This window comes from Equus caballus, chromosome 10, assembly GCF_041296265.1.
Source record: "Equus caballus isolate H_3958 breed thoroughbred chromosome 10, TB-T2T, whole genome shotgun sequence".
Lineage (NCBI taxonomy): Eukaryota > Metazoa > Chordata > Mammalia > Perissodactyla > Equidae > Equus > Equus caballus.
Genome location: NC_091693.1, coordinates 22078160 through 22141479, shown reverse-complemented (window position 1 = coordinate 22141479; position 63320 = coordinate 22078160). Strand labels below are relative to the sequence as shown.

The 63320-nt window shown below is 40.3% G+C and overlaps 2 protein-coding genes and 1 long non-coding RNA gene across 3 annotated transcripts in view; all 3 read left to right on the top strand.

Annotated features, from left to right (window-relative positions):
• The first annotated feature begins 2944 nt into the window (after positions 1-2944).
• On the top strand, positions 2945-42929 carry LOC100065404 (zinc finger protein 615). The gene is made up of 9 exons (XM_070225622.1): positions 2945-3080; positions 6082-6590; positions 9254-9380; positions 9662-9757; positions 16747-18351; positions 32264-32283; positions 34186-34312; positions 34591-34686; positions 41014-42929. Exons 2-9 carry the CDS (start codon positions 6507-6509, stop codon positions 42369-42371), a joined length of 3513 nt encoding a protein of 1170 aa, XP_070081723.1. The 5' UTR covers positions 2945-3080; positions 6082-6506; the 3' UTR covers positions 42372-42929.
• A 10550-nt stretch (positions 42930-53479) lies between these two features.
• LOC102150593 (zinc finger protein 84) lies at positions 53480-57701 on the top strand. Its single transcript, XM_070224904.1, is given in 2 exon segments — positions 53480-53639; positions 55925-57701. Coding segments are annotated over 2 exon segments (1650 nt in total). The 5' UTR covers positions 53480-53617; the 3' UTR covers positions 57553-57701.
• A 4679-nt stretch (positions 57702-62380) lies between these two features.
• The window catches only part of LOC111775454 (uncharacterized), a 3365-nt gene continuing 2425 nt past the window's right edge, over positions 62381-63320 (top strand). The window contains exon 1 of the long non-coding RNA XR_002811153.2: positions 62381-62823. This is a non-coding gene — a long non-coding RNA (uncharacterized lncRNA). The remainder of the gene's footprint in view (positions 62824-63320) is intronic.

Sequence of the window (63320 nt, the reverse complement as noted above, 5' to 3'; positions counted from 1 at the left end):
CCAGCTGCAAGTTCAGGGGTTACCACGGCCACCCTCACTTCTGACCAACTGGCTACAAATTTAGGAGTTCCCATGTCCACTGTCAGGTCTGATAGACCTCTTCCTCAGGTGAGAAAAACTCACAGAACTCGCTGGAAGTCCTATTCATATAATTACAGTTTTATTATAGCATAAGGATACAAATTAGAATGAACCAAAAGAAGAGACACATAGAAAACTCTGGGAAGGTTCTGTACCTGAATCTTCTGTCATCCTCAGGGATGCATGACCCTCCCAGCACTGAGGTATGACAATACTCAAAAGAGTATTGCCAACCAGGGAATTTCACCTGAGCGTCTTATACTGAGTTTTTATTTGGTTTTTATTACATACACATGATTGATTTGGGGTTGAACTCAATCTCCAGCCTCCTCCACTCCCTGGAGGTTAGACTGATATGTGTATGGATATCATATGCAACCTTCTAATCACATGGTTGGTCTTTCTGGCTGGCCAGCTCCTATCCTGAGTCGTCTTCTTAGCAGAAACTATCTTTCAGTTTGAGGGCCTTTCCATGAATAACAAAGACACACTTATTACTCAGGAAATTCTAAGGGTTTAGAGGTTACCTTTTTCTTAGGAACCAAGGCTAGCCAAACTCTTCAGTGGAGTTATTTTTAAAAGGGTCCAAAGATAATTAGTTATCCTATGGAAAAAGTAAATAAAATTAGGTGTCTACCTGACACCCTACACAAATCAGCACTCTCTGTATTAGATTAAAAATCAGCACTTATTTGCAGAGCCAGATAGTAAGTATTTTAGGCTTTGCAGGCCACATATGATCTCTATTTATTTAACCTTTTAAAAATTTAAAAACCAATCTTAAGGGCAAAGCCAAACAGGCTGTGGGTTGCATTTCACCCATGGGGTGCAGTTGCTGACCCCTGGGACCCTAAATATGAAGAGGAAAACTCTAAAAGTTTTAGAAGAAAATACAAGAGAATGTCTTTATGATCTTAATGTGGGGAAGGATTTCTTTAAAGAGATTTACGAAGCACAGACTATAATCGTGTCAACTGAAATAAAGAGTCCAGGTAAATATTAGTGAAGGAGTTTATTCAATAATCAAAGTGAGGAATTTTAGTCCCAGGAAACAGTTCAACAGAGTACTCTGATGGAACTGCTCTGAGGTCTACAGATCGAAGCACAGTTTATATACCCTTTTTTCTTAGCAGTGTACGTGCAGAAAGGCTTATGGCTTATGCATCTAAGAATCATATACATCAAAAGGGATAGGGTATATCTGGTTTTTCTTTAGATTACACATTAAAGATAACATGAACAAGAATTTCTTGGTTATACATCAAACAAGTTCAGGGATGCTAATGTTATCTATGTGTGGAGGGAGGCAAGGACCAGGGTCATTAATTATTCCCTCAATCTCTAAGAAATGCAGCTGCGCATGTAGGAGGGAGGCACCCTTTATCTTTTCCTGTTGTTGATTTCTCCAGCTGGTGTCTTCAGTCATGAGGTGTGGGGTTGCAAAGTCATTTTGACACAGGCTGAAGATTGCCTGCACGGCTGCTTCACAGCACAGCCTGGATTTTTATTATATTACCTTAAAGCCGATGCAGTTTGCTTGCTAGATTTGCCTGTTAGACCAGGGAGAGGGGTCCCAAAAATCTGTTCACAAAAGGAGAGAGCTTTAAATTTCAGCTCCATTAAAATTAGATAATTTCATATACTAGACGTCAAAAACAGACTGGGAGAATACATTTGCAACACAACTCAAAAAGGATGAAAACTTAGACTACATGAAAAATTCTTACGAATCAATAAGAAAATGACAACAGAGTAAAAATCTATGGGAAAAGATTCACAGAAGAGGCGACTCTGAATAGCCAATTAACATGAAAAGATATTAAACATCGTTCTTAATGGGAAGCAGGCCGATTTGTGGATGGGCCAATTCTCAGATTTTATTTCTTTTATCTTTAAAAAAAAATTATAGCAACTCCTATTGGATGGGATAGTTTTAATAGCTTTTGGACACTTCTGTCCTTATAGTTGACCGATTTATATTATCTTACAAGTTTGTATGCAATATTTGATTTCTCTCTGCCATAGCTTACTGCTGCTACAGCTGGAGAGAACTTGGACTAAGGGACAGAGAGAGGGTAAGATGGGAGCAGAGTTGGGGAGGACATAAGAAAGTGACAAAACAGCACATAGATGCTCCAGAATCTTCGTCCAGTAATCTTAGTTGCAAGCACAAGGCCGTGATGATACTGTCCCAGAAAGAATGGCTGTGTGTGAGTTCTTCAAAACTCATTGACGCCACATTGCTGATGCTACGACAGCGTCCTAGTAGCTTTTGTATCCAATTATTTCATAGACCCCAATTTCAAATTTCAACATTTGGTGTTTTCCAAACAGGCCTGACCCAAAGGCGACCTGGGCTATGAATTTATGTTTTCACCCTCACTCACACCTTCTAAGTCTGACCTCACCGGCTGAGATGCAAGGACTTGTCATCGGCCCTTTCATTTCCAAGCTTAATGATCTATTCTCCTTCTCCCCTTCTCGGGGGCGTATTTCCTGCTGTACCGACACCTGAAATTCCTCTAAGATGGCCGGGCTCGTTGAGCCATTTCTCATAATTTCTTGTCCGCTGAGCTGGACGTAGCCATATTGTGTAAGTAAGCTCGAGCCTCTGAAAATCTACGCAGTTTGCGCAGCGTTGTTTGCAACCCTTCCAGCCTCGCCGCCCACGGGCTGAAGGGTGGAGCGAGGTAACGGTTCATTGCCTTTTCACTGTATCTAGCCATCCTGGTGAGCGGCGCAAAGACAGCCATTTCCGTTCCGTACCGCAAATATTCAAAGATGGCTGCCCCCAGGGAGGCGTGGCGCAGAGGGCGCGGACATATTACCCTCGAAGGAGGAGCCGGAAGTCCAATTGCCGCGCTGCGTAAAAACCTCTCGCTCCCTCTTCGGCCGCCGTAGGTCGGGGCGGGTGCTGGGTTGACGGTGCTGGAATGAAAGAATCCGCAAAAGTTAAGTGTAGCCGCTAGGAGGTTGCAGTGGGATCCAGGGAAAAGCAGGTCAGTGTGTGAGTCTCTTGTGGATTAGGTTCAGGAGGGAGGCGGATCTGTGGCCGTCCTTGTCGGAGGCCCGCAGGGTCCGTGGGAAGAGCTGCCGCTCCGGGACCGTGCTCTGAAGTTGGGATGTCTTTGCTGTCCGGCATGGGGAGCTCGGGTGGTCAGGCATTACAGGTCTATCGAGCAAGGACTGGGATCCCTGAGATCAGAGTTTGGGGTCTTTGCAGCTCCCCCTGTCGGTGGGGCTCAGCGATTGAGAACTGGAGGGGAGTTGGTGTTTGTCAACGAAAGCGGTGTCTGGATGTAGTTAAGAGGCTCAGGGATGGAGGAGCCAGGGGTTAGACACACCTGATGAACGTTACATTCCCCCTCGGACCTTAAAGTACGGTTCCCTCTCCATGGACTGTTTGCAAATCTCCTTAGGCCCCTCGATCACTGTCTCCTTTCGTCCCCCAGATGTGAAGTTTAGGGAGGTCATGATTAAGCAAATCTCAACTGGTAAACTTTCTATTAAAGATGAGCTTTCTTTCCTTCCTCCTTCAAGTTCAGTTGGATACTTCCCTTCAGATTCTTTCTACCGCCAGTTAAAATGACATTTCTAGACCCCTAAATTTTATTTCCCAAAGATAGCTCTTATTCAAGTGTTCGTATATTTCAATTTTGGGCTTGTATTTTCTCTGCTGAATTTTCGTAATTCAGATAAACTGTGGACACATTGGTGTCATTTTTTTTTAAGCTAATTTCATATTCTAAACATTTCCATCATACAAATTCTCTTATTAAGAATTTTTTAAATGACGACATTAATAGATAAACGGGAGAGACAACCAGTGACATTGTGACTAGAATCTGATTAAATACATGCTATTTGGATTGCACTGGAATATTTAAAATATTTAGTTATTGCTTTTGGGGTTGTATTAGGATTTGACGATTTATCCAAGGGTGTGTTTCACTGACACTTATCTCCTTCCTGGTTTTTTGCCTGTTGCAATTGTAAACAGGGTCTTTTTTTCTAACTTTTTAATCTCACGTTCTCCTAATTTTCTTTAACACAGTGAAGCAATTTAAAAATATTATTAAATATTTATTTTGTTTTGGTCACTTTACTGAACTTTTTTTTATTACTAATAGCCTTTTCCAAGTCAACGTTTAGTTATGAAAAATTCCAAACACACAGCAAAGTTGAATGAATTTTACAGTGAACATATACCTACCACCTAGATTGTACCACTAACGTTTTACTGTACTTGTTCTATCAGTTATCTATCCATCCCTCCATTCATTAATTCATCTTATTTTCCTTCTTTTTGAAAGAACTTTTAGTGCATTCCCAAGTAAATTGCAGACATCATGATTTCCCCGAAATACTTCAGCGTTCCTGTTGTCCCCCAGAATAGAAATCAAGAGAGATAACAAATGGGAGTAGAAAAGTAAAAGTCTATTAGCTTGTGCACAAGGGAGGCACAAGGTAGCCGGTGCAGAAGGGAAACGGGCAGATGACTGACTCTTTAGGGAGCAGGATTGTGGGGCTTTTTATTAGGCAAAGGCTGGAGAGGAGTGCCTTGTCGTGGCATGTAGAGGTGCGGTCTTTCTTGCACTTGCCCTCTTATTTGACATGCCACCGCATGTGTTGCATCTATCATTAGCATGCTAGCTCTCCACCCCTGGTGTGATTTTTACTATGGTCATGGGGCTAGGGTCACCTTCAGTCAACTCCTGGGTGCTAGGGCATGTGCATAAGCCTGGGAAAGTCTGGAGGCTATGGAATGTGGATCTTGGTGGTCTCTATCAATTCTCTTAGCTTGCTGATTGGTTAGGGGCCTTATCTTGCAGACAACACTATCTCATTAGGCTGATTCCTGTCTCATTCCTTTCAACTAGAGTTCTACAGTAGCTTTTTAATTGATTCCTTTATATTTTCTAAGTGAATGATCTGAGCATCTCCAAATAATATTGGCCCAGTGACAAGTGTGTGGATTCTGGGATGAAATGAATCTGGGGTTTTTTTGTTTTTTTTTTTTTGCTGAGGAAGATTCTCCCTAAGCTTACATCTGTTTGCCAATCTTCCTCTTTTTTTGCTTGAGGAAGATTAGCCTGAGCTAACATCTGTGCCAGTCTTCCTCTATTTTGTATGTGGGTTGCTGCCACAGCATGGCTGACAAGTGATGCAGGTCTGTGCCTGGGATCCAAACCTGCGAACCCAGGCCGCCAAAGCAGAGCATGCCAAACTTAACCGCTACACCACAGGGCCGGCCCCTGAATCTGGTTTTTTAATCTGGATTCTTGCTCTTACTAGATGACTTGGGTGAGTTCTGGTCATATTGTGATTTGTAATGAGAAATAAATATTTGGTCTTTGTCCCTGTTTCTGACACAGAGCTCCTAAAACCCTTGGAATTTCCTAAGTGATGAGAGCGATAAAAGTGTCCTTTATTACGTTAATGAGGTGACTTTTGGAAAGCACCTAAGGATGGGGCCTGGTTGCCAGTACAGCCAACCATGTGATTAGAGGGTCGGAACTTTCAGTCCCACCCCCCAACTTCCGGGGAGGGGAGGTGGGGGCTGGAGGTTGAATCAATCGCCAGTGGCCAATGACTTAGTCAATCATGGCTATGTAATGAAGCCTCCATAAAAATGCAAAGGGACAGCTAGTCGGCCCCTTTTTTTGGAGAGGTTCCATGTTGAGGAACCAAAACACTTTCACCTGCCACTGTCCTGGGCCCCAAAATCCACATATCCATTCGTAACACTTAGGAAATTCCAAGGTTTTGGGAGCTGTGAGCCAGGAACTGTGGATTAAAACCAAATATATTGGAGAAATATATTTTGGGCATCTGAATAAGTGAATATACATATTTCTTATAAATCACAATATCAGAGGCACTAAATAAAGACAGTTAGAAATATTGGCCTTGATGTAAGGTGAGTGCACAGCAACAGGGACAGCATCTGGGCCCAGAGGAAATGTATCACCCGAAATGAACTTGCTCTTCACCCCGTAGGTCCTGGCTTCCCAAGAGAAAGAGAGATGAAGGAGAGGATGAAGAGGAGCTTCCTGGAGTTGCATGTGGTCGTTTCATGAGACGTCTTTGACTTGAGACTGAGATTTCTGAATAGAAATTTAGGGCAGGTCCAGAAGAGACTGAACACAGAACGCCCCAGTTACTGGGCATTTCCCAAAACAGAAGAAAATGATGAAGGCCCAGGTGACTATTGGTTTGTTTTATTCTTAACTTGATTCCCTCGTGGATTTATGGAGGCCTGAAAGAATCATTTCAACTAAATGAAAAGGATAAATTTGGGGGAAAATGGGCTCTGGGGAGAAATACACATAGACTGGACCTTTAAAATCCGGACAAAATGGAATCAGGAATATATTGTTCCTAGGGTTCGTACTACAATGTTGACCAATGTTGGAATATAATATATGATTCTGCAGGACCTGGGTGGTTATGTCAACTGTCAACTTGTAGCTCATATTTCTGACAGCCATCACAACCAGGGGATCATGGTAAGTTACAGGATATGTGCTGACTCTGAGGAGAAATAAGATCAGTTCCTCAGGAGATGTCACTCTTTATGGCACTTAAGTCTTGGGAGATTTCTTTGATGGTGACATGGTGGACTGTGTGTTCTTGGCAGCATTCCTGAAAAAGATGTACAAGCAGGTTGTGTACGCTGTTTCTTACACGATTATTCTGAGTCCCTGTAGGACTAGACCAAGTAGAATTCAGTGAACACAGTTCAGGAGACCACAGCCTGGTGACTTATGTACTTATGTACTTAGCCGTGTTGCCGTCAGGGTTTATCCTTGAATAAAACCTAAAGTGCCCAGGAAAATGGAAGGTTTGCAGGGCTTTCAGCGGTCCTCTGTGAACAGGCTTGAGTGCGGATTTGGCCATAGGGAGTTATAAGTTCTGCTGTCTGGTGATGGCTTGGGTTGTTGAGATGCACAGGGTTTGCTTTAGAACTTCACCTTCTCTCAGAAAATGCAGAGCCCTTCCCTGTGTTCAGAATCTAGTTATCACCTCCCACCTCTTTATTGCCTTTATTTTAATTACACAAATGACTCATTGTGGCGTAATGCAAAATATGTATATTTCGTCTTTGTCTCCAGTTCCTGACACAGAGCTCCTAAAACCCTGGCAATTTCCTGAGTGGTAGGAGTGTCTTTTGTTGTTCATGACAAGCCCCTTTGAGTCTTATCTGAGTTTATGCTAATGAGGTGACTCAGGGTGGGCCCCTGGATAACTTCAGGATGGGACCTGGTCCCCTGGAAGACCAAGTGTTGATTAGAGGGTTGGAATTTTAGCTCCACCCTCCGAGGTCTGGGTTGGGAGTGGGGATGGAGACTGAGTTCTCTCCTTAGTAGTCAATGATGTAACCAATCATGTCTGTGTAATGGAACCTCCATAAAAACCCCGACTTGGTTCAGAGAGCTTCCAAGGGGGCAAACACATCCACCTGCTGGGGAGTGGTGCTGCCCACCTCCACCGGGACAGAGGCTCCTGCACTCAGGACCCCCTTTCGAACTCACCCTATGTATTTCTTCATGTGGCCGTTCATTTATATCCTTCATAATAACCTGCAATAGTAAGTATAACATTTTCCTGAGTTCTCTGAGTTGTCCTAGCAAATTCTCAAGCCTGAGGGAGGAGGTTGTGGGAACCCCGGAATTTGTAGCCAAGTTGGACAGAAGTTGTGGGTTCCCTGGGGACCTGGTGTTTCCTCCTGGTGTCTGAAGTGAAGGCAGTCTTGTGGGACTGAGCCCTTTTAAACCTGTGGAGCCTTACGCTAACTCTGAGTCGTTAGCATCAGAATAGGATTGGGTTGTAGGACACCCAGTTGCTGTCTGAGAATCAGATTATTGGAAAATTAGCATTGGAAAAGATACCACATATTTAGTGAAAAGACGCAAATTGCAAAGTATCTAGTACCCGTAGTTATCACACGAATTTCCCCCTCCATATATTTTTTTCCTGATTCTCGAGCTCATCATTAGCAAATGCTTTATATATGTATTTAGATGTGTCCGTGTGTATGCATGCACATGAGGGCGTACATATGTGTAAATCTATGTACATAAATGCTTACATCTCTTATGCCATTTTTTACGAGTGGAATCATAGTATGTCGTTCTGATGTCACTAGCATATCATTCATTGATTGACAAGTAGGTGCTGAAACACATAAATTGCAAATGATCTTAGGGGAGCAGGAGGATTTAATGGCTGCATGTTACAGAAATTTGTGATTTGTTGAATGAATGGATGACTGAATATTTTAATATGACTTTGCTTCTTTCACAATGTATTAAAAAAAATAGGAATACAAATGTCGCCTACATGGTGAGAATGAGCAGAACAACTTCTTCCACATTCCTTTTGAATAGGGTAAGACCCCGTCCTTCCTCTGTGTGTCTCCTTTATTCTCACCCTGCTACCACACTCACAGCACTTCTGACGCCAGACGTGGCGGGGTTTTCCCCACAACAGGCAATTCTCTGCCACCAGCTGGGTGTCTTACAATTTAACTTGGTTCTAACACTATCTTCCTGGAGTGAGCGTCAGATCCCAGAGATTAAGGGCTCAGTCCCGTGAGGCTGCCCCTATTTCAGATGCCAATAGAAAAGAGTGGGACCCCAGGTAACCCACAACTTCTGTCTGACTTGGCTACAAATCAGAAGTTCCCATGACTCCCTCCTCAGGTTCAATTAATTGGCTAGAGTGGCCGACAGAATTCAGGGAAACACTTAAATTTACCAGATTATTATAAAAGGGTATGATAAAGGATGCAGTGACCATCCAGATGGAAGAGATGCAGAGGGCAAGCTATGTGGGGAGGGGCTTGGAGCTTCCACGCCCTCTCTGGGCAAGCCACTCTCCTAGCACCTCCGCATGTTCAGCAGCCCAAAAGCCCTCTGAACCCCATACTTATTACTTAGGAATTTACAAGGGTTTCAGGAGCCCTGTGTTAGGAACCAGGATCAAAGACCAACTATTAGAACAAAAGATGCTCCTAATGCTCTTATCATTTAGGAAATTACACAGGTTTTAGGAGTTCTAGGTCAGGAACCAGAGGCAGAGACCAATACATATGTTTTTCTCTTATCTCACAGCTTCCATTTCAGTAACTAGAGAAACACTCACATTAAACAGGACCGTGTTATTACAGGAATCTCTGACCCTGGAGGACGTGGCTGTGGAGTTCACCTGGGAGGAGTGGCAGCTCCTGGCCCCTGCTCAGAGGAACCTGTACCGGGATGTGATGTTGGAGAACTATAGCAACCTGGTGTCCGTGGGTGAGGACCGCTCCCCTGTGTCACTCAGAGGGTCCCCAGTCATTGGCCTTTCCATTCTCAGCTTCTGAAAACCTTGTGTCTGGTGCTCTGAATGGTAGCTTCTCAGTCCCCTCCCTGGCCCCAGATGAGAAGATATAGTCTCTCCTCACCTTAGAGACAAGCCTTTAATTTGCAAACATGCATATTGTGCAGTCCCTAAAATGTACCATTCTCCTATTGTCACAGATTCCTTGTGCCATTTGATGAGCCTAACTATGTCTTCTGTCATTTCCCATGAACAGGGTATCAAGTCAGCAAAGCAGATGCACTCTCCAAATTGGAACAAATAGAACCACCATGGACTTTAGAAGATGAAATTCACAGTCAACCTCATCCAGGTAAGTGAGGGAGCACCAGCAGGAGGGGGAAGGCTGTGGAAATCACTTCCTCATTGTTGAGAGATGGCATCACAGTGGTGACAGTGTCTGAGGATTCAGAAACAGCCTCCATGGATCCCTCTCCCCATACGAGAGCTCTTTTTTCTGTGTGGGAATTTAGAGGTAAATATGCCCCTTTAGCTCTTCTTTTTTTTCTTAAGGAAGATTAGCCCTGAGTAAATATCCACTGCCAATCTTCCTCCTTTTTTTTTTCTGAGGAAGATTAACCCTGAGCTAACATCTGTGCCCATCTTCCTCTATTTGTTTTATGTGTGGGAATGCCTGCTACAGCCTGGCTTGATGAGTGGTGCATAGGTCTGCAACCTGAATCTGAACCTCAGGCTGCTGAAGCGGAGCATGCAGACTTAACTGCTATGCCACTGGGCCGGCCCCACCCCTTTATCTCTTCTTAGAACTAATCTGTATTTGTTTCTTCTTTGTTTTTTTTTTTTTTTTCATTTTGGTGAGGAAGATTCGCCCTGAGCTAACATCTGTGCCAATCTTGCTCTATTTCGTGTGCGAGTTGCTGCCACAGCATGGCTGATGAGTGGTATAAGTCCATGCCTGGGATCCGAACCCATGAACCCTGGGCTGCTGAAGTGGAGTGCACCAAACCTTAACCACTACACCACGAGATCAGCCCTATTTATTACTTCTTAGATGTCATCTTTTTGTCCCCTGGAATTCTTGCTTGGACTTTCAAATCTTCCCATTCTCCATCACTTGTCGAGAGTATGATTTTGTGTTCCTTTCACCTCTCTTGCTATGAAATTCCTCCTTCCATGTCTCTGTTCTGAGAGAAAACTTTAAATTCATCCGGTCTTTTGACTGATACACCTTCCTGCCCCATTGGGAAATATTTATTTCCCTTCATAACATCCATTTTACCTTGGATGCTTTATCCCCATGGTAACTTGGTCTCTTAGTGTGCATTTATCTGCTTCCTTAACTTTTCTTTTTCCCCACTCTGAGCTTCTTCAAAGGTTCTGTTTGTCAACCTCTGCTCTTTTTCATAGGCCTTAAAGCTGTACATTATTCAAATATGTAAGCTCTTCCTCTCTGTGGAGACTCCCAAGATGACATCTCTCTTAACATGGCTAATCTGTACAATACAGCCGTATATTTTACCTGTCTCCATGCCAACTGACTATGAACTAGAACCTTCTTCCTTCCAAGAAAATCTCTTTCCATCACCCTTTTTAAAATTGAGATTCTCTCCTACTTCTCTACGTCTTAAATCCTGCCCATCCCGGCCTTCCCTGGAATCTTCTCTACCCTCTGGGCTTCCCATATTTCAGGTCCCTGCTCTTCCTGTTCTTTGCTTGATTAGGAAAGACCTTTATAAAATTTCTCATTCTTAGTTCCTAGCCTGAAGCCTCTTGCCTACTTTACTGTAATTCCTTTGTATATTTGTTAACTATAATCTTTCCGTTAGTTCAAATTAGATTTTGTTGCTGGGTTCTTCTCCCTAAAGCTTTCCTTTTCCTCCTCATAGTCTGATGATATTGTATCCCCATTGATTATATTACTATGACACAGAAATTTCTCTTCTATCAAAGACCTAGGGCCCCACTCTTGAAAAGGAGGAGACACACATATAACAAAAATAAATATATAGGTATAGAGTTTCAGTTTTACAAGATGAAAAGAGTGATGAAGGTTGGTGGATAGTGGTGATGGTTAGACAACATTGTGAATGTACTTAACATTACTGAACTGTACACTCAAAAATGATTAAGATGGTAAATTTTGTGCTATGTGTATTTTATCGCAATAAGAAAAAAATGGGAAAAAGTGCATAGACACTGTGTCTGATGGTGAAACGGGCTGTGAATGTCAATCCATGGGCATAGTGGAACAGTGGGTCATGGGGTCTCTTTTAGGAATAGGATCACCTCCATAAGAAGGTTCTTTTGAGCAGAGAGATGAATGACATGAGTAGGTTCCCTAGGTGAAGAGTGGAGAGAATGGAAAATTCACAGGAGAGGCAGGAGTGTGTTTGAGGATCATCAGGGAAGCCCATGTGGATAGAATGGAGTGAGCAAGAAGAAAAATGACTAGAGATGAGTTCAGTGGGGTTTGGGGGTTGGTGATATGTCAGTTGGTCGTGTTGGACGTTGTAATCTATTTCAAGGACTTGACTTTACTCCTAATGAATTGAGAAAACTTGAGAAGGTTTAGAATATAGCGGTGACATGATATAATTTATGCTTTAGAAGTATCACTTTGGCTATGGGTAGAAAACAGACTGGAATAGGCAGGTGTTGAAACAGAAAGCCAGGTGGGAGACTTGGTTGTTGGCAACTTCAGCTAGGCTTCAGGGACGAGTATGGGAAGATTCTGGATGTATCTAAGAAGGCCGATTGAATTTGCCATTGAAGTAGGTATTGGGTATGTTAGTTTCCTAGAGCTGCTGTGATAAATTACCCACACTGGGTCACTTAAAACAACAGAAATTTATTCTGTCACAGTTTTAGATACTAGAATTTGGAAATCAAGGTGTTGGTAGGGTCATGCTCCCTCTCAATGGTCTAGGAAAGAATCCTTTCTTGCCCCTTCTTCACTTACAGTGGTTCCCAGAAATCTTTGACTTTCCTTAGATTGTAGACACATCATTCCAGTCTTAGCCTCTGTCATTACATGGCCTTCTCCCTGCATGTCTCTGTGTGACTGCAGCCAAATCTCCCTCTCCTTATAAGTCATTGGGTTAGAGCCCAACCCTAATCTATTATGACCTCATCTTAGCATGATTACATCTGCAGAGACTCTGTTTCCACATAAGGTCACATTCACAGGCACTAAGGGTTAGGATTCAAACATATCTCTCTGGGGAGACACAATTCAACTCAACACATGGAGCGTGAGAGAAAAAGAAACAAATGGAGGATGATGTTAAGGATTTTTGGCATGAGTAATGAGAAGAGTAGAATTGCCATTTACTGTGATGGAGAAGATGTGTGGAGGAGGAGGCTTAGGTTGGGAAGTCAGGAGTTCAAAACGGAGACGGTAAGTTAGAGGTCCTTGTTAAAATCCAGGTGGAGGTCTGTGCTGTGGTTGGATGCATCCAGAGACTTCAGGGAGAGGTAGGTTTGGAGATAGAAACTTGGACCAGAGAAGATCTAGAGAGTGAGTCCAGGTGAAGAAAACAAGCGCCTTGGACAATTAGAGATTTGACAGATGAGTGTAGTAAACATGGTTGGGGGAGAGCAGGTGGTGGGCAAGTGTTTCATGAAAGGTAGAGCCATCAACATTGTCTAGAATTGCTGATTCAGGGGCCGGCCTGGTGGCGCAGTGGTTAAGTTCACACGTTCCGCTTCTTGGCGGCCCAGGGTTCGCTGGTTCGGATCCCGGGTGCGGACATGGCACCACTTGGCACGCCATGCTGTCGTAGGCATCCCACATATAAAGTAGAGGAAGATGGGCACGATGTTAGCTCAGGGCCAGGCTTCCTCAGCAAAAAGAGGAGGACTGGCAGTAGTTAGCTCAGAGCTAATCTTCCTCAAAAAAAAAAAAAAAAAATAGAGTTGCTGATTCATCAAGTAAGATAAAAACTAAGACATGAATATGTGATTTTTATTTGTACTTCCCTTTCAGACAATATAGGTTTCTCACTTTGAATTCTCTTTTCATGAAATGGTTTGTACAACACCAAAATATAACAATATCTTCTCTGAATTCTCATTGTACTTTGTGCCCCATCACACAAGCCACTCCTAAAGATACTGTCTCAGTGTGGTTTGGTGCTGCCTGAGGCTTCTTCACCACTCTCGAATCAAGGGCCTCTTTTTCATTCTTCTTGTGCAAGAATGAAATACATCTTGTTTGCTCACTTATTTCTTCATCGAGTAACTGATTAGCCAGGCTGGAGAAAGACTATTCTTTTCCATCTATCTATCAAGCATTTCTTAAATGCCAGCTCTTTATTGAAGGGGTTTTTATAATACCTGGACCAAGACCTCTTTCTCAGAGAATCTGGTTTTGTTAAAATTGGGTTGATGGCCCGTGTATGTCTTTATGCAAAGCTCTCTAAGGGTACTGTTGTGACCCTAGCTGACAAACTGCAGCCCTAATACATAGTAGGAGAGAGTGAATTTAGTGGGAAACAAAGAAGTATATTTCTGGAGTAAAGATTATACAAGCAAAGGTCAGACAAATCTTCATGTAGTATTTACAAATGAAGCTTTTGAATATGTGAAACGTTGTTGCTACAGTTCAAGGCTGTACAAAATAGAAGTGAATAATAAATATAGGGACTACTTTAGATATTTAAGAGACGAGTAGCCTAAAGTGGTATAGAGAGAATGGAGAATGGCAGTATCAGAAAGTATCTTATCTCAGAGATATAGCTAGGTTTTGAATTAAGATGATGAGGAGGAAACACAGTAAGAAGGCATGAAATTGGAAATGTGCAAGGCCATGTGGGCACTGTCGAAAGATTGGCATGAAACTAGCCGCACAGAGATCCATGTTAGAAGATATCTATCTGGGAAGTAGTGGAGTGGAAACTCAGATAAACTGGGCACCTTATGGTAATGTAAACTTCTGTCACCAGGCTTACTCTTGTGAATTGTGTGTGTTAGTAATACAGCGGGCATGATGAAGATTAGGTTTTGTATTTTTCTAGCTCTAGGTAGGCTGACCTTTCACCTTGGTGACAGCATTGTAGCAATAGTAAAGTATAGCCAGATGTTCTAAGAAAAACAAAAGGGAAAGCTGCCATGAGTCCTGGATTCAGGAGGAAGGCGGTCCTTTAGGACCCCTTGATGGCTGCCAGCGGAGACATAACTGAAGACTTGAGGAAGAAGATGCTGTTAGTGGCAAGAGGAAGACGAGAGATTAGTGAGATGGGAATGATTCCAATCTGACGTCTATGAAAGCTCAGCATGATGAAGAAGGTGAGGGCCCCCATAGCTGGCGCAGCAGGAGGTCTGCTGGAGAAGACCGTGTGCCCCACCAGCATGTTGTCAGAGTTCATAAGGATCATCATGTCCCTCTCCCTGTGGGAGCACAGGAGTGTGTTACAGCTAGATACAAGCTGTTGACTGCAAAACTGTGTCACTGGTGCTTTGGGGAAGTTAGTTTGATGATAGTCTCCATAATGAAGAAGAATGGCGTATTTTAGCAACAGGAGGAGCACCCAAGAGTCTGTTAGAATTATCTTGAAATCAGGTGCTGTGCATCCAGCGTTCTGGCTGGCTTCTTTGCGATATTTATTCTAACACCTGCATCTGCTTATTTCTCTACCTTGTGGTTAATGTTGAGGTCTCTTCATTGGGCTCTACGAATTCCAAAGCTGTGTATGTTGAAATGACTAAAGCCTTGGTCTTCTCCCTTCGTCCTCATTCAGTCTTCACGTTCTCAGAGTGTGACCTCATTCAATATTCTGCTGACCTTAAATAATACTTACATACTGATGATTTCCACATTTCTATGTCCAGTCAAGACCTTTCTCAAATTTTGTGTATCTGACTTGGATTTCCATGGCTGTACTTGGATAGCTAATATTCTCTCAAAGTTGATATGCTTCAAAATACACTTGTTTTCCTTCACATTCTGAACTTCAGCAATATTCCTCACCTTGTTAAAAGGCACTACCCACCTACCCATTGGCTCAAGCCAAATACTGAGGAGTACCCTTCGATTCCACTTGTTACGTCTCCCCACATCAAATCCATTAGTGAATCTTGTTTATGTTTCTTTCCAAATAAATCCTGATTTCTTCCACTTCTCTTTGTTTCCTTTGCTTCTTCAAACCACGGTCACATTTGCAACTGCCTCCTTTATTCTTTTTCTCACTTGTTTATTCTGTTTCCCTTTCCACCCCTAGAATATGACTTCAGTGAAAATAAAGAATATTTTTGTGTTTCTCTAGCACCACTGCCATGCCTGGTATATGGTAGCCATTTAAGAAGATGTGTTTACACATTCCACTTCAGCAGCCCGGGGTTTGCTGTTTGCTGGTTCGGATCCTGGGTGCAGACCTATGCACTGTTTGTCAAGCCATGCTGTGGCAGACGTCCCATATATAAAGAGGAAGATGGGCACAGATGTTAGCTTAGGGCCAGTCTTCCTCAGCAAAAAGAGGAAGATTGGTGGCAGCTGTTAGCTCAGGGCTAATCTTCCTCAAAAACAAAAAGAAGGATGTGTTTAATGAATGGATGTGTCCCACACCATTTTGAATCTCTGTGATCTGATGTTAACACAGACTTCCTTGTATTTTATTGTCTCCAGGACCCTGTTTATAAAACAGACAAATATATATTTATTCATTGTGAATTTACCCTATTTTACACTGATGGCTGTCATCTTTTGGTTTATTTGGTGTTTTATATTATTGTGGTTTTTCTTTTGTTGTTGCTGTTGTTTTAAAGATTTTATTTTTTCCTTTTTCTCCCCAAAGCCCCTGGTACATAGTTGTATATTCTTCATTGTGGGTCCTTCTAGTTGTGCTATGTGGGACGCTGCCTCAGCATGGTTTGATGAGCAGTGCCATGTCCACGCCCAGGATTCGAACCAACGAAACACTGGGCCGCCTGCAGCGGAGCAGGTGAACTTAACCACTCAGCCACAGGGCCAGCCCCATATTATTGTGTTTTTAACCATTTCCAAGAGATATGGAATTAGTGTTTAATAGGTACAGAGTTTTTCAGTTGGGGAAGATGAAAATGTTCTAGAGATGGATGGTGGGGATAGTTGCACAACAGTGTGAATGTACTTGAGGCCACAGAACTGCATGCTTAAAAATGGCTAATACAGTAAATTTTATCTTATGCATATTTAACTACAATAAAAAGTTTAACATAAAGAGATAAGACATTTATACTTGGAATTTCTTTTGTGTTGATACCATAGGTTTTCCACTAAAGAGCCAGCCCACCCCAAGGTATTTTTGAAGCAGTTTTATTCTGTGTGATGCTCATGGAAGAATTCATTGTTCTGTTCTTTCCTAGAATTTGAGAAAGTTGATGATCATCTGCAGCAACACTGGCAAAACCAAAAAATGCCAAAGAGGATGGAACAGTGTTATGAACAGAATGCATTTGGAAATATTGTTCATCAGAGCAAAAGTAGTTTTCCTTTAAAGCCAAATAATGATATGTTTGATTTACATGGAAAAACTTTGAAATCATACTTAGATTTAATCAACCAGAGTAGAAGCTGTGACATAAAGGAGCCTGCTGAGTTTAATGGAGATGGGAAATCCCTTCTCCATTCTAATCATGAGCAAACTCATACTGAAATTAAATTCCATGAAAGTAGAAAACCCATCAGTACTAAGTCACAATTCCTTACACATCAGCCAACACACAAAATAGAGAAAGCCCATGAATGTACTGAATGTGGGAAAGCCTTTCTCAAGAAATCTCGGCTCACTGAACATAAGAGAATTCATACAGGAAAGAAACCCCATGGATGTAATGTATGTGGAAAAACTTTCTTCAAGAAGTTTAAGCTCACTGAACATCAGCGCACTCATGAAGGAGAGAAACCCCATGAGTGCGGTGAGTGTGGGAAAGCCTTCCTGAGGAGGTTTCAGCTCACTGAACATCAGAAGACTCATACAGGAAATAAACCCCATGTATGCAGTATATGTGGGAAGGCATTCTCCAGAAAGTTCAAGTTAACTGAACACCAGAGAACTCATACAGGAGAGAAACCTTATGAATGTACTGAATGTGGCAAAGCCTTTTGCAGGAAGGCAGAGCTCATTATACATCAGAGAAACGAAAGAGGGGAAAAACCGCATGGATGCACTGAATGTGGGAAAGGTTTCTCCAGAAAATCACAGCTCATTCTACATCAGAAAACTCATACAGGAGAGAAACCTTATATATGCAGTGAATGTGGAAAAGGTTTCATCCAGAAGGGCAATCTCCTTATACATCAACGAACTCATACTGGAGAGAAGCCCTATGGATGCTCTGAATGTGGTAAGGCCTTCAGTCAGAAGGCGTGCCTCATAGCACATCAGCGATTTCATACAGGAAAGACTCCCTTTGTATGTACTGAATGTGGAAAATCTTGTTCACAGAAATCAGGACTCATTAAACATCAGAGAATTCACACAGGAGAGAAACCCTATGAATGCAGTGACTGTGGGAAAGCCTTCACTACAAAGACAATGCTCATTGTACATCAAAGAACCCATACAGGAGAGAGACCCTATGGATGCAATGAGTGTGGGAAAGCTTTCTCCCATATGTCGTGCCTTGTTAAACATAAGAGGGTACACACAAGAGAGAAACATGTAGATTTAGTGAAGGTGGAATATCCTTCCACAAAGGGTCACAGCTTATTAAATACTAGTGAACTCGTGCAGGGGAAAAACCCTGTTAATACAGTGACTGTGCAGATGCCTTCTGTGACCCCTCAGACATCATTGAACATCAGTAGGCTCCTAGCAAATAGACATGTAGTCATAGTGGGACAGCCTTTGGCCAGATGTGTACCCTCAGGAAATGACAGAGGATTTGCACAGGAGAGAAACCTTATGAATGCAGTGAATGTGGTTGTACCTTCAGTGGTCAATTATGTCTTATTTTATGTCACAAAAAACACATAGGAAAAAACTGATACATTCAATTTGGAAAAGCCTTGTGCAATAATGTCTCGCTGAGTGTATGGTTTTGTATAAACAGAAAGCCTATGAATGCAGAGGCTAGGAAAGCCATTTTTTTTGAAGATAGACCCTATCCATTATTAGTGATCACTATAAATAATCAATGAGCTCCTAGTGTGTAGAAATATAATGACAGTGTGAAAGTCTTTGGCCTCAATATGTGCCAGTACATAATGGAGAGAGAAGGTTGGAAGGCAGTGAATGTGGCAGGGTTTCCAGTGGTACGTACATTCTGCCTCATCCATTAGCAGATGAAATCCTATAGAAATAAAACACTGTGAACACACTAATCGTGCAATACCTTTAACAAAATATTAAACTTCTTGTGAAGCAAAGAAGGCCTGTGGAAATGAGGAATGTTTGAGAGCTTTATGTACCATTTCCACGTGCATGATACATCACATAAGACATTTGTGTCCTGATGTACATTTTGGGATAGGATACCTTGGGTCATATTCCTAGTTATTACGTTAATGATTCCATAATTTAAGGGAGATAGTCTCTGACCCACATCACTGGTTAAGGTTTTCACATTTTCACTTCTCCCATTTGTAGATTCTTTTTCTTTCTTTTCTTTTTTAATTATCTTCAGTGCCCACCCAATATCAGAAGATGGCTAGCTGTTGCATTTCTTTGGCTCTAAATTTATTTAATTATTTCAGACAACTGAAGTCCTTCAAAAAAGAAATGAATATATTAAATTCATAAATGTAACTTAACATCCTTGGATGAGTTTAACTTCAATTTATAAATAAGACCAGGCATAATACAATGTTACCATAGCGTGATTTAAAAAGTTTCCTAGATTTGAAAAGGTAGACAAATCAGATTTGTAAAATGAACTTAAAGCCCAAGGACAATTAGTTATTTAAACCTATAAATTAAATAAAATACATTCCACTGGGTAATTTTTTTGAAACCATGAAAAGAAAAAGTTAAGATAGGCAATTTGAACACAAATTAAGATGACTCTAGGGGCTGGCCCGGTGGCGCAGCGGTGAAGTGCACACGTTCTGCTTCTCGGCAGCCTGGGGTTCGCCAGTTCAGATCCCGCGTGCAGATATGGCACTATTTGGCACACCATGCTGTGCTAGGCATCCCACATATAAAGTAGAGGAAGATGGGCATGGATGTTAACTCAGCCAGGCTTCCTCAGCAAAAAGAGGACTGGCAGTAGTTAGCTTAGGGCTAATCATCTTCTTCTTAAAAAAAAAAAAAAAATTACTTGCTTCCCATCCTAGCTCTCCCCCTTCCCTGATTATTCAAATTATTCTTCTCAGAATCCTGGGAAAATGAAGTCCTAAACTCCTGGATAACTAATCACTGCACTGTGCCCTGTGGAGGTAGTTCCCTGTGTAAACCCTACCCTTTGCCTCATTGATGGAACCACTCCAACATTCTTCCTGACATGTATTCCCATTTCCTCTCAAGTCAAAGGAACTCAGTCTTACATATTCTGTTGTCATATGAGGTAGAGAAAAGTAGATCCTCATAGGAGAATTAACCTTGCCTTGCTATCTTATACTCCACAGAGCTGAAGGCACTGAACAGGATCAGGAGTAGGCAAAGGAGCTCTGGAAGATTGGGCTGAACCTAGTTTTGGGCTGGAATACTACAGGCCTTTGACCAACCTGGCAAGTATTTTCAGAAACTGATCTGTGTAATTAGAGAACTGTAGTCAGGGGTAATGTCAGTAGAGGCTGGCATAAAACTGATGGAGGATGAGGTTCAGACCGAGTCTACTGCTGGAAAACGGATTCGAGGAAGGGCATGAGGTCAGGTTTCTTAGGGAGAAACTAAGGGTGGAGGCCTGTCAGTAGATGTGGTATCTTAATGGCATTGTAAACAAGGTGATTTTTAAAAATCAATGCAAAATGTAAAAACCATTAGAATCATTTGGAGAGACCATCTCAATTGTTTTCTTAAAGATTTTAACATGGAGTATATAAAGACCTTGGGTCATGTATAAACCTTACTGAATCAGATTCAATACAAAGCATCTTACAACAAATAGCAAATTTCTGAGTTCATGCTCAAGTATAAGGTCTTGAGTGTAAATAGGCTAAGTTAGATTGTAAGCTTCATGAGGGTAGGGAACTTCTGTTAACCCCTGTATACCAGATATCTAGAAGATTGCCAGGCATGCATAAAAGAAGGAAAGTGAGACCAATGTTGAGGAGAAAAGCCAATCAAAACTGACGTAAGTGCTAGATTGAGCAAATGACATCACTATAACTGGATAAACAGTTATAGCTGTATTCCATTAGATCAAAAAGGTAGAAGAATGATTAACATGTTAATAATAACAATGTACTGTGGAGTTTATAAGATATGCAATACGTTTTACTTCTTTCTATCATATAAACTCTCCCATAATATTGTTTTTCATTCACTGTATTGATCAGAGAGTGGAGGGCAAATTGAGAGGTTTCCACTTGGCATTCCTCACAATGATACCTCTTACCCATTGGCCAAGTACTCAAAGATTTTCTTTTTGTAATAAAAGCCTTTTTTAAGCTTTTATTTCCTTTGTTCTGGAGTTCGTATAGTTTCTTTTGCCTTGTCATCAAGTTCACTGATCTTTTCTTTTGCATACACAAGTAGGTTATAATACTGTTCATACTTTTAAGGTCTTTTTCCCCCCTGTGTTTAATTTTGGATAGTTTTTAATGTTATATCTTCAAGTTCACTGATCTTTTCTTCTGCAATATCTAATCTGCCATCACTCCGGAAATTGTAGTTTTTCTCTCTATAAATTTGACAGGACTTTCTTTTTATCTTTCATATTTCTATTAACATGGTTTACATTTAACCTATTTGTGACTTAATATTTAAAGTGGGTTCCTAGTAGGCAGCATATAGCTGGGACTCTTGCTTTTTTTTAATCTAGTTGATAATCTTTCTTTTTATTGGGGTGTTTAGATCATTTATATTTAATGTGAGAATTAATGTATCTAGGTTTAAATTAATAATGTGCACTGTGCCATTTATCCCATCTATTTACTCCCCTTTTCTTCTTTTTCTACCTTCTTTTGGAGTAACTGAGTATGTTTTAGATTATTTCTCCTTTGTTGGCTTTTAGCTGTAACTTTCTTATTTAAGTGCTTCCATGAGTTTACAGCATGCATCATAAACTTATCCCTATAAGTTCAAGTGTTATTGTACCTTTTCATGTATAGTAACAGATTTCTATGATAGTATTTCTGTAGCCAGATAAGCTTCATTGAAGAGACTGACTTCTGGATGCTCCTGGGATACATAATTGGGATGGGTAAGCTGGTTTTACATGATAAAGCCACATCAGCATTGCCAACTCCATATGCCTTTGGATACTCTACAGAATATGAAGGAATTTCTGGCATTTAAACTTTATTTAGTATAGGCCATCTATAAGTCAGGTTTCAGTCAACCAACCATGTAAACTGTTAGAAGCATTCTAATTGAGCTCACATTAAAGCCAAAATCCATTAAGGTAATGGTAACAATATGGTAACCCCATATTATTAAATTTGCCTGATCCAAAGTTATATTCTTTCCACCATGATCCTGCAAGTGTTTCCCAGGTTTCTATTGAACACATAGGCAATATAGAAAAAAGGTAAACACTTCGTGACTACATTGGTTTTATCCAAAGAATGCAAAGTAGGTTAAAATTTGTCTAATTTTCTAAACAATGTAATTCACCACTGTATTAAGACTGCTCTGGCTGCCAAAACAAAATATCACAGAGTGGATGGCTTAAACAACAGAAATTTATTTTCTCACAATTCTAGAAGCTAGAAGTCCAAGATCAACGTTCCAGCAGATTTGGTTTCTAGTGAGGATCCTCTTCCTGGCTTGCAGACAGCTGCTTTCTTACGTTCTCACATGGCCTTTCCTCAGTTTGCACTGAGAGTTCTCTGGTGTCTCTTCTTATAAGATAACTAAACTTATTGGATCAGAGCCCCCACTCTTATGACCTCATTTAACCTTAATTACTTTCTTAGGGGCCTCATCCCCAAATATAACCACACTGGGTGTTAGGGCTTCAACATATGAATATGACATGACTCAAACATTCAGTCTATAACATTCCACCCCTAGCACCCTCCCAAATTCATGTCCTTGCATACAAAATACACGCATTCCACTCCAACAGTCTCCAAAATCTTAACTCATTCCAACATCAACTCTAAAGTCTAGAGTCCAAAGTCTCATCTAAATCAGACATGGGTGAGACTTGAGGTACAATTTACCCTGAGGCAAAATTCCTCTCCAGCTGTGAACCTTTAAAACCAGAAAATTCACATGCTTCCAAAATACAGTGGTGGGACAGGAATAGGGCAGACATTCGCATTCTAAAGGAGAGAAACTGGAAGGAAGAAAGGGGTGATAGGTCCCAAACAAATCCAAAACGCAGCAAAGCAAATTCCATTAGATCTTAAGACTTGAGAATAATCATCTTTGGTTCAATGCTCTGCCTTCCAGGTCGTATTGTAGGTCAACACAACCAGGTTGCATTGTAGGTCACATTGTAGATGGCAATCATAACACTTGCTGTAATGAGGAAGTCAAACCATAACTTCATGTGATATCTCCAGTAGAATGTAAAACTCCATAAAGAAGGGTATTTTTGTCTGTGTTTATAGCGTTTGTATCCCCAGCATGCAGAACAGTGTCTGACACACAGTTGGCATTTTATAAACATCTGCTGGATAAATGAATGAATGCTCAATCCCTTTGGTTTGAAGGCGCTCTGAGCCTGGCTGTATAATTATGAGTAGTGGGTCTTGCGTCGGGAACTTGTCACTTCAATCTGTTGGGCTGCAATATTGAAGAGAATCACCTCCCTTTCTCAGAGCTTTTCATTTCAAGGAAGTTCCCATTTTTGTGGAAGGAAAACCTTGCCCCGCCTTTGGCTCCTCCCCCGTGGAAGGGAGAGCCACGCCTCTGCGTTGTCACTGCCCCTTTCCCATTTTCCTCCACACCAATCATAACAAGGGCTTTATAATCCTGCCGTTTTACCCACTCTCTGAGCAATGCCTTCTTCAGCCGTTCTCTTAACCCTAGACTGGCCTCAAATGCGGCTTCCTCCATAAAGCTCCCTTCCAGCCAGCATCCCCGGGATATGAGCCGGTTCCCCTCCAACTGTTGCTCGCGTTCGGCTCAGATTCCCCCCACGCTGAACTTACTCTAACATGGCAGCGCCCACTTAGCCTCTCTTTAGCCTTAGGATCAAAGTGCCTTAATGTACGCGACCCTTTCTTCCCCATCCCGCAGAGAGATCTGGGCAGGCATGAGCTTCTAGGAAGGTGAGCGGTTTGTGTACCGCCCCTGGCGGATGTTGCAAAGTCGGGGCCCAGCGGTTGAAGCGGCCTGGAAATGGGATGAAAAGGGTCGTTTTCAATACCTTCTCATCTTGTGCCTTCCCACGAAAGGCGGAATAAAGAGCCTTCGCTCGCTGTACGGCAGTAAGTGGGAAAATGGCTGCTCCCAGTAAATATCCTCGAGTCAGGCGAGGATATTTTACGTCACAGAGAGGCGTCCGAGAGCCAGACTCTAGGTGTCTGGAACGACGCTGGATGGCCCTCGTCGACCGCCGTCCTTTCAGCTCCGGGGCGGGGTGGGGGGCCTGTCAGCCGGGGAGGTGGGGCCGCGGGGCCGCAGACACTGAGGCAAAGCGTTCAGAGAAGTGGCTCCGCGGCTTGTCTCCAGCGGTCAACACGGACGTCACCGGTCGGATCGGTGTCGGGTTCTGAGCGTGTTTCGGGGCCAGGGGAGAGCGCGTTAGGTTTTCTTTTTGTTCCGGAGCGCGTAGGGGTCGGTGTTGGGGGAAGCGGGTGGCAATCGTCGCTGGGGGTTCGGTGTTGGGGTTCCCCGCGGAGGGGGAGCCCGTGGGGTTCCGAGTTGGGACGAGGACGGGGAGGTCTTTGTTGGAGAGTAGCGTTTGGGGTGTCCGCGGTTGGGTGGAGGGGGAGTCGGGTCCGTTTCTGGACAGCGTTTGGGGAATCCGTGTTTATTGCTTATCGAACGCTTAATTTTAGAGATGGGGTGCCTGGTTCTCTTGCGTCCACGTTTGCTGTATATTTCTGCTGAAAATCTGTTTTCAGGTTCATCCCGACCCAAGTAATGACATCCCCATCCTCCTAAATACTCTTCTGAAAGAGGACTCTTGTTAAAATTTAGTATATTTCGCTTTTTAATGTGGGGATCAGGTGTGTAGGTATTGGTATAATTTTATACATTCTTAGTCTAACATCCCAGCCTAACCATTTCCATTCTGCACACTCTTAGGAAGTTTTCTTCTTTCTTTTCTTTTCTTTTTTTTTTTTTTTAAACTCCTGCAGTTGTGTTCCATCGAGTGGGAGCTTTAATTTGGGTGGGACTGATGAAGACCTAGGTACAATACTCGCAGGAACGTCTGATAGATTTCCTTTAACCCGTTTTTTGTTTCTTTGACCAGATATGGTGTTTTTCCATATGTGTCTTGGACGTATTTGGTTTATGCTTATTCCTAAATAATTATTATAATTGTCAATGGTGGGCTTTTTTTTTTCCGTAAGACCCTGCTCTCTCTTTTATTTCTTCCAATTTTAGGTAACGCACAAGAGCAGAAATTAAAAAGATATACTTATTATATCATTTCCTTCTACTCAGATTATTACTAACAGCTTCTAAATTGATTCCTTTATGTTTTCTAGTTGAGCACTTTCGTCGCCTGCAAATAACTTTGGCCAGGTGGTGAGTGTATGGACTGAGGACTAAGAAGAATCTACTTCTGCCCATGATTTGGGTAGGTTAATGCCTGAGTCACCTTCTTCATTTGTGAAAAAAACTGTCTTAATTCTCATAATTCCTACTTCATAGAGGCAATATGAAGATTAAATGGGTAAATGTTTTTTAAGTACAAGGTGGGGTACCTGGCACATAGTAGAGTCTGAATAACTGGTAGCTGTGACTTATCAAGTTTTTATTCCTCTAAAGACTTTTCCCCCCAGTTTTATTGAGGTATAATTGACATGTGACATTCTGTAAGTTTAAAGTGTGTAATCTGACGATTTGGTACATGTATATATTGCGAAATGTTTGCCGCCGTAACTTTAGCTAACACCTGTGTTGCATCATATAATTACCATTTCTTTTTCGCGATGAGAACCTTTAATATGTACTCTCTTTGCAACTTTCAAGTTTATAATACACTATTATTACCCGTCATCACTATGCTGTACATTAGATCCCCTCAAAGGCTTTTTATCTTTAAAATTATTTTCATTTATAATTTCTTCCTCTTTAAAATTTTCTTTGATTTATGTTACTAGATTTCCCAGTATCTCCTATTCCTGGAAGAAACCGTATTTATCCGTAATGATCTGTTCTTTTAATATGGGACTGGATTCTATTTGCTAATATTTTATATTTTTGCATCTGGAAATAAAAAGATGTCTTGGATTTGCTTCAAAATAAGCCAGTGATGGAAGAGGAGAGAGCAGTGGTGTAGATAAAACAAAGTTAGGTTTGCGTTGATAATTATTGAAGTCACATGATGGATATGTAGAGTTTATCCTATTCTTTTCTTTTTTTGTACGTGGGTTTCAATTAAACTGTTCCCTCTTTTTTTGCTTGAAATTTTTCATAATAAAAAATTTAAAAAATTTTTGCTTCTACATTTATAAGTGAAACTGGTCTGTACTTTTCTTTAGAAGTTTTTTCAAGTATAATACTAAAAATGAAAACATAGAATATTACAGCACCCCAGAAGGTGCCATCTCATCTTAATCTCTTCCCTCCTCGCCGGAGGTAATTGTTATCTAAAACCATCATATTGAATTTGTCTGATCGTTCACTTTATATAAATGGGATCATATAGTACATGTTCTTTTGTCCCTGGCTTCTTTTGCTCAATATTTTGTTGTGAAGTTCATCTGAGTTGTTGCATATAGCAGTAGTTCATTTCTCCTCATTGCTGTGTAGTATTACATTGCATGATTATACCCCAATTTATTTATCCATTCTGCTATTAATAGAGATTTGGGTTGTTACTGGCTTGTGACTATTATGAATGATGTTAATATGAACATTTTTTCCCATGCATTTTGGTGCATTGGACTTCTGTGGGCTATAAACCTGGTAGAATTCCTGAAGTGTAGGGTATCCTAGATACAAGGAGAAATGACAACTGCCCAGTCATAATGGGAGATTCTTAACATGCCTCTCTCGGTAACAGAACACAGAGACAAAAAGCTAGAAGGCTATAGATTAATGGGATTAGTAAACTTTTTCTGTAAAGGGACAGATAGTAAATATTTTAGGCTCTGCAGATCGAATATCTGTCTACACCTACTCAGCTCTGCCATTGTAATGTGAAAGCGGCTGTAGAGAATATGCAAACAGATGGGTGTGGCTGTGTTCCAATAGATTATTTACAAAAACAGGTCACCAACTCACCATAGTGCCAACCCCCAAAAGATTAGAATAACATGATTAACAAACTTGAGCAATATAAAACACTCTGCCCAATGGTTTCCCCAAATGCACATAGAACATTTATAAACAGTTACCATATGGTGGGCCATAAAGCAAGTGTAAACAAATTTCAAAGGATTGAAATCATACAGACTGTTTTCTCTAACTACAGTGGAATTAGCTATAAAGTAATACCAAAATGATGACTAGAAAATGCCCATTTGTTTGACAAGTATGCTGTACACGTCTAAATAACCCATGGATCCATGAATCAAGGAAAATTACAGTGGAAATGTTTTGAATTACATTTTAATAATAATCCTTCATATCAACCCTTGTTGAATTCAACTAAAGTGGCCAGTGGAGGGAATTTATAGCCTTGAATACATATGTTAGAAAAGAAGGACGGATGAAAATCAGTGAATAAGTGTTTATAAGTATCTCTCTAGTTCTCTTTTTTCTAAACTATTGATTAGTATTTTGAAATACTGCCTTCGTACATTAGTAGAGAAACTTTTCCTCTTTTTCTGTGACCTACAAGAGTTTGCATAACCTTGGAATCATCTGTACTGTGAAGATTAGGTGAAACTCATCAGGCCCTGATGACTTTTTTGTTTTTAACTTTTTTTCATGGAAATTCAGAGTAGAGAGGATAGGATAATATCTGCCCGTCACTCGGCTTCAGTGATTATCAACTCACGGCTGATCTTGTTCATCTGTGCCTCCTCCGCTTTTGTTTTTCCCTTGGAGAGTTTCATAGCAAATTCAAGATTGCATGTCTTAAACTTGTAAATATTCTAGTATGCATCTCTAACTGGTAAGGTCGTTTAAAACTTTGTAAGCAGCAGCTCATTTTCAAATGTATCAAAGTTAATAATAATTCTTTTATTTCATCCAATCCCCAGTCCATGTTCAAGTTTTTTTTCTGATCGTCTCAAAGTTGTCTTTGAACATTGGATTGTTTGAATCGTGATCCAGAGAACGTGCCTGCCTTCTGTTTGCTTCTTACATCTCTTAGGTCTCTTTTATGCTGTGACAATTCCTCTTCTAGTCTTTCTTTTGTCCTCACCCCTCTTAACATATTACGATAAGAAGTGTACAGCAACGTTAATGAAGGATTCTTGCCTAAATAGTTAAATGTGGACGTGCTCAAACCTCTAAATTCAGCTACCCAGTTTACAGGAAAAATTGAGAGTGGAGGAGGTGAGGAAGAATAAATTAAATATACCATGATGAGGCAATCAGCGGAATCCAGAAGGCAGTACATCCGGTGGGACAAATGACTTATTCCCTTCCTCCCTCCTCCCATTCCTTCCCAAAGCACATATGGTTATTGATTTCTAATGACTTGCCAACATCTTTAATTTTATTTCAAGTGGGAATATTTTTGTACTTAAAATTTTTAAATTTAAAAATGTTTAATTTTGATTTAAAAGAATCTTGTGCTTATTGAAAAAAAGGTAAAATTCACTTTTCTAGTCTCTTGGACCAGCCATAATAATTATTAACATTATTAAGTTTTTTTTTGTAAATGAGTGTACACACACACACAGATATCGATGTATTGCTTTACTTTTGCAGAAATACAGGATCATACTACACACAATGAATAGAAATGTGCTTTGTTCATTGAGTTGTATATTATGGACATTTTTAATTTCAGTAAGTATGTTAAAATATTAAATTACTATGTAGTATTCCATTAGATGGATTATAATTATTCATTCAACTAATCTTCTGTTAGTGGACCTAAACATATGTTTAGTGTACTTTACGTAAGTCTTTGCTCACTTTGCTGCTATTTTCTTTGCATAAATTCCCCAAAACAGAAAGCTGAGTCAGAAGCGATGCCTATTTTGAAAATATTCAGTACATAATTGAGAATATACCCAGTAATGTTCTACCATATAATACTGACAGTAAAGGAATGTTATCATATTTCATGTGTCGTTTTCATGTCATTTTCAAGCACTGACTAAACTTATTTTTTACTATTGTCCATTTCTGTTACTTGGGTTTTATGCATCTACAGTAATATTGTGCAGACGATAGTTTGCCTCCTTTTCTCTGAGATTGGTAATTGCTGTTTGATTCCTTTCTCTAATTGCATTTGGAAGCATGGACCAACCAGTGACAAATGAGAATGGTAATTCTTGCACCCTTCCCATTCTGTGTGGGAATGCTTACAGAGTGTCACTGGTTCTCAATTGAGCATATACGGTGTTTGATTTTGGCTTTGCTTTAGATTTTTTCCCTTTTTTTCTTTTCTTTTGGAAAGAAAGTGTTACATACACAACTCAAGTGTCAGCGCCACTTCTCTACCCCGTTCCTTCCTCCTCCCCCATATGTAATCACTAAGTTGAAATTTTACCTTATAATCCTTTTTGGACTTTTAAGTATGTGTGTATCTACAAACAGTATATAATATTTTATGTACGTTTTAAAAGTTTATAAAAATTGTATTATACTTTATATATCCTTCTACCGAGATGTATAGGGTTTAGTTTTGTTATTGTTAATCAGTGAGCTTTTTCTTTCTTTTTTTTTTTTAACTCTCCTGACACCAAATATATGGGAGTTTTACCCCATGCCAACAAATTCTCCAACTCCCTGGACAGCAATTGGGTGTCCTACAATTCAGCTCAGTTCTGACGCTAACTACCAGGAGCCTGCAGAGACCCCATAGGATAAGAGCTCAGTCGCACAGGACTGCTCCCACTTCAGATGCCACTTGCAAGTCCCAGGTTGCCACCTGTACTTCTGACCAGTTGGCTGTAAATCAGAGGTTTCCCTGCCTCCCTTCTCAGGTTCGGTAACTTGCTAGAATGGCTCATAGGACTCAGGAAGATGCTTTACTTACTGTCACCAGTTTATTTAAAGGATACAAATGAACAGCCAGATGAAGGGCTGCATAGGGCAAGATCTAGAAGGGTCCTGAGCACAGGAGCTTCTGTCTCCGTGGAGTTGAGGTGTACCACCTGCCCAGTACCTCAAAGTGTTCACCAACTCAGAAGCTCTCCAAACCCCACGGTTAGGAGTTTTTATGGAGGGTCCATTACGTAGGCATGATTGATTAAATCATTGTCCACTGGTGATTAAACTCTATCTCCAGCCCCTCTGTCCTCCCCATAAGCCCAAGGTTGGGGCTGAAAGTTCGAGCCCTCTAATCATGCCTTGGTCTTTCTGGGGACCAGCCCCCATCCTGAAGCTATCTAGGGGTCCCCAGCCACCAATAACCTCATTAGCATCTAAAAGATACTCATCACTCTGGAGATGCCAAGGGTTTTAGGAGCCGTGTCCAGGAACCTGGGACAAAGACCAAATATCTATTTCCTATTATACCACAAGTCTAAGGAAGTAGCCGCTCCATTGCTAGGCTATTATGGGTTTGTAACAAAAGCAATACTGAGTTTTATGAACTGTTTTTTAATATCAATTTAGGCTTTTCTCCTCTAACCTATTAATTAATTTTATTAGCTACTTAGGCTGCCAACCTGACGTCCATGCCCTCCTTTTTAAGAAAATCCCTATTTTATTTAGGTAGCCATCCATCTAGCAACTTGACCTTAACTTCAGTTCAGTAGGAAACGCAGATTAGTCTTACAACTCAGGGGGGTTCCATTGCCATTCTCGGTTTCATTGCTGTATTCCAGGCATGAGCATTTGGTGCAGCTCTGATCTGTTAGGTGTGAGGGAAAGTCTGCCAAGGAGCTTCTAGGGAATGGTTGGGTCCTTGAGCCTCCAACCCTAGAGATCTCAGTTCTAACCATTCCTGTATAAACACCTTTTCCTACCTCCCTCCTGCCCGTAAGGAGCTCTACATATGAGTTGTGTGCCATCCTTTTTGGGCTGACCCTGCAAGGAGTCTAGACTCATGGGCCAAGACTGGGACAAAGCAGTGTCAGAATTAGAGATGGTGGTGGTATGCTTGTTCACTGCTATGTTTACCAGTCGGTCAGAGAATGAGTCAGAAATGAGGTCTCTAGGTGTGGAAGATTCAGGAGAGCTAGAGAAAGAGGCTGAGAATAATAATTTGCTGCCTCAAGAAGTGAAAACTAAATTCAAGTTGACCTCATGCTGTTGGTCTCCTTAGAGTGAGTTTCTAGCATGGCTCCAGAGCTTGGCTCTTGGGGAGACTGATTTCTGATCTGCTGCTTCTGAGGCAAGGGTGGGGCTGCCTGTGCATTCCTGCTTGTGTGGAAGGAGCTGGCTGGGTGTGCACAGTGAATATTACAAGAGCCAATTCCAAGGGCCCTGTTTTGGCAAATGTGACTATATGGCCACCTCACAGGATGATGCACCAGGAAGTGAAGTTTTTAAAGTGCATGAGAAAGAGAACAAATTTGTATTGTGAGGCTGTTGGAAGAGAGAAATATTATAATGGAGAAAGGCATATATGGATTCTAATTCCCACATTGCTACTTAGGAAGGTTGTTAGCCTGGGCAACACACTTCGCCTGACCAAACCTTAGCTTACTTGTGTTAAAAATGGAGATAATAGGGGCTGGCCCGGTGGTGCAGTGGTTAAGTTCGCACATTCTGCTTTGGCAGCCTGGGGTTCACCAGTTCAGATCCTGGGTGCAGACCTATGCACTGCTTGTCAAGCCATGCTGTGTCAGGCATCCCAAATATAAAGTAGGGGAAGATGAGCATGGATATTAGCTCAGTTCCAGTCTTCCTCAGCAAAAGGAAGAAGGTTGCACGGTAGATGTTAGCTCAGGGCTAATCTTCCTCCAAAAGAAAAAAAATGGTGATAATAATGAGTACATTACAGAGTAATGTTAAGGAATACATAAGACACTGCTTATGATTTGTTAAGTACATTAGTCTTCAAACTGGGATAATTGCCTCGGTGCAATAAACAAAAAATTTAGGAGTATGTGGACACAGGTTTAAGTCACTTTCCAGAACCACTACGTCTATATGTTATCTTCCCTAAACTTGATCTGTGTGAGAACTTGGTGGTGGACAGGACCATGAACTGGTTTTTGTTTCCCATCTCCTCTTCCACATCCACTACATTCCACCTTTGGGAAGAAAAGGGCATTCCTCTTGACCATTCCATATCTTCCTGTGGAGCACGGCCCCAGGATGTAAAAACTTCCAGGGTGTTAAAGAGATGGATGAAATATTGGGGCCTTCTGTTAGAATGAGTCCACATGGTAAGAGAGAGCTGAGGCCCCAGGCACATGTCCTCTTGTAATTGAATTTGCTCCTCAATCCACAGGTTCTAATCTACAGGAATGAGACGTTTTCAGTAATAGAAGAAGAAGGTTCCAGGCTTGGGAGATCGTCATTTCTGGCAGCAGCCTGACCTGAGATATTCAACCACAATTTCCAGGCAGGCCCAGAGTAGACAGAAGACAGAGCACGCCCTAGAGTTGTTGGTCCTTTCTTAAGAACAGGAGGAATGACCAAGGCCCAGGTGAGGTTTGTTTTACCTGTTTTATCCTTGATTTCCCAATGGACATGTGGAAGCTTCTAAAAGTCTGATGAAATGAGACAGCATATGTTGATAAAAATCAGGACCTGTCAGAAAATAAGTTTAGGCTATAATCTTAAAATCAGGGCAAATTAGGAAGCAAGATGTGTAGGTCATAGGGTTTGTACAAAATTCTTAACGTTGGAACTTAGGTAAGTGACTGTGTAAGACCCTGTGGGTTGCCTTAGCTTTGAACTTGTGTCTGCTTTTCTCGGCAGCCGTAATAACAAGAAAAATGTGAAAAGTTACATGATTTGCAGTGTGTGTGAGGAGAAGGCAAACCAGTTCTTCAGAGGAAGTAAACATTTCATTGTTCTTCGGTCTTAAGAAATTTCTTTCCTTAGCTCTTCAGAGAGATTTTTTTGGTAGACAGTGTCCTCAGTAACAGTCGTGTCATAAAGGCATATGGTGTTTCCTTTGGCTCTTTCTTCTTGTGTTCCTCCGAGTAGGCTAAGGAGGTGATGCCAGAGCAGAACTCCAGTGGACAAAATTCTTCAGAAGCAGCACACCTCAACAACAGAGCCTTCGGGTGGTCCGACTTTACCCAGGAGTGAAGTCTGGATTGTCCATAGAATAAGTGGGTTGTGTGATCTTTGAGTGGTCCTCCAGGAAGGAGAGTTCTCTCAACCAGATTTGTGTTACTGATTTGGCAAGAGACAGCTGCAGGTTCCATTCTTGGAGAACAGCTTGGATTACAGACGTGGACAATGCTCCCTTTATACCTTCTTAACCTCAGGTTCAAAAAATGAAGTCAGAGCCAATTATTCTTGTTTTGGTCTTCATATTTTTAATTATGCAAATGATACCTGGCTACATTTGCATGCAAGAGATTCAAGCAAACAGAAGTATTTGCACCAAAAGAGAATATCCCCTCACACCTTTTTCCTGCCCAATCCCCACCCGAAGGATAACAAATGTTAATAATGTGGGTCTCCATCCAGTCCCTTTCTATAGTTGACGTGTGGTGGAATATGTCTATATTTATGTACATTTCTATATCCATACATATGTTACTTATACATGTGTAATTGTGTATGTTAGGATGTTTGGGATCATATTATATACACTCTTTGGGAACTTGTTTTTTTTCACTTAAGAGAATGCCTTGAAGATCATTGCTATCAGTATTTTTTCATCTTCCTGATTGATTTAAATGTTTACGAGGTATTTTATCACATCTAACCCTGTCTGTTTTCTATGGACATTTAGATTATTGATAGGTTTTCACTATTGTAAACAAAGAAATAATGAACATTCTTACTGCACATTGTTTGATGTCTATGCAAATATTATTTTAGTACTTTTTTAAGCTGGGAAAATTAATTAGTAGAATTCTGCAGTGCTGTGATCTGAATGTTTGCATGCCCCCAAAATTCATATGTTGAAATCTTAACCCCCAAAGATGATGGTTTTAGGAGGTGTGCGGCGTTTGGGAGGTATGTGGGTCGTGACGGTGAGGCTTTCATGAATGGGACCAGTACTCTTATAAAAGAGAATCCACAGAGATCCCTCACCCTTCCACCAGGTGAGGACACAGTGAGAAGGCACTATGAAACTTGTATGAGCCAGAAAGTGGCTGTGACCAGAGTGTGGCCATGCTGTCACCTTGATCTTGGACTTCCCAGCCTCTGCAACTATGAGAAATAAATTTTTGTTTATATTAGCTGCTTTGTCTGTGGTATCTTGTTATAGCAACCCAAGTGCACTGAGACACATGGTCCTATGGTATGTGAAATGGTCACAGTGTGCATCGTTTATCATGGGGAATATGAGCTGAACATGTTACCGCCCCTCTTTCCACATCATCTATTCCACCTCAGATTGCACTGGAATTTGTTATTACAGGGAGCGTTATCATTCGAGGATGTGGCTGTGGGCTTCACCTGGGAGGAGTGGCAGTTACTGGATCCATCTCAGAAGGACCTGTACAGGGACGTGATGTTGGAGAACTACAACAACCTACTGTCAGTAGGTAAGGACAGCATCACCATCAGCTGCCTTTTCTTTCTCATTCAGTGCAACCTGTAGGATTCCTGAAGTATTTCATGGTTTGGGCTAAAGCATTGTAGGTGGTAGACTTTTATTCTCCTCTTTGATCGTAGAGTGTATGCTCTCCCTTCCCCAGTAAAAAGCTTTTACTTTACTGAAGCACAAATGATGTGGTCCCTGAAATATAACTTTTTCCAGTTTTCATAGATCCCCCAATCTTAAATACTTGGTGCTAAGTGTTCAATGACTTCCTGTTTACAGGATATCAAGCTATGAAGCCAGATTCTCTCTTCCGTTTGGAGCAAGGAGAACCACCATGGATAGCAGAGGGAGCAGCCCATAGTCAAACCTGTCCAGGTGAGTGAGTGAAAACCAAGAAAATGGGGAGAGATGACTCTACAATTCCGGCGGGTCAGTGAAGGGGTGACGCTGTTGAAATGTTCGGAGAGCTTTTCTTACACTACTTGGCAACCCTGACCTAACACCTCTCTGCGTCTCTGTTGTTTATCACGGTTGTTCTTCTTTCCCTGCTGTTTAAGGATGATGTCTTCCTTTTTTTAGGTTTCTAGATCTGATGACAGTCTTTCTCACCTAGGACCTTGATCTCTTAACCTGGTTCTAGTCTTCCTGGTATGCACCTGTCTTCTCCTTTTCTTTGTCTGCAGCAGTCTCACTTCCTCTTCTCCACCTTACTTGCGATAAAATTCCTCTCACTACCCATACAGATCGCTTTGCACTTAGCACTGCTGTCTACTTCTCCAACGTCTCTGCCCCTTTTAAAAGGGCTGATGGCCCTCCCTGACAATCCGCCTCACCTTGGTTCATCTGAAAACCACACACACCTTGTCTCTCAGGGCACCTCTCTCTACTTCTTCACCCACTGCTTTCCCAGCTGCCAGGTTCTGTCTTTTTAAATCTTCTGCTTGATTCTCATATTAAAATTTTAATTCATTCTCAAGGCCTAAGCTCTCTGTTCTCTGTCGAGAGCCCCAAATTGACCTAATCTGTACTCCAAGCCCCTGCATGTTGCAAGTCACCAAGGCAGCTGTCCATGATGTCCTACTTCCTATATGTGAAGCCAGTTCCTCCTTTCCCTCAGTGATGTCTTCACCACCCTAGAGTGTATCATATATACCGAAGATTTAAGCTCTGTACTCTGACAGATACTCCTGAGTTGACATTTACCTAGCTATGGTCTAATCTGCCTTTTAATTCTGTATTTTGCCTGGACCCAGGATAATTATCCTGTGAAATCCTTTCTCCTTCAGCCTCAGTGTCAGAACCTGAGACTATTTTTCCTCCTGATGGATCCTTTTCCTCCTGTGCATTTTATTTATGTTCCACTGTCCTGCTCTGTGCTGTGGCACCTGGCCACCTTTGAGTTGCCTTGAGTCTTCCCTATTTGGTCTGCTGTATTATTTCTGAAGGTCTCTGCTGTTCCTATTAACTGTCATTGGTTTGAAAAGGCCATTTGGAAATTCCATACTCTCAATTCCTACCTCAAAGTAGGCTGTAATAATTTCAACTCGCACTGCCCCAATTGCTACATACTTTAGCTGGTTTCACTGTTTCTCTTCGTCCTTTTTTTTTGTTTTTTTTTTTGTTTTTTTTGTGAGGAAGGTTGTCCCTGAGCTAACTTCTGTTGCCAATCTTTCTCTTTTTGCTGGAGGAAGATTGTCCCTGAGCTAACATCTGTGCCAATCTGCCTCTGTTTTATGTGGGATGCCACCACAGTGTGGCTTGGTAAGTGCTGTTAGGTTTGCGTCTGGGATCTGAACCTGCGAACCCCAGGCCACCTAAGCAGAGTGCGTGAACTTAACCACTATGCCACTGGCCAACCTCTTTAGTGTTTTTCTTAGTCCCTTTTGATATTAGGCTGCATTCCTCTGTGGGTAGGGAAAGCAGTGGAACTTGATGAGAAAACATGAAGAGTGAGAGTTGGTTGGAAAAACAAGAGATCTACATATATTTAGACATTGAAAAGACCCAGCCAAATAGAATGAGAAATATCAGAGCTATGAGAGGAGGAGAGTCAGAAGATGTCCCAGAAACAAGTGACGTACGTATTCCCAGGAGGAGAAAGTGATAGGTTTTGTTGAATGTCAGAGATAATGTCAGATAATTTGAGGACTGGCATCTCTGCATTTGACTGTGATGCATTTTTACATCCCGATACTGCGTTCTTTCACTCTGAGCTCTTTTTCTTTCCATGAAGTTCGAGTGCACACTTGGAACACCCTTTTTCCTGACTTCCTGTCTACACCACACTAACTCAGTCATGATCATCTATTTTTTTTTTATTGAGTTATTGATAGGTTACAATCTTGTGAAATTTCAGTTGTACGTTAATGTTTGTCAGTCATGTTGTAGGTGCACCACTTCACCCTTTGTGCCCACCCCCCACCCCACCTTTCCCCTGGTATCCACTAAAACTGTTCTTATTCCATAATTTTAAATTCCTCATATGAATGGAGTCATACACAGATTGTCCTTCTCTCGCTGACTTATTTTACTTAACATAATTCTCTCAAGGTCCATCCATGTTATTGCAAATGGAATGATTTTGTTCTGTTTTGCAGCTGAGTAGTATTCCATTGTATATATGTACCACATCTTCTTTATCCATTCGTCTGTTGCTGGACACTTAGGTTGCTTCCACGTCTTGGCTATTGTAAACAGTGCTGCAATAAACATTGGGGTGCATAGGACTTTTGGGATTGCTGACTTCAAGCTCTTTGGATAAATACCCAGTATTGGGATGGCTGGATCGTATGGTAGTTCTATTTTTAACTTTTTGAGGAATCTCCATACTGTTTTCCATAGTGGCTGCACCAGTTTGCATTCCTACCAGCAGTGTATGAGGGTTCCTTTTTCTCCGCAACCTCTCCAACATTTGTTGCTATTAGTTTTAGATATTTTTGTCATTCTAACGGGTGTAAGGTGATATGTTAGTGTAGTTTTGATTTGCATTTCCCTGATGATGATCATCTATTTTTTTGGTATTGTTTTATTGATTGGTGTGAGGCTTCTATATCTGATTCTTCCTTACTTAGTGTAGACTACATAATCCCTCACTGACACCGTCACTTGAGTCCACTCCTTATATCTTTCTTAAAAGCAGGTTTAGTTTTGTTTCATTTTGGTTTTAATTTTGTTTTCGTTTCTTTTTCTTTTGCTGAGGAAGATTTACCCTGAGCTAACATCTGTTGCCAGCCTTCTTCTATTTCGTATGTATGTCGCCACCATAGCATGGCCACTGACAGAGAAGTGGTCTAGGTCTGCACCCAGGAACCAGACCCAAGTCACCAAAGCAGAGCACGCCAAATTTAACCACTCGGCCACCAAGGCTGGCCCTTAATTTTGTTTTTTAATCAGAGATGTGTGTAAACCATGTGGGAGCTTGTTCAAGCTGCAGGCTTTGTCTCTTGAAATTCGGTTTCTGATTTACTAGATCCAGGGAGTGACCTGAGTATGTGAAGTTTGAAAGGCTTGCCAGGCACTTCTGCTTTGATCCCTGTAGTTGAAGAACCAGCACTCTAATATGCTCTGAGAGAGAGTCCGATGTAATGGAGGACAGAAATACCTTCCAAGTTTAGAAGTCCCAGTTGGAAAGGGTTGGCATAAGTGCATAAAAGTCTAAAATTTTTAGCATTTGGTTATGAAGGCCAGACAGGGACTGTTTTCCAAAATTATAGAAAATTGAGCTTTGATAGTGTTACAGAGACAAATTAGTGCTTTTTTGGGGAAGCATGATAAAATAATTTCTGCATTAAAGGTATCTGGATTTTGAATAAAAATGATGATGAAAGGCCTTGTGCATCAGTAACAATATAAAAAGAAGACTTTGCAGATGGAAATGAGGAAGGCGATGTGGGTCAGTGTGAGCAGATTGGCCTGTAGGAGATTATGTGAAAGGAAATGGCTGATTATTCTGGATTTTATGTTTATTATTGGCTTAGAAAGTGTGAATTTGGTTTTGTTTTACCTTTTTTTGCTAGTTCTAGAGAGTCTTGCTTGATAGCTGGATAGTAGCATTGTAACAATAGGAAGGTATAGCTTGGAGGTCTAGGATAAATGGAAGATAAGGCAGATGAATGTTTTATTCCTGAATGGAGAATGATTCTTCAGAATGTCTTAATTGATGGGTTCCAGAGATGATGTAGGAACAGAGATTAAGGAAGATTGTGGCATTAGTTGAAAGAAGTAAATTTGGAGATGACTGTATCAAGGAGACTATAATGGCAAATATAGAGTATGATGGTCTATACCTGTGCTGTCCAGTGTGCTGGCCACTGGCCATTTGTGGCTACTTAAATTTGAAGTTAATCAACATTAAGTAAAATTACAAATTCAGTTCTGCAGTCACTCTAGCTACATTCAAGTGCCCAATAGCCATACATGGCTGTTGGCTGCCATATTGGAAAACACAGATATAGAACATTTCCATCATTACAGAAAGTTTTATTGAACAGTGCTATACACAGTTACCATATGATTAAACTGATTGGAGAAAGTGATATTTCCACCTACGAGTACAACTGTAACTCTTCTCTGGGATATGGGCAGATGGCCCAGGGACCTATTTTTAAATTCCATATGGACGTATACCTGTCTGGATATATTGGACCAGGTGAGGTTGTATCATACCTACATAGAAAGTTGGAGTATTGACTATATACAGTATTAGTCTAAGTAGGTGATTAGTGATGTGGGAAAGTTTAATTTTGGTATGCAGTTGGAATGAGAAGGAAAAGATTTAGTAACAAGGTGATTATTGAATATTTTACCAGTGATCTTGGAATGAGATGCTGTGGATCCTACATTCTGATTTCCCAATTCCAACCATTTGTTACTCAAACCCATGGTGCTTATTTGTTTGATCTGCATAGATATGGTTTATCTGTGGATGGGCTCATCATATTCTCTGCATATCCCTCTCCCAAAGTTCTGAAACTTCGAGTGCATGAAGCTATTGTCTTGGGCCTTCCTCTTTCTCTATCTCTTCTTCCTAAATTATCTTACCTAGTCCCAGGCAGTCAAAATATTTAAGTAACGATTATATACTCATGACTTAAAATTGTTATCTTAAGTCTAGACTTCTCTCCACCTCATAGATCTAACTGAGTACTTCATATTCTCTCTTGAATTAGTCTTCTCAGACATGATGTGTGTCTCAAAATGGAGCATTTGATTCCCCCCAAATGTCAAACCTGTCTCCCAGACCTTCCTTATCTTATTAAATGACACAGCACCTACATAGTTGCTTAAACCACATATCGAGGAGCTGTCCTTGATTCTTTCCTTTTCTACCTCCAACATTAGTTCTGACAGTGGGTCTTGTCTTTTCCACCTCTATACTGTGTCCTTTGTTGTTGTACATTTCTCCATCTCCATGGTACTCATTCATGCTGAGGCTTCTGTTAGGTCTTGCCTGAACTCTGAGAATAGCCTCCTGTGTATTCTCTCACAATTTCATCTCTCCAGTTCATTCTCCATACAACAGTCATGTGAACTTTTAGAAATATCAATTCAGAAAGTGGTGTATTCCTGCCAAAAAATGCTCAGTGGCTTAGATAGAGAAAGACAATCTCTATATAACTCCACTCACATGTGGGAGTTAAACACGTGGACAAAGAGAACAGATCAGTGGCTTCCAGGGGAAAGGGGGCTGGGTGGTGAGCACAAAGGGTGAAGGGGTGCACCTGCAACACAACTGACAAACAATAATGTACAACTGAAATTTCACAAGGTTGTAAACTATTATAATCTCAATAAAAATTTTGAAAAAAAGTGCTTGGTGGCTTATTGCCATTGCTCTTAGCATAAAATCCAAATTTCTAACAAAGTCTTTCTACATGATCTATATGTTTTCAATTCTACCTGCCTTTCCAAACTTACCTATTTCTATTTCACTCAGTCTTAGGATGGTCCAGATACACCACTCTCTTATATTTCTTGATCATGCCTAAGTCTTTTCTGCCTCTAGGTTTTTGCACTGGCCATTCCCTCTTCTTGGAATGTTCTTCATCTAGTTATTTGCATAACATTGCTCATTCTTATCCTATGATGCCAGCTCAGCTTTTCTTTTGGAGATGACTACCTTACCTAAGATTGGCCTACCACTACTCTGCCACCATGTCATACACCATTTTTTGCATCCTGTAATTTTCTTACTTCTTTGCTTACCTGTTGATTCTCAGTCTTTCGCACTCTCTCTTTCTCTCTTGTTACTAGAATGACAGCTCCTTGGAGACAGAATATATTAGTCACTTTATGAGTAGTATATTCTAATTCTGACATTCTGATATTTTGATTTATTCACAAACACCAGCCCATTCAATGTTTATTGGATGAATGGATCCATCCTCTCCATCTTCTTTGTTCTATTCCAATCCCAGTGTGGTTCTGTTTCTGCTCTTCTGTCAATTTTGCAAGGTCCTATTTGGAATTAAGTCCAAGTTATATTTATTCATTGTAGATTATACATCATTATTTCTAAAGTAGCTGTCTTTTCTTTTACTGTTTTATAATATTCTCTTTTTTCACAGGGCATAGGATACATTTCCATAGGGTACATTTCTTTTAGACTGGGATCTTATAAGAGCTAGCTCAAACCATGGCATTTTTTTTTACCTTTTTTCCTCCTAAAATTATCATGGATGTTTTCATTGTTCTTTTTCCTAGAAGAAATATGGGAGATTGACCATATGCAGTGGCACCCAGAAAACCAAAACGAGATTAAAACTTTGGAAAGATGTCAGCAGAGTTATGCACTTGCAAATAATTTTGATGTATGCAAAAGTCTGGTTCCTTTAACACAAAGGCACAATAAGTTTGGCTCACATTGTAAAAGTTTGAAATCACATTTAGGTTTTGTAATCCAGCATAGAAGATATGCAGGAAAGGATTCTGACGAATTTAATGGATATGGGAAATCGTCTCTCTACATCCAGCGTGATAAAACTCTCACTGGAATTAAATACCATGGATGTGTTAAACCCAGTAGCACTAAATCACAGCTCAGTGACCATCAGAAAACTTATCCAGGAGAGAAACCACATGAATGCAGTGAGTGTGGGAAGGCCTTCTCCAGGAAGGCACAGCTTGTTAGACATCAGAGAACCGAAAGAGGAGAGAAACCCCATGGATGTGACGAATGTGGGAAAACATTCATGAGGAAGATTCAGCTCACCGAACATCAGAGGACTCATACAGGAGAGAAACCCCACGAGTGTAATGAATGTGGAAAAGCCTTTTCCAGAAAGTCACAGCTTATGGTACATCAGAGAACTCACACAGGAGAGAAACCCTATGGATGCAGTGAATGTGGGAAAGCCTTCAGCCGGAAGTGCCGGCTCAACAGACATCAGCGATCTCATACTGGAGAGAAACTTTACGGATGCAGTGTGTGTGGGAAAGCCTTTTCCCAGAAGGCGTACCTCATTGCACATCAGAGACTTCACACAGGAGAGAAGCCTTACGAATGCAGTGAATGTGGAAGAACCTTCTTTTTTAAGTCAGACCTGACCAAGCATCAGAGAATTCATACGGGAGAGAAACCTTATGAATGCGGTGAGTGTGAAAAAGCTTTCAGAAGCAAGTCAAAGCTCATTCAGCATCAGCGAACTCATACAGGAGAGAGACCATATGCATGCAGTGAATGTGGCAAAGCCTTTGCCCACATGTCAGTTCTCATTAAACATAAGAAAACTCATACAAGAGAGAAAGCTATAAATCCACTGAAGATGGAGAAAGCTAGTTCAGGCAGTCGTAGATCTTTATACATGAATGAACTCGCACAGGAGCAAAATGCTATGAACACAGTGCCTGTAGAAATGTCTTCTTCAGGGACTCAGACCTTATTAAACCTCAGTGAGCTCCTAGGGGGTAGAAATGTAGTGATTGTGGAACAGCCATTTCCAAGAAGTCAGCCCTCAGTAGATAATCAGGAATTTGCACAGGGAATAAGCCTTGCAAATGCAGTGAATGTGACAACACCTTCAGTAATAAATTATGTCTTATATGTTACGGATATTGTGTAGGAAAAAAAATCCTCTGAAACCAGAAATGTGGAAAAGCCTTTAGCAAGAATCCTCCACGAGTTAAATGTCAGAGCTCACTTAGGACAGAAATGCTGTGGATGCAGTGGTTGTGGAGAACACTTCCGTGAGAAGTTAGACTTATTAAATATTGGTGAAAGCATATTGCGCAGAAATGCAGCTACTGTGGGGAAGCCTTTTCCCGGAGGTGATATCACAGTTGGTATCAAAGAATTCCCACAGGACTAAAACCTTTGGAAAGAATGTGATGGTTTTCAATGATAAATTGTACAGCATCACATGCCAGAGAAGCAAAGAGAGACAACTCTAGAGACACTGAATGTGGAAAACATTTTTAGTAAAATGTAGAAGAACTCATAGAGAAGAGAAACCCCTGAAAGCAATAAAAGATGGAAATTCTAACACCAAACTAACTCATGAGTCACAATTTTATACCTTGGGAATCTTGGAAAAACTTCTTTAATAAATGAAACCTTCTGGACACCAGGAATTGCATTATGTAATGAAAGCATGCAAATACATTGAATTTGTACAGCTGTATTAGTTTCTTATGGCTGCTCTAACAAATTGCCACAAATTTTGGGTCTCAAAACACCACCAATTTATTATCTTACAGTGCTGGAGGCCTGAAGTCAAAATGCATCTTCCTGGGCTAAAAGCAAGGTGTGGGCAGGGCCGCATTTCATTTTGGAGGCTCTAGGGGAGAATCTGTTTCTTTGCTTTTCCAGCTTCTAGAAGCTGCCCAAATTCTGTGGCTCATGACCCCCTTCCAGCCTCAAAGCCAGCAATGGCTGGTCAACTCTTTCATCACTGTAACACTGATTCTTCTGCCTCCCTTGTCCGTGTTTAAGGACCCTTGTTATTCTATTGGGCTCAGCCAGATAATCCACGATAATCTCCCCACTTAAAGTCAGCTAATTAGCATCTTTAACTCTGCTACTTTGAGTCCCCTTTGCCTTATAATCTAACATATTCACAGGTCCTGGAGATTAGGATGTGGACATCTTTGGGAGGCCATTATTCTGCCTACTACAGACCACGCTTTGGTACCCAATGATTCATGTCCATCCCGCATACAATATGCATTTACCCTATCCTAACATCTCCAAACGTTTCAACCCATCACAGCACTAACTCAAAGTCCAAAATCTCACCTAAAATTTATCAGCTCTAAAGTGCCAAATCTCATCGTCTAAATCGAGTATTGATGAGGCTCTGGGTACTATCCATCCTGTGGACAATTCCAGAGGCACATTTCCTCGCTGTGAACCTGTAAAACTCTAGAAACAACTTATATGGTCCTGAAATACTAAATTCCATCTTCTTACCTTAATTCGCCTTTACCATGTAATGTAACATATTTACAGGTTCTGGGAACAGGACATGGACATCTTTAGGAGGCCATTATTCTGCCTACCAAAAAACATTAGATTTCAGAGAATTTACACTGCAATAAGTTCCTACCTCGCCATTAAATAAATTTGAAAAAGTTTGTTCCCAGAGAAGTATTCATGGTAATTATGATCTAACTAACATTTTTTTCTATAGTCTGAATCTTATGCTGTGATTGTTAGATATGAATACCATGGAATGCTCTTGAAATGTATAAATCAAATTATCAGCACTGGAAAATAACTCTTAAATGTCCTAAAGGAACATGAGATTTATGCTGCGGGAAATGCTGCCAAACATCTTTGTATCTATTCTAAAATTGTGTAAATTAACATATCTGCATATACCATGAGGCACCTAAATACTGACCCGTGTTTTTCACATCCAATCCCAATAACCTCCTTTTCCTTAACAATAAATGTTTGATTTGTATACCCTCCCATCTTAAATAACTAAAGAGAATGGAATACGTGAATGGACTTTTCAAGATATTGGGTGATGGGAGCTCAGGACAGCTATCTCTGGGAGAAAGGCAACAAATGAAGTGAGCCTTACGATTGCCCCAGCTTACTGCTTGGAGGGAGTTTCCGTTCTGCAGTGTAGGGAGGAGGAACCTAAAGAGATCCCAGCAGTCTGCCTGAATGGAGACAGAGTTTAGAGTTTGGAGAATTCAAGGTGGCTCAGATTCGTGGGGCAGATTACAGGAGAGGCGAGATCTGCACCCAGAGAGAGTTAGAGAGTTCTAGAGAGTTCCCCCACAAGTTTTTAAGTTGTCATCAGCACATATATGTGAGGAAGCTCCCTAGGCTGCAGAAAGAATCACTGGAAATGAACAGGCAGAACCATCCTTGGAGGTTGCCCAAGGTTGGGAATAATTTATTTCCACCGGCTGGAATGGGAATGCCTCCTAACATTTGGAGAATCACAGTGGAAGTTCAGAAGAGTCTTGCCTCAGTGGGTGGCTCTTTGGATCTAGACTAAAGGCTGCTCTGAACCCTTCTAACAAAGTATAAATGCAAGCCCCTAAAGGACCAAACTGTTTCCAAGTAATTTAACTGTTTCCTATAACAAAGCCCAATAGTAAAGGATTAGAAAGCAATCCATCAGCCAGTAATGTAAAATTCACATCTGGCATCTAATCAAAACCTACCAGGTATGCAAAGAAGCAGGAAAATAGGACCTATAAACGTGAAGAAAATCGATAGAGACCCAGAAGTGGCACAGGTTAGAGAAGTGGCAGAAAATGATGTTAAAAACAGCTGTTATAGATATTCTATATGCTCAGGAAGGTTGTGCCAGGTGGATTATAAAACTTATAATTTACCGTGGGGTTCCCTCCACAAGAACAAAAGGGCAAATAAGGCCCACTCTAGGTGCTAGAGCCCCTATTCCCAGGATGTTCAGCTTCCCAGGAAGGGGCCAGAAGGAAGCAATCGCTATCAGTGAGGACCAGGTCCCATGAGGAGAACCAAGCACAACTGAATTTGAGGAATATAGTTCAGCCTGTGGCTAGTTCTTCTGTGCTTTTTCTGGGAACAGGCACCTGTGCTGGGCCACTGAAGTTTCTGGGAGGGACAGTTTCGGGTACATTATCTTCCTGGTTAGGGGCTGGTGCATCTTCGCTGTGTGGCTACCGCGGGGATTTCTGGGATACGCAGTTCATTTACCTTCAGCCGTTTTTCTCCACGTGAGTGAATTCTACCTGAGTGCAAGCGGTGGTCGAAGAGGGTACCTGCTAGAACCCCAACCAAACGCTGCTGGGGCTTCTGTAAGCAGCATGAGAAGGAATTGGCCTTGTGTGGTTCAGTTCCAAGCCCATCCAGTGGCTCAGCTGGGACCTGGTTGGATCTTGGTGGGTCTGTCCTGCTGTGTGGCCCAGATGGAAAATGGCTCCAGGGAACTCCTTCGTTGCATGGGATGTGTTTGCTCTCATTCCTCCTGCTCTAGGGGGCCAGACGGATCTGTGTTGGGGGCCTGGGACGGGAATTTGAGTGTGTCCTGTGTGTCCTATGGGGTGTCCAGTCCTGGCCTCTTCCCAGCCCTGTTACCATGAACAGAAAGCTTACAGAACAGTCTGCCATGTAGTGCCTTGAGGAATAAGTGAGCAACTTTTAAACAGTATCGTTGTGAATGGGAAGATGATTTAGGCAGAAAGAAATCTGATTTACACACTTTAGAACCTACCACACTGCTGTAAAGATTTACAGATTCTACCCACTTTGTCTTGATTTCCAGTCTAGAACTTGGGTCTCTAGATACTAGAACCTGCCAGACCTCAGAGAAGTCCAGAGTCAGGCACACCACCACAAGTTGCCTGGTGCTGATCTTGTCCAGGGGAGCAGTTACTCCAGATTCCCACTGGCTTTCTCTATCTATGTTTAGCGGTGGCAGTGAGGACTAGAAATTCCTAGGTGGTGTGTAGGCTGATTAGTCTGATCTCTGAGGGCTCCTTTTTCCAACCCCAGCCTTATGCTTTTAAGAATTCATCCTCCATCACAAGAGAAGAGTTGAGTAATCGCCCAAATTCTAAAAGCTAGGCCCCTCTCTGAAATGTCTCCTTTACCCTTGATCAGAGATCTCTTGTCATGTTCAGAACCAGAAAGGACAACAGACCAGACCAGACCCTAAAATCACTGGCCGTTAACTAAGAACAGAAGAAAATGACCAAGGCCCTGGGGGTTTCTGTTTGTTTCTCCGTTTTGCCTTTCATCCTTGTGAATCTGCAAAGGATTATAAAAATAAGTATTAAATGGAAATGTACACTTTCCTAAGTTCAGAATTTGAGGGAAAATAAACTTTAAAATCATTTGAATGGGAAAATGTAGGCCATCGGGTCCATATAAAGGAATGCTGGTGAATAAATATGTAGCAATGTATGGTGTAATTAAGCTGAATTACAAATTGTTTCTAATGTTTCCGGTATCAGTAATGTGTTGGTTTTCTGTTGGTGCCCAAACAGCTTTTAGCAGTTTTAAACAAGGCAAATTTATTATTTCACAGTTCTTTAAGTCAGAAGTCTGGGTTGGCTCGGCTGGTTTCTCTGCTCTACTTTTCATTAGACTGAAGTCAAGGTGTGGGCCAGTGGGGCTCTTAGTGGAAGGCTCTGGGAGTATCTGTTTCCAAGCTTAAGCAGGTTGTTGGTAGAATCCTTTCCTTGCGACTGTGAGCCTGAGATCCCTGTTTCTTCACTGGATGTCAGGGAGAGTCGATCTTTATTCCTAGAGACTGCCTACATGCTTTCTGATGCTTTCCAGGTGGTACCCCTCCAGCAACTGATTGATTTCCCCTCATGCTTCAGATCTCTCCAACTTCTCTTTCTGACACATCACTCTGATTGAGTTTTCTGCCTTCCTCTTGTGCTTTTAACTGCTTATGTGATTACATTGGGCCCACCCAAATAATTCAGGTTAATCTCCCTCTCTTACAGTCAGGTGACTAGTAATCTTAATTACATCTCCAAACTCCCTTCACAGCAGTACCTAAATTAATATTTGATTGAACATTTAAGGAGCAGGAATCTTAAGGGGTCATCTTTAGATTTATAATGTAAATAATAGCATAAGAAACACTAGAAGTTATATGATAGGTATTGTTCATAAGGAGAAATCAGACCAGCTTCTCAGAGGAAATAATTCTTTTCCTGTCACTTAAGTATATGGAGTGAGATAGGGATCACAGTTTCTGTTTTCCTATATGGATATGTTGTTGTTCCAGCAACATTAAAAAGATTTTACCTGGTGGACTCACTTGTCATTTTGATCTAAAGATCAATTGCGTATATTAGTGTGGATCTAGTTTTGGACACACTTATCTCTTCCATTTACCTGTGTGTCTCTCCTTACATCAGTACTGCACTTGTCTTGCTTCTTCTAGTTTTCAAGTAAGCCTTGAAATCAGATAATCAAGTGTTGCAACAACTTCTTTCTATTTCAATATTGTTTTGGCTTTTGTGTATCCTTTGCTTGTCCATATAAATGTGAGAATCAGCTTGTTTTAAAAGTGCCTTCTGTAATTTTGATAGTGATTGCAATAAAGCTATTTAGGTAGAACAGTTAAACAGTGTACAGTCTTTCAGTCTATGAACATGGTATAACTTTCCTTTTATTTGGATATTCTTTTTTTCAGCAATGAATTGTAGTTTGCGTTGTAGCAATCTTGCACGTTTTTTATTAGATTTATTCTTGAATATTTTAGGAGTTTTTTTGCTATAGTAACTGGTATCATTTTAATTTTATAAAGAGTAGTTTTCTGTAGGCTTTCTAGGGTTTTCTTTATACATGATTATGTTGTCTGCAAATAACAATATTACTTCTTTTCTTATCTTTAACCCTATTATTTTTGTTTTATTGCACTGGTGAGCTCCTCTAGTATGAGAGTGAACATCTTTGTCTCATTCTCAATCGGAATGAAAAAGTGTGTTTTGCACATGGAGTGGTCGTGAATTTTGGTGCCACAAGGTCAGACTGTACTGGGTAGAATAATGTCCCTTGTTTTTATTATTTATTATTGATTTTATTATTGTTTTGGTGGTTGCTCTAGGGCTAACCATATGGCATCTTTAATTTATCAAGGTTGACTTTAAATTGATATTGTGCCATTTTACACTACTCATTTCACACGTGACACCTTACCTTTCCCCCTTCACACTTCTTTTTTTTTTTTTTAAGATTTTTTTTTATTTTTTCCTTTTTCTCCCCAAAGCCCCCTAGTACATAGTTGTATATTCTTCGTTGTGGGTCCTTCTAGTTGTAGCATGTGGGATGCTGCCTCAGCGTGGTTTGATGAGCAGTGCCATGTCCGTGCCCAGGATTCGAACCAACGAAACACTGGGCCGCCTGCAGCGGAGCGCACGGACTTAACCACTCGGCCACGGGGCCAGCCCCTCCCCCTTCACACTTCTAATTGACACATTCCATTTCGCACTTCAAAAAATTTAATAACCTTATGGCAGTATAATTCCATTTAGGTTCACTCCCTGTACTTTGAGCTATTGTTGTCCTACATTTTAGTTTTTATTGTTATAAGCTCACTTTACAGTGTTATTTATTTTGTTCTAAAGCAATAAAGGGCCAGATAGTAAATATATTCAGCTTGGCAAGCCAATTGCAGTCTCCATCACAACTGTTTAGTGCTCAGTTCTATAGTGAAAGCATCCACAGACATGTAAACAAATGGCTGTGGCTATGTCCCAATAAAACTTAATTTACAAAAATAGTCAGTAGGCTGGGCTTACCAAGCTCTGTTCTGAACAATTTGTCTCTTAAGGAAAATGAGAAGAATAAAAACATAGTCTTATAAATATCCCATTATTTATCATCTCTAGTGTTGTTCATTTCTTTCTGTTGACCTGAGTTTTCCATTAGTGTCATTTTCCTTTAGGCTGAAACATGCTTTAACATTTCTTCTGTGCAGGTCTTTTGGCAGTGAATTCTCTCAGATTTTATTTATTTAAGAATGTCTTTATTTCACACTTATTTTTAAATAATATTTCCCCTGGTGATATTCTGGGTTCTGGGTTGGCAGTGCTTTTCTTTCATCACTTTAAAGGTGTGATTCTATACCGAAATCAAAATATAATTATGTACACTGGAAATTTACATAATGTTATAAACCAGTGTTACCTCAATTAAAAAAAATTAAAAGAATAAATAAATCAAAATAAAGGTGCGGGGGGCCGGCCTGGTGGCGTAGTGGTTAAGTTCGCACATTGTGCTTCAGCTGCCTGGGGCTCACTGGTTCAGATCCTGGGTACGGACATGGCTCCACTTGGCAAGCCGTGCTATGGCAGGCATCCCACATATAAAGCAGAGGAAGATGGGCATGGATGCTAGCTCAGGGCCAGTCTTCCTTTGCAAAAAAGAGGAGGATTGGCGGCAGATGTTAGCTCAGAGCTAATCTTCCTCAAAAAAAAAAAAAAAAAAGAGTAGATATCATATTGTCCTTTTTAATGACTAGGATTTGTAGTGTTGATTAATTTTTCATCACTTCGTTTTAATTTGTCGTCTCTCTTTTTTTCTTAATCAGTCTTGCTATGGATTACCAATTTTAGTAATCTTTTCAGTTTTCTCTTTTGTTTTTCAGTTCACTATTGATTTACTTATAGCATTTTTAGTCTTTTTCCTCTACTTTAGGTTCAATTTACTGTTTTTCCCCCCAGCTTCATAAAGTGAGAATTGATCACTGATTTTACACCTTTATCTAGTTCTAATTCAAGCAATTAAAGTGGTAGCTTTACCTATAACCACTGGTAGACTGTGTTTATATTACATAAGACTTATCAGTATGATAGCTGACAAGCACACACAGAATGATGTTTTTAAAGTGGACATGGTTGTGAGAATTTGTAAAGATCTGTCATGCCCAATACTAACCCAGTTTGTCGCTATTTTCCTTTCTAGTTAGTGCTTTTTGCATCTTGTTTATGAAGTCTTTGCATATCCCTTGATAATCAATGTAGTCTTGTAAGTTTTCTCCCTAGAAAGTTTAATATTTTACTGTTTATATTTAGGCCTATGATTCATTTTGAATTTACTTTTCTGAATGTGAGGCAGCTGGTGAAAGCTCCCTCTTTCCCCCCCGGTTATCCAATTGAACTAGTACAGTTTGTTGAAAACGCCATCCTTTTTCCCCACTGAATTATATTGGCATCTTGTAAAATAGGTGGTTATGTATACTGAGTCCTTTTCTGGGATCTGTGTATTTTGTTCCATTGTTGTATTTACCATCCTTGTACTAATAATATGACACTGTCTTACTTAAAGTGGGTTTTTACGTAGTAAGTCTGTAAACTCCGGTAGGGTTATGTCTTCCAGTTTTTTTTCTTCTTCAAGGTTGCCTTGGCTTTTCCAAGTCTTTTGTACATCTATATAAATTAAAAAAAATATTTTTGAAGATTGGCACCTGAGCTAACATCTGTTGCTAATCTTCTTTTTTTCTTCTTCTTCTCTCCACAGTCCCCCAGTACATAGTTGTATATTCTAGTTGTAGGTCCCTCTGGTTCTGCTATGTGGGATGCCGCCTCAGCATGGCTTGATGAGTGCTGCCATGTCCATGCCCAGCATCCGAACCGGGCAAAACCCTGGGCTACCAAAGCGGAGTGCATGAACTTAACCACTCGGCCATGGGGTGGCCCCCATCCATATAAATTTTAGAACTCACTTCTGTATTTCTTACCCGCTGCTTCATATAGTCTATCTCTTTGCATTCTTTGGGATTTTTGAAGATCTCTATTCCAGTATGTGAATTCTTCAGCTGTATCTATACAGCTATTAATTTGTCAGTTGGGTCTCTAATTTTAGTTACTGTATACAACCCATTCTTGTTATTCACAGTACTTACATTCCATGAAGTCACTATGAACACTGAATTAGAAAGTATTGAACCATTGCTCCTAGGAGAAGTACGGGCTAGGTTCCTGGGATCTCCTGGTTACAATATTTTCATCAATCAATGCATAACATAGTTTTATGTGTGTTTCTGTTTAAAGACACCTTATTTAATATATACCATTGATTTATTAACATTGAACTCATGACCAACAGCACTGTAACTCATGCCTGAACAAAGCTTGTCTAATACATATGTTTTTTCTGTAAGGCACATCACTGCCTTTTTTTTTTTTAATTAGAGTAGGATTATTATCTTTATTTTAAAATGAGGAAAGTGAGGCTTACAGAAGTTATGTGATGTACCCAAGGTCACACAGTAAGGTGGCAGACTTCAGATTCAAATCCACAAAGGTTTGACCCTAAAGTCTGTGCTCTTAACCACTTTAGATTGCAATTCAGTCATAGCCCATACCTGCCCACCTCATCTGGAGCATTTTATTTGCTCACCAGATTAGGTCTTCCTAGTATGGGCATTCTCTTGGATCATTCCTGATCTCACTACTCCTTTTTTTAAAATTGTGGTCATAATAGTTTATAACATTGTGAAGTTTCAGTTGTGCATTAATATTTGTCAGATACCATATAAGCAACATCACTGCCTTCTTGCGCTTAAGAACACTAGACAACACTTGAGCACTGTGCTTCGAGACCATTTTAAGTAGCAAAATCACCAACAAAAAGCATAAAAATGTGAAAAAATACGTGGCACTAAGTAAACCACAAAAAGAACACAGTCTAGGAGAACTCAAACGAGAATGCAGAATGTCATTTTGTTCAAACTCAGCTGGGAACATACACATTGGACAACTCAAACTATTTGCTCCTTAAATTATTCTGTGCATGACTGAAAATGATCATGAAAGTGCTATGATTATTGATTTTGGGGTTACAAAGAAATTTTAGCAGGTAGGTGAATTCACAAACAAGAAATCTGTGAATAATGAGAATTGACTGTACTTTGTTTCTAAACTTTCTGCTGGTTCATATACATCTAAATGGTCATTTTAATAATATCTTATTCCTTCCCTATGTTTTAGATATCTTATTTTTCAATATGTTAAACGTTCTTATTAATATTCTGTGCTGATAATTCCTGCATGTGTAGTCATTTCATGTCTGATTCTATAGTTTGTTCTTTCTGTTGAAACATGCTCAAGATAAAAGCTCTGTGAAGATGTTCGCTGTGTTTATACATTAGCACTTAGTTCTCTACCTTTTAAATAGATGTTTAAAATGTTTTTGAGAAATTAATATTTTAGGGATATTTTACCTGTAGGATTTAATGAATATGCCTTTCAAAAACTTCTAATTTATTGGATTCATTGAGAATTAAGTGTTCACTTGTAAGATAGATTTTACCTCTTTCCATAATGAATAATGAAAACTATTACACAGAGATATAACGTTTGTAGCTTATGGTGAAAACAACCAGAGCATAAACTTTTAAGTCTTTTTCACATTAGTAATGATCACCACAAATTGAAGAAAATGTGTTATTGTAGGGATTAATCTCATCTGAGGATGTATCTATGGACTTCACCTGGGAGGAGTGGCAGCTACTAGGTTCAGCTCAGAAGAACCTGTACCAGGATGTGATGTTGGAGAATTACAGCTAGTTAAAAATGATTGCCGTGTGTCATTCAGAGTGTGCACAGCCAATAGTGTTTCCTTTTTCATTTGTCCTGGCTTTCAAAGAGCTTCAAGATACTGGACTTGAGTTGATAGGCAATAGATTCTTAGTCCCTCTTCTGTTCCCAGATAGAACTTAATGTGCTTTCACCTTCGATAGTGAGAGCACAAGGTGAATCTGCCAAGGTGAAAGCTTGTCAGTTCCTGAAACATTTTGTGCCCTTCCTGACATCCTTCACCAAGTCTAATTATAAGTGTCCAAGTCTTTGTCATTTCCTGTAAACAGGCTATCAAGCTACCAAACCAGATACCCTTAATTTTGAGCATGGAGAAGAGATATGGTTAATAGAAGATGAAATGCAATGTCAATGTTCAGGTGAGTGAGTAACTGTGAGCCATTGAGATGGGAGACCTTGAAAGTAAAATAGTTGACCATGTAGGGGTGACCACTTCCAAATTTGTTTAACAAGGCTAAAACTTTGAAAATCATTACAAATACCTAAATATTGGTGAGGATCTCTTTTGCTTGGTGTTTCAATGAGGATACACCTCTTTTTCTTTCTTTTGGATTGATTCAGTGTTCGGTAGAATGTTGTTTTCTTCGCAGCAGCATCCGGACTTCCTCCTTTTCTTCTACTTCCTCTTTGGCTGTATCACTTCTTGTTTTCCCCACATCTCTTGTTTTCAACCCTTTTACCTGATCAAATAATGCAGCAATTCTTCCAGTTAATACAGCAGCACCTTTTATCCTGGGGTAAGGATATTTGACCCACTGTCCAGTTTCTATATTTCAGGTGGACTTCTGTGGACCATGTGAGAATGTACCAAAACAAGCCAGAAGGTGGGAATGTTGACCACAGTGATGTTCTCTAAATATGATATTAGAGCTTTAAGAAGGTCATTGTTACATCAAGAATTAGTTAGTGAATAAAGAATCAGTAAGAGATGATAACTATGCTTATCTTTAGGTGAGAAGCTGAGGATCCTTCATTCTAACCCACTTCCCCATGATATTTAAGACTTAAGTTGGCATTTTCCTTGGAAGTCATTGTTTGTGCCTCCTAGATGGATTTTCTCCATTCTCTGGGCATCTTCTAAAGTCTTTAGAGTTGGAGACCATAAAGCATCATCCTTGCCTATTTCTGTCATTTGTTTCTTGTGTGATTTCATTCAATTTCATGGCCTTAACAATACAATTAATATACTGGCAACTCCCAAACTTCTGTCTACAGGCCAGAGCTTCCCTTATCCCCACATATTTCATTTCTACACTTGGAGATCTAATAGCTCCCTCAAACCTCATATCACTCTTGGTTCCTCTTTTCGTTCACACCACAAATCCAACCCGTGAGCAAGTCTAGTCTTTACTTTCTCCTTATGATATCCTGAGGTCCTCCACTCCTCTCTGTAACTATTGTTTTCACCCAAGCCTCAATGTCCATTATCTCTTGCCAAAATTTTTATAATTTTCATGAAAGTACTCTCACTTCTTCCTCTTGTTTCTCTCTATTCTCCACATAACAGCTGGAATTTTTTGTCTTATTTTACTGTTTTTATTTATTTATAAAAAGCACATAATGGAAGTCACTGTTTCCAACCCCTTACCTCAAAATTCATGAACATAAAAATAAACTTCAAAACATATGGATTTTTAAAGACCTCAGGTTTCAGTCGTTACCTGGGTAGAAGAAAACAGGTGTGGAAGATAATGAAAGCATCATATAGAAAGAACAGTCTTCTGAGTTGGAGGATGGAGGGAAAGATCTAAAGTATAATCTGAAAACTGCTGTATGACATACAGATCTTTACCAGTTTTCACAACCACAGTCCGTAAGCCTAAAGATAGTATTTATGTCACAATATTTAAATCTTTGTCCGTGTGATAACTGATGCGCATACACACAGGATGACTTTTTTTTATTGAGTTATTGATAGGTTACAATCTTGTGAAATTTCAATTGTACATTAATGTTTGTTAGTATGTTGTAGGTGCACCACTTCACCCTTTGTGCCCAGAGTATCCACCCCACCTTTCCCCTGGTATCCACTAAACTGTTCTTATTCCATAATTTTAAATTCCTCATATGAGTGGAGTCATACACAGATTATCTTTCTCTTGCTGGCTTATTTCACTTAACATAATTCTCTCAAGGTCCATCCATGTTATTGCAAATGGAATGATTTTGTTCTGTTTTGCAGCTGAGTAGTATTCCGTTGTATATATGTACCACATCTTCTTTACAGGATGACATTTTTAAAGTAAAAATCAGGACATGTCATCTGTCATCCACTGTTACATCCTGAATTCCATCCAGTTACTATTAGCATAATATCCAGATTCCTTCCAGGATCCTCCTGCATGTGAGCATTTCCTGACTCCTGCCTAAAATTTTCTTTACTTCTTTATGTAAATTTTTTTGAAGTACAACACACAGAGAAAAGTATACAAATATAAGTGTAGAGCTCAGTTAATTTTTACAATCAACATTCTGTGTAACCAGCAACTAGACCAAGAGTTCTGGAGTATTGCTTGGGATGCCACTATGTGAATATACTACAATTTATCCATTCTGCAGTCAGGCCACCATGCGTAATGCTCCTGCATACCTTTACATAAATGTCTTCTTTTATTTTTTGTTTTTCTTCCTTTGAAAGTGTTTATTTCTAAATAGTTTAGACTTAATGAGCAATCTCAAAATTATACACAAATTTGTTGCACATTCTTTTTACAAATTTCCCTAAGTGGTAATATTTTACCAAATTTGCTTTGTCATTGTCTGTCTGTCATTGCACACACACACACACACACACACACACACAGAGGTTATATTGTTTTTCTGAACTCTTTATCCCTAACTACAAATATGTGTATTTCCTAGAAATGTCATTTTTTAAAATAGCCAGAATACAGTTATCAAAATCAGAATATTGCTGTTCATACAGAATTATTATCTAATCTACAGAGCTTACTCAAACGTTACTGGTTGTCTCACTAATGTTTTTTATAGTAAATGAAAAAACAAGAACTTTTTTTGGGCCTCTCCTTGTTATCTTGCTCATTCTGTTGTGGGTACACTGGCTTTCATCCAGAATCAGAGCTCACTAACTATGACTCAACTCCTTTAGGCAGGAAACCATATGGATGCAAGGAATGTACAGTGAAGGCTTATAAACCACTCATGACCATGCCTCAGAGAACTCACGCAGGAAAGAAATCCCATGAATGCTGTGATTGTAGGAGAGCCTTTCCCAGTAAGTTAAAGCTAATTACTCATCCACAAACTTGCACAGGAGAGAGACCATTTGAATGCAATCAGTGTCAAAAGGTCTTCATTACAAAGTCAGCACTCATCTGTCATCAGAAAACTCATCATAAAGAAGGGACATCCTGTGGATGCAGTAAATGTGGGAAAGGTTTTCCTTGGAAATCAAAACTCATTTTACATCAGAGAACTCATTCAGGAGAGAGACCTTTCAGATGCAGTGTATGTGAGACAGCTTTCATGGTTAGGACGCATCTCACTGTACATCAGAGAACTCACACAGGAGAGAAACCATATGGATGCTCAGATTGTGAGAGAGCCTTCTCAAAAAAGGCTCAGCTCATGGTTCATCAGCGAGTTCACACAGGAGAGGGACCACATGGATGGAATCAGTGTCAAAAAGCCTTCCTGACAAAGTCAGCACTCATCTATCATCAGAAAACTCATCATAGGGAAGGAGAATGCTATGGATGCAGTAAATGTGCAAAAGCTTTCCCCTGGAAGTAAAAACTCGTTTTACATCAGAGAACTCATTCAAGAGTGAGACCTTTCAGATGCAGTGTATGTGACAAAGCCTTCATGGTTAGGACACATCTCATGGTACATCAGAGAATTCACATGGGAGAGAAGCCTTATGAATGCTCACATTGTGAGAGAGCCTTCTCGAAAAAGGCTCAGCTCATGATTCATCAGCGAATTCACACAGGAGAGAGACCATATGGATGCAGTGAATGTCCACAAGCTTTTATCCAGAAGTCAGATCTCACTAATCATAAGAAAACTCATCATGCAGTAGGGAAATCTCATGAATGCAGTGAATGTGGGAAGGTTTTGTCCTATAAGTCAACTCTCACCATCGATCAGAGAACCCATACAGGTGAGAAACCCTTCAAATGCAGTGTATGTGATAAAGCCTTCACATCAAAGGCACATCTCATTGTGCATCAGAGAATTCACTCAGGAGAGAAACCCTATGAATGCTGGGATTGTGAGAAAGCCTTCTCCACCAAGGCACATCTCATGATTCATCAGCGAACTCATGTGGGAGAGAGACCTTATGGATGCAATGAATGCCAACAAGCTTTCATCTGGAAGTCAGGTCTCACTAACCATCTGCAAAGTTGTCACACAAGAGTGAAATCTCATGAGTGCAGTGAATGTGGGAAGGTTTTGTCCTGTAAGTCAACTCTCATTATACATCAGAGAACACATATGGGTGAGAAGCCTTTCAAATGTAGTGTATGTGATAAAGCTTTCACAGCCAAATCCCATCTCAGTGTACATCAAAAAGTTCATACAGGAGAGAAACCGTATGAATGCTACGATTGTAAGAAAGCATTTGCTACTTTGTCAACTCTCATTGGTCGCCGGGGAACTGACACAGAAGAGAGGCCCTATGGATGCAATGAATGTCAAAAAGCCTTCTTTCGGAAGTCAGCTCTTATAAATCATCAGCAAACTCAGCATAGAAGAAGCTCTGCTATGCAATGACTGTGGGAATTGAGAAAGCTTTTTTTACTAGTCATATCTACTCAGAGAACTCATACAGAATAGAAATGCTATGATTATAGTGCACCCTTCTGGAACTCCCACAGGAAAGAAACCTTCCAGATGCAATGAAAGTTGTAAGCCTTCCACGTGAAGACATCCCCTCATTATACCATAGGGATCTCCCCGCAAGAGAAACATTATAAATGCAGTGATTGTCAAAAGACTTCATTTGAAAGTCAGAGGCAGTGCATTTAGGAGGCACTGTGGATGCAGTGCAAGTGGAAAATCATTCTTTTTCAAATCATATTTGTTATATGTTGGGGCATTCATTCAGCAGAGGGACCCCATTGTTGCAGCAAAGGCAAGAAAGCCCAGAAAAATCATATCTCATTGTACAAAAAAAAATTTCAGGAATGTTGTGATAATGAGAGCATCTAGAAAGTCAAAACTCTTTGAACATCTTGTATGAGAGAGATAGATGCAGTGAATGTGGTAAAGTCTTGCCAATTAATGCATATCTCCCTTACATCAGCAAATTCATTTAGGAGGGACACCCTATTAATGTAGTAAACGTCACAAAGCCTTTATGTAGAGGTCAGAGCTCACTAATCATCTGTAAACTCATAATAGACCCCTTAGAAACAGGGAATGTGGACAGCCTTTGAAAGTGACATATTAATATATGTTCTTAATTCAGGAGAGAATCAAATGGATACAGTTAAAGTCTGCCTTTGGCCACAAAACTTGTTGCACAGCGAGAAAGAAATACCATGAATTAGAGTGATTGTCTAAAATGCTTTATTTACAGTTCAGAGCTCCTTCATTGCCCACCAACTCAAATAGCAGAGAGACCGTATTCTCAGACAAGGCAATAATTTCTAGATTCATTGAAGGTATGCAATCCTTAAGGAATCATATCTCTATTCTACACCAGCAAACTCATACATTACAGAAATACTGTGATTATAGTCACCGAAAATGCTTTCTGCGAAGGACTGGATATCATTAAGCATCATAAGTTCTTAAAAATAGTAACAGAATTTGCTGCATGCAGAGATTTTATGAATGCAATGAGTGTGGCAAGAGTATCAGTGATAAATTATATTTTATTTTTATTTTTGTATTTCATGGATTTGTTTCTTCGTATCTGACCATATCTTAAATTAAGATTCATGTTACAGTTGATCGAATGTCATAATTTAATTGTCAGGGCTTTTCTCTGTTTGATGGCATTTTAGATTTGGGTAATTAAGTAGACTTGGAAGCTATATATAGAATGAAATAATTTTATGAGGGTTTAACATAATTGTTTTAGAAAGGATTCCAGAGAATATTCTGCTACAAATATTAGACATTTTCACTGCACATACAATGCCATTTGAATATATGAAAAAATCAGAACATAACAAGGATCAGTTATTGAATAGTGACAAAGGTTTGTAGGGGTTATGTTGTGGCCTCTACTACGTAACATGGACTTTATGTATTTAACTTTATTATGTTTCTGGAATTACACGAAGGAACATAATTTTTAGGGTTTAATAAGTTCTCAGCATAGTTATAAAATATTGAGTAATATAACCTAATATAAATAGAAATCTTCTATTTCCTTTTAAATAAAAATGTCTCGTAATATGTAATTTGACTCATTAATAAGAAGTCTAAAGAATTATACCATCTACGTTTGCTCTCCTTATTTTTACTGTCTTTTGTAATATTTCTGCCAGCTGTGATGATCCAGCACTATTTGAAGCCTACTTTTTTCTAGAGCCTTATTTCTTAAATATACAGATAAAAGATTTACATGAAATAAGTAGGAAACAGGCAACACGTGAGACTGAAGGGGGAAAAAGAGGTTACATGTGGTGAGTTTTCGTGTGTCTATTTCAAGTGTTGTGTCATGGAGGAACTTTGAATTTATTATGACAACATGTCCTTGGGCCCTACAAACATTTCTTCTCTCCTTAGCATTTCCTAAAATGCTTGGTATTTTACTAATATTAAGAATAACATTGTAGAAATTTGAGCTCTTGAGCATTGCTGAAATGTGAAATGGTTCAGTTGCTGTGGAAAACTATTTGGCAATCCCTCTAAAGAGTTGAACATCGAATTACCTTATGACCGAGGAATTCCACTCTTGGGTATATACCCAACAAAATTGAAAACAGGTACTTAAATACTTATACATTAGTGTTTATAGCAGCACTATTCACAATCACCAAAAGGTCAAAACAATCCAAACGCCCATCAGGGGATGAATGGATAAACAAAATGTGGTATGTGTATATACATATACATACACACACACACAGGTATATATAAGGGAAATATATACAAGTGAAGTATTGATATATGTTATAACATGAGTAAGCCTCAAAAACATCGTGCTAAGTGAAAGAAGCCAGACACAAAAGACCACATACTATATTTCTTTTTATAAGAAATGTGTAGAATAGGTAAATCTCTAGAGATGTAAAGCAACATAGTGGTGATCAGGGCCTGGGGGGAAGAGGGAGTAGAAACCAACTGATTAATGGACATGGAGTTTTCTTTTAGAATGGTGAGAATGTTCTGGAACTGGATAGAGTTGGTGGTTGCATAACATTGCGAATGTAGTGATTGTCACTGAATTGTTTACTTTGAAATGGTTAATTTTATATTTTGTGAATTTTTACATCAGTAAAAATAGATTTAAAAAGAATAATGTTGCAGGAACCCTGGCACTCAAAATGCAGATAAAAATCAACATTATTGGGGCCGGCCCTGTGGTCGAGTGGTTAAGTTCACACTCCACTTTGGCAGCTCCAGGGTTTCACTGGTTTGGATCCTGGGCACGGACATGGCACTGCTCATCAGGCCATGCTGAGGCAGCATCCTACATAGCACAACCAGAGGCACTCACAACTAGAATCTACAACTATGTATTGGGGGGATTTGGGGAGAAGAATAAAAAAAAGAACAAGAAGAAGATTGGCAACAGTTGTTAGCTCAGGTGCCAATCTTTTAAAAAAAATCAACATTATTTATGAAAAAAATAGCTGCTTAGCAAAACAGGTGTAAATACATCTTCTTTACTTTAATAGATATTAGCTACCATTCGCAATATCCAAGACTTGGAAACAACCTAAGTGCCCATCAAAGGAGGAATGGATAAAGTAGATGAGGTATGTATACACAATGGAATACTACTCAGCCATAAAAAAGATGAAATCTGGCCATTTGTGACAACATGGGTGGACCTTGAGGGTATTATGCTAAGCAAAATAAGTCAGAGGGAGAAAGTCAAATACCATATGATCTCACTCATAAATAGAAGATAACAACAACAACAAACAAACACATGGATACAGAGGTTAGATTGGTGGTTACTAGAGGGGAATTGGGGAGGGAGGAGGGCCAAAGCAATGACTGGGCACGTGTGTATGGTGATGGATGATAATTAGTGTCTGGGTGGTGAACATGATGTAGTCTACACAGAAATCAAAATGCAATGATGTATACCTAAAATTTATATAATGTTATAAACCAATGTTACCTCAATAAAAAATAAAGTTTAAAAAGATATTAGCTACCAAAACTTTACAGCTAACATCATACTTAATGATGTAACTTTAAAGGATGTTTCCTAGTTGCTTGGCAATGAGGGACAAGTGTATGTTGTCCCTGTTTCTGCTAAACACTCTGCTGGAGGTCTTAACCAGCATAGTATGGCAATAATAAAAAGTAGAAGGTTGAAAAATTGGAAATGAAGAAACTAAATTGTCATTATCTGCAGATGATGTGATTGCCATGTGGAAAGACAGGAGAATCCACAGACAACCGTGTAGAATAGTAAGAGAGTCCAGTAGGATTTCCAGAAACTTGGTCAATATGCAACTTCAGTTGAGTGTCAGGCACCAGCAATAATCAGAATATTTTTGAAAAGTGCTCTGTTCACAATAAAAATTATAAGAGAATTTGAAAGATTTAAAACACTTTATTGCAATATCTTTGAGATGGCCAAAATAAAGGAAAAGGTAGATTGGTTATTAAGTGTGAAGGCTCAGAATCACAAAAATAACCATTCACCTCCAATAAATAAGTCTTTTAAGTACCAAGAGGCAGACAGAAATTACTGAACATGCAAGAACTGAGGGACTATAATTCTCCGAACTTCTTGAAGGAATTACTGAAACAGGAATTTTACCCGTGAGAGATAAACTGATGAACAATGGCCAAAGAACTGAGAGTAGGCAATGAATCCATTTAACCATAGATATAAGCCTTTAGTAGATTGTGGTAATTTTAGTTACAGAGCCTAATGTAAGTGCTAAAAACAGTGACACTCCAGAAATGATAAAACTGAAAAAATTGGGAGAGAAATGGGGAAAAAAGGTTATATTGATCTCATCATTTTAGTCTAGGGAGGGAGGTAAATATCTAAATTGACTTATCAAAAAATAGAAGAATAAGGATACATAAAGTATAAAAAGAAACATCAAGATAACTCTATGGTTAACCCTGGGCAGTGGAAGGAAAGAAAGAGGAAGTGGAACTATACGAATGCATCATTATTCATAGTAGGGACTCAAGAATTAGGGTAGAAGCACCTTCAGAAATGGCAAATGGAGTCACTTTTGTTGACCATGCTGCCCCAGGACTGTTGCAGAAGACAAATTTAAGAATGGCCTGAGGTGAGTGGGACTGGTGGGAATGCCCAAGGAGTCCTGCAAGAATCTGAGTGTAGTGTTGTGTCTGAGCTTTCCCGATATTTAGATGACCCAGCACCCCAAGCAGAGGTCGTGTCCTCAACAACAAAACACCGGGGCTCAGAGTCTAGCACGAACATGACAGCTCTCATCACTGTGACCCTGAGTGGGAACAGGACTTGGAGATGAGTATCCACTTTGCAGACCCTGGTGGGACTATCCCAGCACAGCACTGAGAATGCCCTGTGCATTCCACACTCCCTTAGAAACGCAGAGTTCACTGCTCTGGGCTCAGGAAAGTTTTGCTCTCAGCTGCACTTGCTGTTAATTAGTTCATGTCCTAATAATCCCCAGATACTACTGATGCTGACTTGTCTTGGGACTAAGATTTACAGCTTCTCTGCAGATGCATCACGGTCCCTTTGTAGAAAGTGTCAGTGCCTTGCAGGTGACAAGGTAATTGCAGCTCGGGGGGGAGATGAACTCGGAGAATCTCAAGACACAACTGCTTTGGCTCTACATGCCACATATTTACTGATGGCCACAGTTCTGCTGCCAAATCCAGGAACAGAGATCAACCCTGGTGAGTATTGCATTATGGCTCAGACTCAAATAAGGTTTGGGAGAGAGTGTCTAAAAAGAGAGGAAAGGTGAAGAACTGGACAGGACAGAGGTGGTCCCTTGGGTCTCAGGACAGCTTTTCCAAAGCTCTGGACTCATTTCTGGGCTGATGGTGACAGGAGAGTGTAACAGTGGAGACCTCACAGTAGGCAGGGGACGGCCATGGGTACTCAGCCTGAAGGGGGCTCAACATTGCCGAGGCTGAGGCCAGCCTGAGGGGAAAGGGTTGCTCTTCTCTCTCCTCTTTCTCTTTAAGAATGAGGTTGAGGTTTTCCATTGGCTTAAATTGCTAAGAACCGGACTCAAGGCAGTTGATAAATTTTGGTGTCGAGAGTTCAGGGTCAATGTTCAGATTCTTTAGTTGTGGTCCCTATTCGCTGCACACACATGTGCACTCAGAATTACACTGCTCCAGCGTTGCCCTCACAGACAGATTTCAGAATTTGAATGGAACTGGAG

Excerpts from the sequence above, each read along its gene's own strand:
- LOC100065404 (XM_070225622.1), top strand. The coding sequence starts at position 6,507 with ATGATTCTGCAGGACCTGGGTGGTTATGTCAACTGTCAACTTGTAGCT. Across the intron at positions 9,758-16,746 it reads TCACAGTCAACCTCATCCAG|AATTTGAGAAAGTTGATGAT; the intron begins GTAAGTGAGGGA and ends GTTCTTTCCTAG. Across the intron at positions 18,352-32,263 it reads CTTATTTTATGTCACAAAAA|GAGGAATGACCAAGGCCCAG; the intron begins ACACATAGGAAA and ends TCTTAAGAACAG.